Genomic DNA, 60948 nt, shown 5'->3' with positions numbered 1-60948 from the left:
CTCCTGCGCAATTGTCAGTGATCCTGCTCAGCTATCTTTCACCTTTCCCCTTCTACATATACACAGTTGGATTGTTTTTTTTTCAGACGGCACAATTCCCAACTCAACAAATTTACTAAACCTGTGCATCCAGAACTGAAAAAAAACCAACCCAAACAACCAAAACAAAACCAATCTCCCAACTTTTAGTACATTTAACTTTCTTTGGCTTTACTTTCATTTAAATGCAGTAATCGATACTTTGCATTTCCCCTCAGTCCTACCGCTTTTGCCCAGCAGCCAACGTGCCTCTTGACTGCAAGCGGAGGTTTAAGGCCACAAACTCGTTTATTCTCTTTGCTCTCTCTCCTCACCGCGCAGAGCGACTGCTTTTTCACTCCTTTTTGTCAGTACCGCTGAAAATCTCTCTCTGTCCCCTTTGTGTGTCAGCTGAGCTTGTCTTTTGGCAATTCTCTCTAGATAATGTCACATCGTGACCTGCACGCAGGAGCTCTCTTTGCCGGGAAGGCTCGTTCCTCCCTTCCTCGCTAGCCCTACGTCCCGTTTCCCCGCTGTTGCAGTTACTGCCAGGCCAGCCAGCCTCCTTCCACCCCACCCCCGTTTTCCTCTCACAGATACAAGTGTCACCAAGTTCTCCTCAGCCGCGACTCCCGGTTTCTTTACTTCCTCCCTCCGGCAGCCCCGTAGGCCTGAGGCTACCCAGCTTCTGACTGAACCAGGAGGGCGCCAGCCGGGGTGTGGGATGCTTGAGCCGCCGGGGTTTCACCCGGCGGGGGGGGGACGGAGGGGGGACGGACAGGGGGGACGGGGGCTGCGCCTCCTGGCCCGGAGAGGCTCGTTCCCGGCTCGTCCTGCGGAGTCCACTCCGCCCCTGAGCGGCCAGCCGCTCTTCTTTCCCGAGACGCGGTGAGTAGCGATGACGCGATTCAAGCGAGGCGTGATGAAGGAGCCAGCATCCCCGCCGCCCAACCGCCGTCCCGTCCCGTCCCGCCCCGCCCGGCCGTTGACGCCCCTCCCGCGCGCCGCCTCCCTCGGCGCACCGCGCCAGGGGCCGCCGCTCCGTCCTTCCCAAGTGTTTGTCCCCAGGCGCGTTCCGTAGCGCGTGCGGCGGCGGCCCGGGCCCCTCCTCTCTGCGGCTCGCGCCGCCGCGCGATTGTGCGGGTGAGAAGGGCAAGAGGAGGGAGGGAAGCGCGGCCGCGCGCACGCCCCCGCCGTTGCCGCCGCCGCTGCCGCCGCGCGCGCCCGGCCCCGCTCGGCTCCGCTCGCAGCGACTCGCAGGCGCCATGGCGGCCGCTCGCAGCGACATGGCGGAGCCGGAGGGGCTGCTTCCCGGCGAGGCGGCGGCCGCCGCCGTGGCCGAGGAGGAGGAGGCTGGGGCTGGATCCTTGTCGTCGCCTTCGTCCTCAGCGGCGGCGGCAGCCGTGGCGGAGACGGAGTCTCTTCTGCTGCTGAACGGCGAGGCGGAGAGCATGTCGGAGCCGAGCCCGGAGAGCGCCAGCCAGGCCGGGGACGGGGAGGACGAGGATGAGGAAGAGGAGGAGGAGGAGGAGGAGGAGGGCGGCGAGGAGGAGGAGAGCAGCCTGGTGGGGAGCAGCAGCACGAGCAGCGGCTGCTGCAGCGACGAGACCCGCTCGCTGAGTCCCGGCGGCAGCAGCGAGGCCGACGCCAAGGAGGAGCCCAAGGGCCCCCGGGGCAGCCAGGAGGACGGGCTGGGCCGCGGCGGCGGTGGCGGCGGCGGCGGCGGGGGGAGCAGCTCCAGCAGCGTGTCCAGCGGTGGCGACGAGGGCTACGGCACCGGCGGCGGCGGCAGCAGCAGCGGCAGCAGCAGCAGCTGCAGCGCCACGTCGGGGGGCCGGCGGGGCAGTCTGGAGATGTCCTCGGACGGGGAGCCCCTCAGCCGCATGGACTCGGAGGACAGGTCAGTGCGCGTCCCGTCTCCCCGACGGCGGCCGCCGCCTCTGCCTTTCCCCGGGGAGCAGGGGGGTGGGTCTCTCGGGTCCCGGGGCCGGCGGGCGCCATGTCCGGTTGCCTCCCAGCCTCGCAGCACCGGGGGGCTAGCGAGCCCGCCCGCCTCCCCCATCCCCCCCTTACGCGGCGGCGAAGGGGGCCCCGCTGGCCGCGCCTCGCCGCCCTCCTGGCAGCGGGGGCTGTCAGGGCGGCGGCGGGGGGGCAGCCACAGGTTTCTCCGGCCAACTTATGCCGGGCGGGGCGGGGGGCGGCCTGAGGCAGCCCCTCGGCCGCCGCCGCGGCTTCTGCTGCTCTAGGCCCTCTCCGAAAGTCTGCCCGTTGCTTTTGGGAGGAGGGGGCACAGCCCTCTTGCCCGGCACCGGGCGGCTGGCGGCGTGGGGGCTGCCGGAGCTGCAGCCATCACCGTTAGGCGTTTTACGGTGAGCCCCGGAGCGGCCCCCGCTGCCATCTGAGCACGGGGCGCTGCCTGTTCAGGTTGGCAGTATTTAGTGGCAGTTTTCCTCAGAAGCTGCCGATGGTTTTTTTTTTCTGATGGTGCTTTTTGGGGTTCTTTAAGGTTGTTATCTTGTGCTAGCGAGCAGGCTGGGTGTACCAAAGCTTCAGGATGGGTGATCATCCGTGGATGTGGCTTTACCTGCATGTGCACCATGGTCTCTACGCTATAGACAGAAAGCGGAGAGGTAACCTTTAAAGCGTAAGGGAGGGGGGGAATCTGGTTTGCTAAAATAAAAAGGAAACCAGCCTTTCTGTATGTATTTGATGTGCACAAGTAGTAAAGCGAGGCTCCGTAATTTCAGGCTTAGAATCGTATTTGAATTAGTTCTTTAATAGTAAATGTAAAGATGATTTCTTAGGTTTTCTGTTTTAAAGGTACACATCTCATTTTGTCAAGACTTTAGTTTGATTCTTCTGGAAAGGCGTAACCAAATTCTCACACATGGTTAAATTCTACCTTTCAGGTCTGGTTTAGCAAACATTTTTAAGATGATGGTTTATGTAGTGTTTTTCTTGGATGTTGTGTGCAATGGTTTAACTGGCAAACTGAAAAGACAACGAAAAATGGACATAAGAGCAGTCTTTAAATACTGTAGGTTGCTTTTCTAATTAGTTCTTTCAGATAGTTTAAGAAACCTGAGCTGTTTTTTTTTTTCTATTCTAATTTAGCATTAAAAAGTATTAGACTTCCGTGACAGTTACAGTTAAGTAACAATTGTAATTTTGTTTGTACTTTCTTAATAGAGTCTCATTGTTAAGTGTGGAGGATTGCATTATTTGGTCCAGATATGTACTTCAAATATACCTTAGATCAAATTCTGTGTAGCTATACAAATACCCATGCTTTGGGAGTGGGTCATCACTAGATTTAAACTCAAGTGTTAAAACCCAGCGTTAGTCAGTTCCCCAAAAACGTGTAATTGGCCTAAAAGCGTTAACAAGAGGAAAAAAGAAATCAGTTCTCTGGTTTCCATCTGACTTTTGAGACTCATGGGAGTCACGTTTGGGTTTTTTTCTTCTTCCAAACTTGTGCAAGATGGAAAAGGAGTGTGGGTGTTGGGGGTTGTTCTGGGTTGGTGTTTTTTTTTTTTTTTTCAAAAGCTGAGATTTTTATGTGAGATCCTATTAAGCATGGGAGTAGAGTTCTGAAAAACAACAGGTACATAATGAAGTTATAGCTTCTTGTTTTTCATAGAGTTGAAATCTGAATCTAAACTTGATCATATCTGAGTCAATTTGTGGACTGAGGAAATAACAAATAACTTGCAGGGGTTTTCTGGAAGTAGAGTGTCACTATGTCTTGCTAGTGTTCTATTTTACTTCTCTGTCATTGTTCTCAATGGTTCTCTTGCCACAGTCAAACAGTTTTATCCATCTGTGTACTCATTGTTGCTCTGTTCAAGTACCATTGGTACAGATTGATTTGCAGGAGCTCGTCTCTCTGCATTTAGTAGCCTAGATAAGGACTGCATGTTGTGTTCAGTCTTTGTAAAATTTTGTGTTGAACTGCCAGGCTGAAAACTTGAGGTGTGGGAGAGAGAATTTTGTGCTGTAAATGAAAAGCCTGCTTGTTGAGGTGGGTAGGAAAAGAGCAGTGCTACCAAGGGCGCCATTTGTTATTCCTGGGGAGGGAAAATTTTGTTTTGTGTGCACTTTCCTGCAGCATGGTAGAAAAAGCTTGTTGTGTTTTGCTACATGTAGTTCAGCAAGTTCCTTGCTTCACCTTGTGATCCAAATGATTGCTACTGCCTGAAAGCCAGCCACAACATAATCTGCCTTTTGGATGATCAGACAGACAAACAGGAGTGTTGGAAAAGGCAGGGGATGAGCTGAAGAGCTCAGGAGTATGTGAGTTGGGATGGTGAAATACCAGGGAAGAGCTGGGAGCAGTTTAGACTTACAGGTGGAGGTCCAAGTTTATGATGATACATTAAAATCCTGAAAGACTTAATCATTCATTGATTTGGTCACCTCTGCATTAAAATGTAAGTTCTGTGCCTATTAGAGAATTATATTGTGTCTATTAAGTGATGTTTTATATAAAAGTAGTGTATTGTACAGTATTTAATGACATTTGCTGACTACCTGTGTCTCTGAAGTTTTGAGGAACGTGGTGTTTCATCTCAGTGTGTTGTAGAGTAAGATTACCTGGGGGAAGGAACAGAAAGAGAGAGAAGGAAAGAGAAATGGAATGAACATGCTTAAATCTACAGTTCCAGGGTTAAGCAAGAGGAAGCTGGTAGAAGAGTATATTTGGTAAAGTCTCCTGCTGTAGGCAGCTTTGGTAACATTGAGATCATGCCCCTAGGCTTGGGATTTTTTTTTTCTTGTTTCCTCTTTAGAAAATTTGAATAAATAAGAGGGTGTGGTGAGAGAGCCTGAATTCCAGGAGCAATCAAATTCCTGTTTCCTTTTATACAGTCTTTATCATGTTCCATAATTGTCAATGGGTATTCTTTTTGATTTTTTGGTTTAGTTATATCAAATGTAAGTTAAATTATAAAACCCTATAAATTAAACTATGGCTGAACAGGAAAATCTTGCTGAAGATCAAATATAACCACTGTTCAGCAACTTCTATTGCTAATGGTTTTTTTTAACATATTTTGAGAGCAGCTGCTAATAGAGTAAATAATTTGGGGTGTTACTGCAGGAAACTTGTAATCATTTATAGCTGCACAAGAAATAAATATAATGTTGAAAACTGATGTTCTGAAACTGAGGGTGTATTTTAACCAGCTATTTCCATGCATGTAGACAGACTTGACATTTTGTTAAAAGATATTTATTTTCCCCTTGCCAGCCCCAAAGCTCCAGAAACCAAAAGGCAAAACCCAAACTGATACCTGGGATAACCAGGTGTCATTTTCAGTTTAGTGGTATCAATGAGAGTTTAGTGCAATAAGCCTTGGACTGTTATGTATCTCATTGATCTGTAATCATTCCAGGTTTTTCCTAGGAGCTAAGTTCCACTACTGTGCTAAAGTTTGCTTACAACTTTTGAGCAAGCTTGGATCAGCTGTCTCAATAGGCTGCATTCAAGTCGACTTAATTCTCTAGATTTACAGTTAGAACAAAGACTGTTATCAGCATGTGAATGCTGGTACTTTTCTTGTGTCTTTCCCTGAGTTCAGGTGTGTTCTGAAAGGATGGACACGTTTGTCCAGAGTTCTCTGGAGCAACTAGTCTTATTGCAATGCTGAGAAACGTTTGATAGGGCTTTAAAAGGAAAAAATAATGGTTCAGTTAACTACAAACACAGCAGTTGAGTTTAGCGTGGTGCCACAGGTACTGCAGCTACACCTAAGCGGTTGCATGGGTTTGGGTATAAATCAGCTGATCTGAGTGCAGTGAAGATGCACTTCAGCAATAACACCAGTGAGCTGCAGATGCAATATTTACTTACAAGCACTCAGTGTTAAATTACTAAAATAATTTAAATACTGTTTACTGGAAAGTTTATTGTGGAGGTATATTGAAATCTGAACTAGTTTCAGCATCAGATTTTGATTTAAAGAGCAGTGATAAATTGTGCAGTTACGTTTACTGTAAATATGAGTAGTAAAAGCTGTATGGAGGGCTTTTTTTGCTCACCCTTGTGAATATGCTTTGCATCTTTGTACTGTCACCTAGGAGTTATTCCTGATCTTATGTTCTTACATCATCTTTAGCCTTCCTTAGCAGTTTGTCTTCTGCTCCCTCCTCTTAATGGTAAGGCAAGCAAGAAACTCTGAAAAAAATATGTTTCAGCTGGAGGTATTTGCTGTTTAGCCGACTGGTATGTAAGCGCTGATTGACTAGCTGGTAGGCTAAATGTAACAGGTTGTCTTGGACCTATGTAGTAATCTTTCCCTCAGGCACAGCACTAATTAATGTCCATCTCTTTCACAGAGTGGGCAATTTGCATGTAACTTGTAAGGCTGGGTTTTCAGTGGTGTGTGGGGTTTTTCTCTGAGCTTTTTCACATCTACTGTTACTCACCTACAGATTTGGTTATTGGAAGGGACTGACTCAAGGGATACTCAGTAATGTTCAAGGGAACTTTCAGCTATCATGACTGTATTAGGTTCATAGAATAGTTCTAGAAATGTTATTTATTCTGTTCCATTGTAATACAGTGAAAACAGACCTTTCAGAATTTTTTTCAATAGTAAACCTTTTTGTGCTTCACTTTGTCAGGTTTGTTCATTATATCTAGTGAAGTGAGACAGTGTGAAGCTAACAGGTTGAAAGATGAACAAATTGTACATGAGAAATCTAGGATGTAGGTCTCATTTAAAATGGACGCCTTATCAACCTTTAATATGTATGCTGATTTTTAAATATTAAGTTGTTTAAAATCGAGATAAAGAGTATATTTAAACTTTGAAGAATTTTCAGGACTGGCTAGGCAGTGACATGTGAATTGTGTGAGTGATGTTTATGAAGGCAGAATAGTAAATTTGAAATATAATCAGGAAGGCATGTGGTACTAATATGTATCCATGTGACCAGATTAAAAAGTGCTTCAGGCCTTTCTTTGCTGCATAGTCTCACTTGTTCCTTTCCAGGAAGTGAAAAATCATTCATTAGCACTTATGGCAAGGTGGTTAAGTCGTTAATGTTTTTTTTTACCGTGTGTAATACTGACATGTCAGAATGGGCTGTATAGACGATTACCTGAGTTTCCAAAACTCTGCTGAAAACTATATTTTCAGCATTTCTGACTGCATTTATTGTGGCTGCTGTTATTTGCTTTCAAATTGCAAAATAAAACCCTTGTTTCTGTAATGGTTATGTTCAGGCCTTTCTGGCACTGAAGAAAATAGCTTTTGATGGGAAGACAAAACAGCCCAGATATTTTGTATGGTGAGTATCTTTATTACTGAAGCTGTTGGTTGGTATAATTGAGTGGTTAACATGAGGTCTTTTTGTGAACTAGATGAAAGAGCTTGGTATAATGAGCTGTTATATTTATTGTAGTAAGATGTAAATATGCTTCATAGAATTTGGGAGAAACATTTTACTATTCAGTGTAAGAGAGATTGTAGTATTGCATTTATGTTGGATTTGCACAGGTCTGTGTGCATTTTTTTTTGTTTGTGACAACATTAAATCTGGTAACTTCTCAATATGAGGTTTGATTGCTGGGGTTGTTTCAGGGAATTTCCTAGGCAGTAGTGGAAATAACTGTCTTGGTCAGTTGTTTTTGTTTTGTGGTGGGGTGGGTTTTTTCTTTTTTGCTTTCATCACTTTCCAGTTAAGTTACTGAGTGTTACGTGCAGCCTGGACATCCATTTTGGAGATGTAACATCCTGCATTTCTGGAGTTGGTCAAAGATAAACCTAATTTTTGGATGATGCAGTGGAGATGTATGTTCTACCATAGCCACTTTTTCAAACCTGTACATCTTTGCAATAGCTTCAGTATATTTACTTATTAAAAAAAAAAGAACCACAAAACACTATGGAGTTAGAGCAACGGTGGGGAAGTGAGCAGTATGCAGGGCTAGCTTTGGTAGAGAGCAGTGTGGAAGTGCATCTGGGGTAGTTGTAGAGCAATCTATTTCTGGGTAGGAGAGTGGGGACACGGCAGTGAAGGGAGGAGATGAAGCATTTGAGATGGTAATTTACCTTTCTGGCAAGGGGGAGATGTGAGGTACACACACTAGGCTTTTGGTATGATAGGGAGTGAGATACTTCTAATAACTTTAGGAAGAGGTGAGGCTTGACCCAAAGGAAGTGAAGAAACTGTGAACTACTGTAAAGGAACCAAGTAATTGCAGGGAATCCTTGAAACAGGTGAGAATATAATCTCTAGTTAATTTGTGTGGGAGAAGGCAACAGAAGAGAAGAAGGAACTCCTTTGTATGAACAGTGAGTTTTAGCTGCTCTCCCAGTTGCTATTAAAAAACTATGGTGGCATGACTTGCAGAAAAATAAAAGCGCGAGTTCTGGAAGATTCGTGGAGGTTTCTTTGTTTTCTTATGTATATAACCAGTTCCTTTTTATAACTTTGTATGCATTCTGTCTGGAGTTGTTCATATTTAGAGTATGAACATGTTCAAATAAGTCTGTTTTAGAAAATGAAATATAAATATTCCATGTTATACTTGCTATTTATTGCTGCTTTTGTGATGTGCTCAGATAGTGTTTAGAGTTGTCAGATTGTGATTTTACAAAACTAAAATGCAGCAAAAAATTGAGGGGGTGCACGGAAATTTGCAGTGCCTTGTTCAAGATACTGGTATAATTTTTTTCTGTCCTGATGGTAAAATGGAAAAAAAATATTCTTGATATTTCTTTTCCCATCTCTTTTTCTTACTTTGTAATCGAGTTTAAAATCTTAATCATTTGTTAAACTTCAGTTGCCAGTAGTTAACTGATACTTTCTTTAATAGAGGGCTACTTAAGGTACTTGCAAACATATTTCATAGTGATAAAGCAAAAGATTTGTTAGGAGCTTGAAAGTCCTGTTGTCATCCAAATGCACTGTAGAAGTGTACTGTAACTCAAATAGCTTGTGTACCGTCAGAGGGAATAAAATGAACCTGAGTTGAGAGACTTGTAAAGGACAAGATCATTGGCATATATAGTAGTAGTATTGTATATGAAATACACTTTACCTAATGAAGAATACAGCATAAAGAATCTCCCTCTTTATTAATCTTACTATTGTTTCGTGGAGCAACTTGCACAAAATGTTAGTTCCTCTGTAAAACTTTAGTCAGGTTTTTAAGTCATTGGTCATTGTGGTTTGTTGTGCTGTAATCATAAATTCGATTCCAAATGTAAAATATCTTAAAGGCGCAAAGAAAACATTTTTGTTATAGACACAGAAAACAGATGTAAACATTTTTTTCTTTAATTTCACATAAAACTACTTTTGGCATATCTTTTAAGTAGACTTCCTTAGGTTGAAGGTTAGATGGTTTGTACAAGTAGTAAAGTCAGTGTCCAGCAGAATAGGAATCTGATCTTAATTTTATCACTTTTCGGTTATGAATTGAGTTAATTAGTGGAGTATATTTACATTGCTTGTTTCTCTCTTTTGATGCCTGGTTACTATTTGAAGCACAAGTGCTCACAGGAGTACAAATAGGCAAAGCTGATACTTTATAGAAGGCGATCCTACCTATGTATTTTTATTGTCTATGAAGTTGAACCTAACGTGTTGGTAATTAAAACTCTGCTTTCCTCTGGGAGTTTTGCCTCGTTGGTGGTTTTGTGTTCTGCTCGTTTCTGAGTTTTGTGTCCTGGGCATGAGGGAAGGTGGTATGAGAATGGGAGAGTAATCCTATCAGGTTAATTTCCTTGGTGTTGTGTATGAAGGCTTTTAACTTCTAAGCGCAGATAAGACTACTTCATATTGATTATCCTTCTCAGGATAAAAAAAAATAATTCTGGTGGTTCTTTTAATGACTGGATGTGGGGTTTTTTTCTGTGCTTCTCTTAATCTGTGCTAGTAAACATCGTATCAGTAAAGATTGCAAAATGTGGACCACTTGTTACTGTTCCCTAATTTTCCAAGGAGATTATCAAGTTGAATGTGGTTCCCAGAAATGAAAGTCAGTTTTATTTGTATCTTTAAGGCAGAACCATTTACAGTTTCTTGATTTGTGTAATCCTTTTGCATATGTAGTTTTTGTGCTGTCATATCACAAGGCATACATGTCTAACCTGCTCTACACTCTCGCTTTCTTCCCGTATTTTGGCATTCAAAGTTTCTTTATTGTGTTACCTGTTCCTCTGTGTGCTGTAAATCCAGTGATAACCTGGGTTTGTGTTATGTAAATGTTATGAACCCAAATATTCTAGGGCTAGCAATCTAAATAATCAAAGTAAATGATCCAGGAGAGTAGAAACAGCTCTGGAGAGGCGGTGATTCATAGCACACTTTTTCAGTCTTGTTTCCTGTGCGTGCTTGTTATGTTAAGTTCTTTTGATTTCTCTGTCTTGAAGAGCTTTTCTGTCGTCTTCTGGTTTTATATTAAACCGAAGTGTTGGCAGCGTTGCTCCCTTTTCTAGGTATTTATACCTAAACTAGATGTAGCTCTGCTCTAAAATAAGATGGTGCTTCCAAAAGAGTTTCAAAACTAGTTTTTTAATGGTATAGCTTGTGATGCTGTATAATTTTTGTTCCCTTGACTGTTTTATTTTCCACTACATTGATTTCTTGCTGTATATATAGATAGATATCTATATATGACTATATAGATATTCAATAAAGAGTTTTGCAAACCTGCTTTCAAGATTGATTTATGAGTCTTGTTCATTTTGAGAAGTTTTTGGTAGAATAACTTCATCTGTGTAAAGCATGGGTTTGGTTTTGGAAAAAAATGTGTAAGTGTTTCCAAGTGAGGGGGTGTATTCTTAAATCACGCAGCCCTGGAAATCATGATCCTTTTCCTTTGCCTCCAAGTTGCTTTAATTTAATGCTGCCTTTACTTAAAGGTATCAAAAACCTTTGGTATCAAGAACAATGTTGCCGTTACATAAAAGTATCAAGGTGCTTCTGGAAAATGCTGGTTCATCAAACAATGCTATTTAACTTTTCTATCCCTCTTAGGTTTTTAGTATTAAATATCTTACTTGCTGGGTGGATTCTCACTTTCACAAAGTAGTTTTTTGATGTGCAACTTTTGCCTGTGCTGTTATTTCCTCCCTTGCCTCTGAAGAACTGTGGAGTCAGTTGTGTTGTCTGGTATCAGGGGACTTTGTGGATAGGAACTGGAAGAGCAGATGTGAACAGAAGGTACTACCTTCAGAACATGGTGGTGGACTTCCACTTCATGTAGTTCTGGCTTACTGTTTTGATCCAGGTATTCTAATTTTTTGTTGCCATGTGAATTACCTTTCTCATTGGCAGCCATTACTGGTTTTAGTTTGATGGTGATTTATCTGCATACACCATTTTCTTACTGGTGGTAGATTTTCCTGAATTCAGAGACTGATCATTATCAGCCATAAAACTATTTTGGATATTTTCTATTTAAATTAAAGACATGTGGTTTTCTCTGGAAAATCGTAAAAAAACCCCAGACCCTTAGAAATGCAGGTAGCTGAAGTTATTTTTATGTTTACTTGGAAGATTCTCTGGATTACTTGCTGGCTAGATGAAAAGAAATTGTAGGAGCTCTAAAGCATTATGGCATTTCCATGCCACAATCAGACTACATCCATTAAAATATGTCAAACTGTTTAACTTGTGGAACATAAGTGTTTGATTTGGGGAATTAAATTCTTAAATCATGGAAATTCAGTAGTAGGAGTATATCTGTTGCCAACTTAGATGCATCATAAAATACTGAATATACCAAAGATAGGAACAAAAAAGATCAGGCAAATACTGGTCTTTGTTGCGGGCTCAGCATGGTTGCTCATGTTTTGTGAACTCTCTATTTTTCTTAGGATGTGTTTTAATTTCACTTTAAAATTGGCATGATCATTTGGAAAGCATAAAACAAAGATTAATTTAAATCTGCTTGGACACCTGTGTGTAGTTGCCTTGAGCACTGCATTTTATTGCATGCCAGTACCCTGAATGCAGATGTTCTGATAGTAACTTCATAAAGAGGTTGGCATTAAAGTTTGCTTAATAGTTGTTGAAGGTCAGCAAAAGTGAAATCTTAGTCCAAAACCATATGTATGTATTCTTCCTCTGCATTTGTTTAGGAGCCAGTGTAGCAATTTCTGTTATTAATCGCTTGCATCAAGTTCAGTTCTACTGTTGAAATTGTTAACTCTTAGAAATTGTTTGTCCTATTTCAGTTTTTAACCATCTTGGCCTGCAGTTTGTATGGTGGGGTGGAATGTGAAAAAAGTAAAAATTAATCATCTAGTGATACTTTGAGAAGATACAGTGGGTCCCATGTTTGGAAGTGATAGAGATTTTATAAAAGTAAAATACATAGGAATGATGGAGGAGCTTCCTATCAATGATGGAAGTTCTGGTTTGATAAATTGACCATTTTGAACCTTCACGGGGGTTTAATCTTTGCTTGACAATTGATTGCATTAGGAAGTAGTGAGTGTAAATCACTTGGAATTTGGTGGCCTCAAAAAACTCTGAACTGCTAGGTGGACTGTTTAAATTTTTTTGTTCATGTTGGACTTTTTCTAATGAAATGTAAATGGAGTTGCTGGGATGTGTCACTGGGTATGTCATAATTTTTTTCTTTTAATTTTTGTTCTGATTGGACTCGGTGTAATTAAATGTTTGTGATTGATCCTGTTTGTTTTCTTTTGGGATTAGTATTTAGTTGTGATTTAGTGTTCCATGTGGTAAAAGCTTTTCTGTTAGATTGTAGGTTTTAGCTGTTGAAGTTGCTGAAAGAAATTACTGTCATTTACAGTGTTTTCATTATTCTGAGATTGTTTTATGTGAGTGTTACAGTCCAGCATTCTTTTATAAGCCTCCCTCATTAGATTGAACCAATGTAGCAGAAGCTCCTTGCAGGGATGACAGGGCATTTCACTGACTAGTAAAAGCTAAAGAACTATCAGTGTATATATTTATTTTTAATCCTACTACTTCCACTGAGTTTCATAGTATTTGGATTCTTGAATGTTAATTGTTCTTTTCATCAAGTCAGTGACAATCTTCTGTGGATGTGGTGCTTTGACTGGATTATCTTTGTGTAGAACAAACTATTTCTGAAGATCCTCACTTGAATTAGTGTGATGTGAAGCTTGATGGCTGCTCGGTAGTATTGGTTTTAGCTACCCTGAAATGTATGTTCCCTGAAATCTCTACTCATTTTTAATTTGATGGCTTACAAGATGAGGTTATTTGTTATAGGATCTGTCACAGTCATTTCCCTTGATGTTAGCTGAAATCAGCTGGGTCCTTTTGCTTACCTACAGAACATCTGGGGACTGGAAGCTAAGCATTCTCAGTGGAGGTACTGTAACTCTGAAATGAGCTCCTGTTGATCAGACTGAAGTAGTGCTTGTTGACCCTCAAGGGCATGGTATAAGGCCCATCTGTTAGGTCTGAATTTTGCCTGAGGGAAGGTTACTTCAGTTAAGGTCTGGTGGGAGTACGTTTAGCAGACATTAAAAGTGTAATAGCAAATTGATTGGGCTTTTGTGCATGTGCTTGGTGCCTGGCTCTATTCTGACTTCAAGTGGACAGTTCATGGAGAGTAAAAATGAAACTATGCTGTTCTTGTTTTGGTGATATTCCTTCTATGCTCCTACTGTCTGTTGTTCTGAAAGATTAACAAAGAAAGAAAAGAAAAAATTTTGGGCATTCCATTCATCAAATTCAATGGAAGGGATTACTTGCAGTAGTGAGGAAATTGATCTCCGTGGAGAGCTGAGTGTGTCAGGAATGATGTGCGATACACCGTTTTCTTTAATGCATTAAATCTTAGTCTCATTATATTTTACTGTACACAACAGTTAGTGCTTAAATGCACACGTGGAAAATGTGGTTTGAAATTAGTGTGGTTTAAATTGGTAATAAATTGGATTTTTTTCTTCAAGAAAAATCCTCATATTTACATGACTCCAACAACAGCCTAATTTCTTAGGTCCTTAAAGGAAAACAATAATTCACGATTTAAAATGCTTCACTAATGTTTTTTATTCTTTATAAGCACTAATATTTTTATTACCTCTAAAGCGAGAATAACTTGGAAATTCTTAAAAGTTTTTAGCTATTTTTTTGTTTGAGCTTCAGAATTAATTTTAAATATGTTTTAGACCGGATTTAACCAGTTAGACACATATAGATTGTGCAGGTACTATTCTTGTAACATGAAAGTGATGCAAAAAAAAATCTTAATAGAAATCTGTATTATGAAGATGTATTATTTCTAGCTACAGGTAAAGTAGGTACAGATAAAACTAAGACCTGAAACAGTGTCTTTGGGGTAATGATTCTTGTATTTAAGCTTCCATTAATGTTGTTGCTTAATGAACACACTTTAAATGTCAGTATCATCTCAAAGCTGTTGATCTCTTGGCAGGCAGAGAGGAAAAACTGTAGTAGGAGGGGAAAAAGTCTGATTGTTCTGAGAAGATTCTGTGTTTTCAGTTTGAGCTCACTGCATTTGGAAGGCACGGTTTACCAGTGTTTGCAGACTTGCAAAATGAGGTGTGGATTTAGTAAGGTATTTTAGAAAGGTATTCAGTTCTTGCCTCTAGACCTGTGATTATTTTTTTTTTTTAATTTTTTTCTTCAAGCTGATTGTGGTGCTCGGATTAGGATAGAAGTAAACTTGAAGCATAAGCTCAAAGACTATGTTATGCTTGCTGTAACAGTTTTAAATTTTAGTAATTAGTCTGTCTTTTGAATGGTGCTCCTTAAAAACAGCTATTGTGTATGTAGGCTCTCTCCAGCAGTGACTGTTTTTGATGCTCTATTGTTTGGGATGACCCCTGAGCTGAACTCTCTGAAACTCAAATGTCTAATGTTCTTCATCAGGCTATGGTCTATAGATCCGTTACAATGGAGCCGGAGCCTGCGTACAGCTTGGGAGCAAACCCAGACCTGTCTGTCACAAGCAATAGGAGAATGCCACAAGCGCTTAAGTTCTGCTCATGTCATTCTGCTTTGATAGTGGCAGTCAGGATTTAAACAGATCTCCAGACTAGGGAAAAAGGGCTTGGAAAAAGGTGGAAAAACTTGCTTTATCTTATTTAGCTAAAAATTTGTTTCAATGGCTTTGTTTTGTTACCAGCAATTTGCCAGAGTGTCTGTGTTTTCCTTGCTTTGTTCTGTTCTCTCCTCTGATATATACTATTACTTTCCCTCTTCCAGGCTTTGTGGATTTCATATGGGAGAGCAGAAGGATGAAATTTCCATTGCTATCTTGCCTTTGTTAAGGAGCTTTTCCCCTGTCCTAGATCGTCCCAAGCAGCTAGAAAATCAGATTGGATTGAAAAGCCCCCATCATTGACTGAAAGACACACAGACACTATTTCAGTAGTCCAGCCCTTCTTTGCTGAATTGATGTGTTTCCACACTTGTGGTCAGGAAAAGGCTCAAGTGGACCATATAAGATGGGGTGTGTGCACACATCTTACCTGCTTGTGTGTCTTGCCCTCACACCCTTTCTAAAATCTCAAGAAGCAGGAAAGTAGGTGAATCAGCAGCTCTAATAAGAATGGTACTGCAATTAAACCTCTGCAGATTTAAGAGCAGCCACAGCTTTTGGCAATAAAACGTAACATAATCTTGAAATGGCAGGTCAAGGGCAAGAGACCTTCCAAGTCAGTCTCTGCTGTGATGCTCTGAACAGCTTCCTAGTATTTTCTCAGTGTATAGAATGCTACGGCAGATGTACACTTTCTTGATCTGTACAGGACGCTGTGACAGGGAAGAAAGAGGAAAGAATCAGAGGTTCTCTTTGCAGCCTTTACTTCTTTCCTAGGTGACCCAGAACTTGCTGAGAAAGAAACTCAATCTAGGCTTTCAGTACTGAGCCATGGCAGTAACTTGAAATATGTTTGTTCCAGAGCCAAAGAAGAGAAACAAATAAAAATTTTGCATTTTTATTTAATGTGTTACTTCTAGAGAAGGAATGTGCCAGGGTGGCAAGTTTGTTGCATTTTGGCAGAATCTCTCAAGGGAACCATCGGAAAACAGAAATCTCTTATGTGGCTCCTGGCCATTTTGTTTGATGAGCAGTTTAGCTGTTTCTTCAGTAGGTCCTGTTGCAGCAATATTTGTCTGTGCTCTATGGTAATTTTCTAGGTTGAGGAACTCAGTGTAAAGGAAGGTGTTCCCTCTTGAATAAGATACTGATCTGTTATCACTCAGCTGGATTTGAGTTACACTTTCTCCCATTTTTAGACTATATCTTTGAAAGATTATTGAAGCACTGTAGAATTTATCTTCAATTTCTAATAAATTGTATATGCTGCTACTTGGTTTAAGTGCTACGGGCAACCTTTTTTTTATTCCAGCTTCTCTGATACTAAATTTTGATATCGTGTATGCAACTCTCTTCTGTTAGCCCTTAGCAAACAGTTAGACTATTAGAACCAAACAAAGCAAACATTTGAACTATTATAATGAAATCAGCTTTCTAAGTGTTATTTGTTTCTCATGTCATTAATAGCCCTACTTATCAGAATATCTTTTGTTGTATCAATATTATTAGTTGACTTTTACATATTTTTCTTAAAAACAAGAGCAATCTGCTATAGGTAGGGTAGCATTTGGGGGGAAAAAAAAAGGCCTAAATATTTGCATGCCTTGGGCTGTAAAATTAGAGACTTGTGACTTTTCTATCATAAAGTGGTTGAGGTCTGTTGGATTGTTTTTTACAATATGAAATGAAGTCTCATGCTCCAGGTTCATCAATTTGAGCCTTTTTTATCTCTGCCTAGAGAAATTAACCAGGTTGTACTTCTGTGAACACAAGAAACCACAGGCACCTGCATGAGTGTGCCCTTCTCGCCCTGCCCTGCTGATTCTTTCACAGAACTCCTTCAGGGTTATGTTTTCTCATTGCTTTCCTGATCAGGTTGTAAAACCAGTGAACACTTGAGAGAACTATGCTAAATACCCCTTCATAGTCTGTCCTTGTGGTCACCAGCACCATACCTTTTGAGAGTCGGAAATTTGCTTACACCTATTTGTGAGGTTTTTGAGACTGGTACTGTTGCTGTCAGTGGATGTACAAACTCTGACTGACCGTAAACAGCTTGGCAGTTTTCATCCTATGTAAAGTATTTATAAAGTACTGCACTTTGGTACCTTTCAACTCTGAGAAAGTTAGGGTTACTTATCCATGTGCTGCCTCAGACCATTTCCATTGCATGAGTACTGTACCTGCAGTGCTTTGCCATCTTTGGTTAAGTAACTTCCTGTTGGAACCACTGATCTGTGTAACGTGACAGCGTGCAACAGGAATGGTCAGGCTATGTGCCATCTGGTGTGCATTGAACTTACTTCTGCATATGGAGTTTGAGAAAACTCCAGCTGAATAACTCAATCTTGGAGGTGTGTGAGTTCATTTTTAATTATTTATTAAACTTTCCCATCACCTTTTGTTTCATAGCACAGTTCTACAGATTTTACTTTTGGGGATAATTTTTGGCTTAGGCATCAGCCTAGGAAGGAGGGAATGTCAGCCCCCAAGCTGGAGCTATTGTGGACCTGGCATGGTGGAAAAATTGGGATTGCTCATTTAGCACTTAAAGCTTTTAATAATTTCCTAGAGGGATCCTAAACTGCTGTTAACAGTAGCTGTAGTTAGAGGCTGTTAATGCTGTTGGGACTGTTAGTGCTACTTGCCTTTTTTTTTTTTTTTTTTCAAGTTTTTGTTGAATATGGAACAGGCTTTTTGGGAAAGGCAGAAGTATGGAACAGATTCAGAACTATGTCTGTGGTTCTCTTAGCCACTTTTTCTTCATTTGCCAGTTGCAGATCAAGAGATTGGATTTCATGAAAGGAACTGAGAAGAGAGAAGGGGGAGGTAGGGGGGGATCTTAGAAAGTTGTGTGTATTAAGGGGTATAGGAAAGGGGAGAAAAATTAGTGGGCACATGGAAAAATGCTGAGGAAGCAAAGAGCCTGTATGGCTTCCAGGGATAGAAGTCGTGCCTTGTAAATTGTTAGCTCTTTTTTTAAATTGTGAGGGTAGAAAAAAAAGGGCATACTGTATTTCTGTAGCACTGAGGAAGTACATATTTCATATGGTTTTATTAAAGAAAAAAATTGTTGTGAAGGTCTCTGAAACTTTTGGAACTTGTAAAACAAAGGCTTAAGAATAATTGATTAGTTTTAACAATAGGGAGAGACTAATAGTTTGGAAGAAGATTTTTAAAGAATCTGTGCTGGCGATATGGTAGTCAGCATTTTTATAGGTGTTACCTTGCTGGTGTATGTCAGATCAGAGTTTGCATATGAAATCAAATTACTCAGGGTAGTTAAAACTAAAACTTAACTCTGGAATGCATTGCTGAAGGGAGTCTGTTATTTTTACTACGGCAAACTTTTTTAATTGGTAAATGCAGTGAAATCCACATGGTGGGTGGGTAAATCTAAACGAGGCAAATATTTATAATTATTTCAAAATGGGTCCCAGGGGAAAACCTGCTAGTGCAGTATTGATTACAGAAGACGCAGATCATGTGAGAAATTGCTAATAAAGGTTTTTAGAGTAAAAGAGCAAACAAGCTAATAATACCAAATCTGAATAATTGTGTATTTTTTGTTTCATCCATCTCAATGTTTAATAGAACAGTAGAATAATGGATAATGGAACAGTAGTGCTATTATGGTAAATAGTGATGGTCAAAAACGGAGCAGCGCCTATACCTTTAAAACCAGAATGCTTTAGCATATAAATTATGTGCAAAAGATGGGGGAGAAAAGGGATATGATAAAAGAATATTGTGTGATGTAGAGCTGAATATGAAATTATTATTTTCTTTAAAGTCATGCAATTTGATTTTTATTTTTTCCCCTTTGTGCTTTGCTGCAAAGAATATGTAAAGACACCTGTGTAAAAATAACTGCTGTGTACTGGGCTGTATTATCAAAACTGTATCTATACGGTCAGTAGGGGAGGATCTGTTGGAGGTGGTCAGAAGCATGAAGCAAATGCTGCATGTGGAGAAACTGGGAAGTTTGGTTTCTTCTGTTATTGGATAAGAAGGGCAGCATTATTTCAGGTACCTGATAGGGAGGTTTAGCGAAAGAGATGCCAGAGGCACTTCAGTCCTACAGCTGCTGAGGGTGAGATGCAACAGACAGTTTGCAGCACTGGAAATTTTGATGGGAAGTTAGGAAACTCTCCACTTCCCCTGCAACGAGGCTAATCAGACATTGGGAAAATGGTTCAGAAAGGTAGCAGAAACTCCAGCCTTGGAAAGCACCCATTAACAGCTCAACTGGGCAAGATTGCAAGCAGTCTAATCTCATTTGCTCCTGTTTGAGCAGATTTGACCACCTGATCTTCTGAGGTCCTTGGAAAGCTGTTCTGTAATGCCGTGACCTTGTGGAAGACAAAACCATTAAGGTCCTGAAGTCAGTGAACAAATTCACAGTTAAAAAAAAAATAAAATGTATTGGTACATATTTAGTGTTTATCCAGGAAGAATGTCCATCTGTCTCCATATTTTTTCTTATATAAAGAAAGAGCACACTCTGCAATGATTTTTTTTTTTTTTCTGATCTGGTTAAATATCTGCCAAGATGCAGAATAGAATGGCTGATGAAAATGACCTTTGCTGCCCACATATTCATACTGATTCTTCTGGCTTGTCTGGGAAGTTTTAGAAATAGAGGAAAAAAAAGAATTAATTTAGACTATCTATGTAATGGATGCTATGCCAGAGCAGGTATGGAAGTACTGTAAACCTGTAGAACTTCAGTGCTGTATTTTTTTTCTAAGGTTTGGGTGTTAGTGGTGTGTGCTGGGCTAGATACTTTTTTCTCCTCTCCACTCCAGGGAAATAAAAATAATGAATGGCTGTTTAGTGTAGCTTAAAAATTACTTCGTTAATTGCCCAAGAGTTCATTTTCTGACACGTCAGTGAATGGGACAATTTTCCATCCCTCTCTTTTGTTGCTAGAGTGTTGAGAAGCAGTTCTACTAAGGAGAAATAATAGTTGTTTCCTGACTGCACATTTTTTATAAAGTGGTGAACCACAGTTGATAGTAAGTTTATGTAAAATTTTCTTGTCAACCTGTCTTAAAGATATCTGAAACAAAACGCTAAGGAACTATGACTTATTTGTTCTGGTACCTACAACAGATACAAAGTTTTCTTTTATTTTTGTCTTGCAGCATAAGCAGCACTATTATGGATGTAGACAGCACAATTTCCAGTGGACGTTCAACTCCAGTTATGATGAATGGACAAGGAGTTCCTGCCTCCTCTGCAAAAAGCATTGCTTATAACTGTTGTTGGGACCACTGCCATGCTTGTTTCAGCTCCAGCCCAGATTTGGCAGATCACATTCGCTCCATACATGTGGATGGTCAACGAGGAGGGGTTGGTGTTACTTTTTGTTTTCTTCCTCTTTCTTGGTTGCCAATATTTTACTGTTCAATGACAGTAGCAAATGTTATGTTTTTTAAAGTGTCGGTTCCATAGCAACTGGCAAGTAAGGTTGGGCCTTCAGCAGTCTGGTATTAGGCATGTGGCTGTTGTAATTTGCATAGTTCACTTTATTTGGTTTTAATTGAATGCCTGACTTTAATGTAGTAAGCTCTTTTTTAATACATGATTTGAGGGTATTCGTTTTGGTGCATGTGTGAACTTCTCAACGTCCTGAAGCTGCTGGTATATCATTAAGTGCTTACACTTGGAATTACTTTTCTTAACGCTATTAGTGCACGTGTTGCTGCATGTGACCTCAGGTGACTCTTGACTGTTTTTTTAGAAATGGAGACTCACTAGAGGTAGAATATATACAGAATGTATAATTGGGAAGATGTAACACTTCCTGACTCGAGAGTACGAAATCTTACCAAAACAGCTGTCTGTAGTACTGATGGCAAGTGTATACCTTCAATATAATTGCATCCAGGGTTTGTTTTTTTAAAAAAATAATTTTCATGTATTATCATGTATATATAAAATGCTGATTTGTATTACTTTATTATGTAATTGTGTCACCAAGTCTGCTGTATTTTAGGTAATGGTTTTTTGGTATGGTTGAATTTTCAACTTCATACCTAGTGTGTTTCTTCAGTCCCAGCTCTAAGCAGTCTCATCCGTTCAGTGAACTACCTTGTTAGCCATCTGTGAGATGTTCTGTTTGTAAGTTTATAAAATGGTTATACAAATCATGGATGAAACAATGAAGTGTATCGGTATCCTCCGGGTTTTCACATAACTACATCTCTGGAGATCTTTGATATCCCATCCACGACTCCTTTTCACTTCTTAAAGAGGAACTGGAAGATTTTTCAAGTGTGTGGCTTGTTTTGCATTGTTATTTCTATTTACTTACATTCCGTGTGCTGTGACTTGTGGATATTTTTATTTGGAAAATGTTAAATTGCGTTTGTCTTTCTGAAAGAGGAGTTTTTTGGTGAAAGCACCAAGTGTCTCATAATTCTTGCGTTCAGATCACACTTTTTGTCTTCCTACTGGAGTTGGTTTATTTTGAGAAGTTCTTCAACTGGATGCTATGGAAGGGGACCGATCCTGGCTGGTTTGTTTCAAGGATTTGTCTGCCACCTGCTGGTGAGGTGTTTAAATGGTGTTGGACATAAGCCTTTTGTAGGTTTGATTGATTTCAGGTATTACTTGACTACGAATTTGAGGAAAAGTAAAGGTAGCAACTGTTTATTGAGAACTTTAAAAGCAAAGTGAAATCCACTGTGCCATACAAGGCTGCTTATTTTCATGCTAATGCTGAGGTAATGGCTCCAAACCAAGTAGATCCATATGAAAGCCCAGGAAACTTTTTGATGAACCAGTTTTTCTTCCAAAAATTTTTTTTTCACAGATATTTTGGGTTCAGCCTTTTAACAGGGGTTCCCAAGAAGCCTTGCCTGGACTTCTGGTGGGTTGCTGTAAAACCAAGTGCTTGTTCTTTGGAGGGATTGAATTTACAGATTCTTGAAATGCATAGTAATACTCCTTTGCTGAGCACCCAGCAGTTGCTGATGGAAATTTTGGGAGCTGTTGCAGAGCCAGGAATCTCAGAAATTCCTATACTGTGACTTCAGGGGAAATCTCAAAACTGAGGAGCAGCAGGCACCAAAGGTTTAGGGGCTTGGTCCTGATGTATTAGTAGTTCTGGATCAGTCATGCAGATGTGCAGGGTTTTCCCTGCTTTGTATTAGTAAGCTGGTTTATCTATAGATTATACAGAGAGTACCTGGAACTCCCGTGGCTGCTCTTTTGTTTTGAAAATACAATCTTCTGAAGACAGGGTTTTTTAATCTCCAAAAGAGAACAAGAAACTCAAATCCAATTAGTTTTCTGTCATTCTGAAAAACTGTGTTATGGACAATGCTATTCCTGGGGACTGTATTTTGCTGCTACAAATTAGGGCTATGCCTCCTTTCACACACAGGCCTGTTCAGGAAATTCTAATGACAGGCAAATTCATTGAGCTTTTTTATTCCTTGGTTATAGACAGACACAATGAGAGAAGAAAGCAGCACAAGGGAGTTTTACTCCCCTTAATGCACTATTGTGCATGTGACTGATCAGTACTCTGGAATCACAAAACATCCATAGATTTTTTTTTTTTGAATCCTCTGAGAAATTGGAACTTTCTTCATCAAGAATTGAGTATAAGGCCCTAACTAGAGATAACGAATATTCAGGAATAGAAAACTGGTGTCTAAACCACTGCACTGTAATTATGAGGGGTTTTTTTCAGGCTCAAAGAATAAAATTATTTATTGCTTATGAGAGTAAATTATTTTATTTCCCTGCTACCCAGAAAGTTTGCAGTTTAAAAATGTTCTGTCTCGGTGTCTGGAAGATAACAGGTATTGAGTGCAAACATGTTTTACCATGGATGCTGTGGCTTTTGATTGTGTTTATCTGTAGGAGCATCTGGTTTTTGATAGCTTGTTCCAGTGACCTGCTTTTTTGAATACTTGTTGCTGTAATTATTTTTCCTTGGTGAGATATGAGAAGTGTGTTGCAAAGTAAATTGTTCAAAATTCTTTGAAGTTCTTTGTATTAGGAAAAGAGACTTCTATGCTAATCTAGTTTGGTTTTTTGTTTGGTTTGGTTTATTACTGTTCTCTTTGCCTTGTGTAAACTTACCACATTTTTACTCTATTAGGTGTTTGTTTGCTTGTGGAAAGGTTGCAAAGTATATAATACACCTTCAACAAGTCAAAGTTGGTTGCAGAGGCACATGCTGACACACAGTGGGGACAAACCTTTTAAGGTAAGGTTTATTGTAAGATATATCATCCCTAATTTTGAGTGATTTTTTTCTGATACACCCTGTTAATTGAAAAAAACAATGGCAGGAGGATTTCTTAAAAATTATGCAGTGACCAGAGCCCTCATGTTTGCAATTAATAGTGCCCAAAGGTCCTGTTATGAAAACAGATGAAGATATCATTACTGCTTCTCTATCCCTGCTTCTTTTACCTATAAAGGGTAGGGGAGTGTAAAGGTAAATGGTGCTGAAGTTCAGTTTCCTTTTTGTGCTTTTTCCAGTTGAGCTACTTAAATTGTAACATTTTGCCTCATCCTTTACACTTCCACATTAAACACTGGATCATGCCACACGGTGCGCATTCTGTGCTTGAGTAAGAGCTGATTTTGTTTACAAAATTCTGTTGAAACACAATCAGTGACAATTTATGGTTAACCTCTCTGAGAATAATAAGGAAGTCAGGAACGCAGGACCGTTGAGCTGAGTGTATTTCCTGCATAGTATTTTCTAACTTTCTCTTTCTTTCTCCCCCTAATCTGTACCTGCAGTTCTAGGTATAGTAATGTTTATCATTCCCATATCCACCAATCCGTTATTAATGAGTTGCTTCATCCTCTTATGGATACAGTTGGGGCAGTTCATAGCTGTCAGTCCTGGATCACTTGATGGTAAGTCCCACCCACACTACTTCAGACTGAAGTTCTCCTTCCATGTAGGATATGAAAATGAATTAGGGATTACTTTTTTTTTTTACACTTAGGTAGTGTTTTATGCTTTCTCTCCTCCACCCCCCAGCCCTCCCAAGTTTTAGTCACTGTTTCTCCACCTCCCTCTCCTCTCTTTCTTCTCAGGTAATATCTTCTATTTTTTTTTTTTAAAGTTTATTTTCAGGCAGCTGTGTTACTAAAATAGTTTTGTATACAGCGATTCCTTCCAGAAGTTACTACTTCTGCATAGCTTATAACAGTAGTTATGACAGAAAACAAAACCGAACTCAAAACCTAGAGAGTAAAAATAGTGCTTTGTATGTGAAAAAGGTTGTGGCTTTTTAAATTAAGGTTAGACTTTTTTTCCATAGTGAACTGTGTAGTTTGGTCTGAAAATTTCTGAATTAGTAACAACAGGAAACTTGCTCTTGAGGTTGTCATACCCTTTATTCAAAGGAATAAGGTTAGCATGCTCTTAGAACCATAGCATAAGGATCATAGATTCCTTGACAGTTTTTAGACATGATTGTAGCAGAAACTGATCTAGTTTTGAGTGTTAATCCCTCAGTAAAATGAAAAAGAAATCCACCTACGGGAAGTTGTACCTTAGGTGGTCTCACTGTAAGTTTTGGTCTTGAAGGAAAGTCTTTCAGTATGGTAACTTGTATACTTATACCAAAAACCCCACTCAGTTTTATAGACAAGGGGATTAAAAAGAGGTGGGCATAGCTCCGAAATGCCAGTAATACTTTAGAATCTACGAGGGTTACCTAGTAAAGTCAGTAGAAGTTGGTATCCCAGTTTTTTTCCATTGGCTGGTTACAGCTCGAGTCCTAAACTTAAAACAATTAGGTCTGATGATAATTCCATGTTAAATGTGTGTTATTTCACTAGCTGATTTTATGTACATTCTGGTTCTGCTAAGGGAAAGAACAAAACACAGGATAGGATTGCAGTAGTTAATCATCGTGGCTCAATGTGTGTCACTTCAGCATTTTTCCTACTGTTGTCTTTAGTGCCTCTGTTTGTTTTTTATCTCTGTATTTCTCAATCTGTTCGTGGGGTTTTTGAATGGAGGATAATTGTGATCTGAGTAGAATTTTGTAACATCTTTTGTTTTCCTGTCAGTTATGCTGAGTATAGGCTCAGGGCTCACATGAGGTAGCCAAGTATGTAAGTGTCTGTGATAGCAACCTATTAATTAACTAGCCCCCTTTCCTCACTTGTTTCTCTTTTATAAGCTTTTGAAATCTACTAGTAGTCTGATACAAAAACACTTAGTATTGGATATTAGTCTTGATGGTCCAAGAACAGCCATTAGTAACCGTTTTACATCAGTCATTCGTAAATAGAGCAAATGTTTCTGTTTGCATTTAGCTGTTCTTACAAATCTCAATTGCTCACCTTTTAGAAAAAGACTCTTTTTTCCAAATCAGATTTGGATTCTGGACCTCTTGTTCTTGATAACTGCAGGCAAAAGTATCTCCCAAAACCTAAATTACAAATAAAATTTGCATGTGACTTCTAAGAGTATACTTGAGTTCTACCATAATAGGAAGTAATCTCTCATTTTAAAAACCTTGCTGAAAATACCTAGTCATTCAGTGTTCTGTGTAACAAATAAATGTCAGGACTTTTGATGAAAGCCATAAAAGGCAGTAATGGAAATAGTGTATGCTGTTGTCTGAAGAACTGCTGTTCTGGGTTTTTTTTTAAGAAAAGCAAAAAAAATTAGCTAGGAAAGTGACAATTGAAAGTATGAAAAAATACTTTTGCAAAGGTAAAACAGCATTATAATTGTATAGTGATCAGAGTAGAGCAATATCTGACAGGCTGCTATATAAGAGACAAAAGTACTTTCTTAAATTGAAAGGCAGTTGTGGACTGTCGCAGACAGAAAGCTCTCCTGTGCGTTCAAACTGCTCTGTTGAAGGGTGTGTCCTTGTCACCCTTTTGCTTGCAAGTGGACTCATTTTATGTAGTTCCCATTTTGAATTTAATTATACTTGTGATACACATGGTGTTATCCTTTGATTAAAAGCTGTAGCCAGCTGTAAATGAGGTGCTGTGCCTTCATATTAAGAGGCCTTTGTGGGTTTACCTGCCCTTTGCAGGCATTCATATAAACTATCTGGCCATGTAGCTCATTTGTCACAGAAATGAACCCACTTCTGAACTGCATAGGCAAAATTTTACATCCATATCTTCATAAGTGTTTTCTAATTTTTCTGTTTATGTGGTATAGTGTGTTTTCCTTAGAATTAATGTTGCAGTACCTGAGTCACAGAAAGGTAGATGTCCTTTTTTTTTTTTTTTAAAGACCATTGTTATTCTAGCTCCGTTTTTATATGGGTCAGTTTCCTGATAGTGTATGTCCAGCTCATAAGGAGACATTCTATGTCTGAGTCCTCTGGGAAACTAAGGAGAAAAAGAAAAAAACCCAAACAAACCATAAACAAAACAACATAGATTTTTTTGGGTAGAGTTTAGGACCTTGGTGCCTCTTCAGTCATCAGTTTGCGTTTTTGTTTATTCCCTACCTTTTTTCCTGAAGTTTTTAGTACTGATGGCCTTGGGTTTCATGTGGAACACATGGATAAGCATTCTGCTTTTTTTTTTTTTTTTGAGGCCATCATCACTAAGTGTTGTTACTGATAAAGTGTCTTTTTTTAGACCACCCACCAACCCTTCCACCAAAGAAAAGGAGCCCATTAAATCAGACATAGTTAGCAATTGCAGCTAGTCCTCAGCCTGTAGTCAAATATGATTTCTGTAAAGCAGCATGCTTTTCTAATCCTGCTTTTGGTGAGCACCATTTCCTAGATTTTTCTTAAGAGGAACAGACAAACAGATGGGTCCTACAGAACCTGTTTCTGGCTGAGAGCTTACTGGCCTTCTTTGACCCACTGTTAGGTACTTTTGAAGTTACGCTGTTCCTCTCAATACCTGAAGTTCTCTGCTGTTGTGCTGCTGGAATTTTTTTTCTCTTTGCTTATTGCAGTCTGATTTTAGCTATCCTTTCATTTTATTTTCTTTTGGTCACTGTAGACAGTCATTTAATATAGTTATTCTCAGGCTGTTTAATTGTTTCTCTGAAGACATTTATATATTGATGTTTGTGTGTGATTTTTACATTCTGAGTTGAGAGAGAGAAAGCCAAACATTATTCTTCTTTAATTCTGTTGTTACATAATTTTTGCAGCTTTTTAGAAACTGGTGGAATGTTGTGGAGAATCATCAACACGTGGTGGTTCTGTTGAGGGTTCAGCAACTTTAAAAACTTCCAATCTTTCAGAACATGTAGTCAGGTGGATCTAGAGGAATAATCTGATGCTTGTAACTAACTATGGCAAGCTGAGAAAAAAATGCATGGAGAAATTCTCTCTTACTTGTCCTAAACTTGGCTGTTGCAAATAATACATATTTGAATAATTAATGTGCTGTGACACATTGTGATTTGCCAGAATGGCTTCTGGTACGCACAAAACCCCCCTGAACACCAAAATTGTAGTGCTACTCCCCATGCCTTGTTGCTGCATAAGGCATTGGAAGTTACTTGAAGATATATCAAATTCTTAAAAAACAGTCTGCGTGACCAAATCCAAGTTGTTTCAAGTTGTTAGGCACAGTGAAAGGATAAATGGTAGAGTGAGCACAAAACAGTGGAAGATTTTATGCAAAATAATTGTATATAGCAATCTTCTGTTAAATATAAGACTGCGTGTGGGTATGCTGCCAGCTGCTTTTGCATACCAATTCCATTGGGTATGCTCTGCTCTTAATGTGTAGGATCAGTCATGCAGGGTTTCCTAGTGTGGCATAAACGCTTTCAGTAACAACAAATGACAATCCATAGGTTCATTAGAGCCTAGTATCTTTTGTTTAAAAGGGGGGAAGAAAGTAATAATAAAAATGAAATTTGGTGCTCATTCTAGCACCTCAAATGTCCAAAATTTGTGAAGGGGAGACTGCGTTTGGTATGACTCTCAGTAGAATAGCACTTGTTGAAATCTAGAAAACACAGCTAAGCAGCTTCAGTCCTCGTTTGGAATTCATGTCTGCTACTCTCTTGGCAGAGTATCTTCTATCTGTTACAGCACTGCAGGCACAGATAGAAAACGTAAAGGCATTCTGCCTGAACACTTAAATGTTGAGACAACAAGCAGATTTATCCAGGTATCTGAAATATTACTATTAGATTTATTGGAAAAATTACACATTGACTGTTCTAAAAAGGAGATTTGGTTATTTTGAATTTAGAAAAAAAACCCTTGTATTGTTAGATATATCATGATTTTAAAGTCACTGGTCACTTCTGCCCATTAATAATGGTGGGTATGGGTACACTGGAGAAATTAAACTTCTTACGTGTTGACTTATTTTCTCTTGAAGTAACATATCCACCAATCCGGACCCAACCTGTCATATTTAAAATGAGAGCAAAATTTTGCGATTTAGGTTTTGGGGGAAAAATGAAAAGATTGGTTTAAAGTTGTGCATAATAGATGAGTTTGATTTATTAGAAGCCCTCTAGATCTCTATAATTATCTGGTGGGAAAGCTGATTTGGTGTGACTTACCGTCCAGAGATCCTGAAGTGACAGCCTGAACTGCTCCTTTATCTTTGGAGAGAAGAGACTTAACCCATTAGTAACGGATTGCTGGATATATTATTTTAGAGAAAAAAAAAAAAGGAAAAACAGGTAAGATTTTTTTTTTTTCCTCCTTTTCTATTTCCTGTCTACTACAAAGGCATTCTTTGTCATCTTTGATATATCAGCTGTTGATTATTTGGTGACATGAACAGTTAGCCTCAAGCTTCACAATACCTAAATGTAATGATTTTTGCAAGTATTTCATACTGTGGCTGCAGACTAGGAATAGGCTTTCTGGAAAACAATGATTTCAAGTTGCATGTATTAAAAGATTTAAGGATTATGGTTAGGGCTTTTGAAAGTACACCTTTGGTAAAGCAAGAAAAGTGGTAGCTTCTGTAGATAATTGTGTGGGGTTTTTTTTTTGTACATGACTAGACAAAAGTCAATTTATGACATCTGAGTTGAATTGCAGTTTGGCATAAAACAGTGTTTCCCATCTGAGAAGACATACTATTGAGTCTATATAAACATGTCTTTTAAAAAGTTTTAGAAATGTTCCTGATAGAAAGTTTTTGTGTGTTTTCAGAAAGTATTGCCTTTTGACATTCTATAATAAACTTGCAATATGGCAATGCATGCAATATACCAAGACTTTAGGTTATTTTTGACCTCTAGCAGACATTGGCAAAACTGAAACTTTAATTTCTCAGTGTGATTGAACTTGATGATATGGGGGGCATTTTGCACTCTGTTTTTCTGTTGCTAAGATCACAGCCAGAAGCTGAAGTTGTGAGCACCTTAATGAAAGTCAAACCTAAGTTTATATTTAGTTGCTTAGTTTAGTTTTATGAACCTGCATTTATGGGCAAGACAGCTATTTCAAGGACTTGAAAACTGTAGAATAAAAATTTATTTTAACTAATGCACATACACATTTTAATCTGTATCTATTCATCACGAGTTTGAGCCTCTAATACAGCTAGGTTGGCCAGGTTCAAGGTCAGGTTGCATGAGACTTTAAGCAACTTAATCTAGTAGAAGGTAACTCTGCCCATGGTAGGGAAGTTGGTCCCTTTCAACCCAAATGATTCTATGATTCTCTGACAGTTTTAATCTTCAGTATTAATTTGATGTAATAAATATTGAGGTTACTGTAGTGTAAATGAGAACAGGATCCTGGATGTTCTGAGTTTCGTAGGTGTGCTGGGATTTCCTACATTATAAATCACAATTATTTTGTTGTTGTTTGAACATAGGAAATTACAGAGCAAAGAAAAAAGGTGTAGATAGGTTTTTGGTAAAAAAATTCACAGTTCAAGATGTTTATTAGTCAGGGGGACAGGGAGGAACAAATACAATGTGGAGGATCCTAAATATGTGTGAAGTTAGCTCAGTGCTTAGAAAACTTTCCCTACTTTCCTAAGTTGTTTTTTTTTCCCTTAAAGTAAAGGCAAATAAGATTTGAAAAATGTCCTCCTATTTTTTTGTCTTTTACTGTCTTGAAATATATATACACATACTTCCAGTCTTATAGCGAGTAATAAGTCCTTGGGGATAACACAGGTTTCCTCCTCATGGACACTATTATGGAAGACCACTTGCTAGGTCTGAGGGAGACAAGTAAACCTTTTAATTTGTCGTCCATAGTTGGAAAACATCACAGCTGGGCTTTAGGGACAAAATATATGCTGAGTGGTGTTCAACTGCTGTTTTGTCTTTCAAAATACAGGCTTGGGGCAGATTATAGTAAGAGCTTGCAAATTCACCCTTACTCTTCAGAGAAAACTTAGCACAATGTACACAGTTGCAGCATTACTTATCCCCAGACTGCTGTTTTAATTACCTCATCAGCTTGCTGTGAATGGAAGAGTTAGAGAGGTACAGATGGAAGAGTTGAGAGGGAGGAGCAGAACATATGTGGTGGAAGGAGAATTTTCCAGTGGTTTAGAAAGGAAGGTTTCTTGCTACTCACTGATCAACTTTTTTACCCTAAGAAATAGATCTTTACTTAATCACAATTAATTGCAACAAAACATGGGATGCATATCTTTAAATCACTTTTCTATTACTCTTGTAAGCTCAGAGCAGAAAAGATTTGTGACTCCCCCCCAACAGTGTAATTTAAATACTCCTTTTGAAAATGAAATAATTGTCAATATAACCGAAATATTTATAAAAAATAGCAATAATTATTGCAGCTAGTACTAGCTTAGTTGCATGTCATGCAATTTCTGGGCTTCTGTTTAATTATCATTAGATCTTCTCTTATTTTTCTGTTTGAGAAAAGTTCTTCTTTTTTAAAAAAATAGCCTTCTTAAGTACTTCTGGAGTAACAGTAGCACCTGAAAATAACTATATAAATAATTGTTAATACAACTTTCAGTTCAGATTACTGAAGTTAAAGTTTTAGGCATAGCCCAGAGGTGACTGCTTATTGACCGTGTATAGCATTTTCACAAAGTGTTAAGCTGTTTCAAATTTAATGTAGGTAAGGATGTATAGTTTTACTTCTGCCTTCTTCCAAGAAAGGAGGATGTTAGAGAACGTTACTGTTATCAAATGCCGAAGATAACTGCAGTATTCTGAAAGGCACAAGATGTTGCTCTGTGAAGGGGAAGTTCTTCAGAAGCTTTTATTTTCTGTGGGAAGAGTTTGTTAGTGCATTCTTTGAGATTGGCTTTATGCCAATATCATACAGGGAAGGTTTTTATACCCTGGAATAATTCTTGAGAGCTGTAAAGTTCAGATAAAAACTTATGTCAGATTATGATTCTGTTTTTATTTTTAAGAATTTGGTCACTAAGTATGTGTCTTCTTTTTAGTATGTTGGAGATTGAGCCAAAAAAGTCAAACTGAAAGATGCATCAAAATCCTGTGAATGAGTGCCACACAGCACACTGATTGATACAGTTGTTCTGGCTTTTTTTTTTTCCTCATTAGTGTGTAGTTGGTGGGTGCAATGCCAGCTTTGCATCTCAGGGAGGACTTGCCCGTCATGTGCCCACACACTTCAGCCAGCAGAACTCTTCAAAAGTTGCCAGCCAGCCAAAGGCCAAAGAGGAATCTCCATCTAAAGCTGGAATGAATAAAAGAAGAAAGTTAAAGAACAAGAGACGACGATCGTTACGTAAGTATTTCCAGAAGTAGGAGCTGTTTAAACTTTTGTCTTAGGAAACTGGTCTTTAATGTGGCTGTTTCTCTGTAGGGTCTGGTAGGGTTGGTGATGTTTAGTGTTACAGGGTTTGTATCCCTTGTGATGGCAGGAAAACAATTTCAGATTGTGTTTGTATTCCTTTCTAGGATAAGGCATTTATGCATTTAGTAGGAAAAGTCAGTTTTCTGTGAGCAGTAATTTGAGTGAACAATTTAAAGTTGCTTTCCATTTTAGAGTTACTTTTTGTTTACCTACTGTATTACTGTTAGAAGTTCTGTTTAGTGACAGTAAGATCTGAAGTTCAATACTGCAGACAGAGATTAGTGTCATATAAATTCAGATTCAGTGCATATTAATAGGTTCTTTTGCGGCACATTTCATTAGCGTAATGACAGTTCTAGGAGTATAACCAAGATCTAATTTTGGGTAGATTTGGCTTGCTATGTTTTATCTTAGTCATTCGCTGCTCAGTTGATGTTAGTTAATTTTACATGAACCAGTGTGCTCAGAAATGTGTTTTATCACAAACAAAGCTGGTTAAGGGTCTAGAGCCCAAGTCTTAAGAGAATATGAGGGTACTGGAGCTGTTTAGCCTGGGGAAGAGGAGTCTGAGGGGAGACTTTGTTACTGTCTACTACTACCTAAAAAGAGGTAGGTGTTGGTCTCTTCTGCCAAGGAACAAAACAACAGGACAAAAGGAAATGGGCTCATGTTTTGCCAAGGGAGGCTTAGATTGGGTATTATGAAAAAAATTGATAAATTAGGAAAAAGGACTTTCAAGCAGTAGAACAGAATGCCAGGGAAAGTGGTTCAGTCACCATCTCTGGAGGTCTTCAAAAGATGCCTAGATGTGGTGCTGAGGGACATGGTTTAGTGGTGGACTTGGCAGTGCTTGGTTAATGGTTGGACTTAGAGGTCTTTTCCAACCAAAATAATTCTGTAATTCTGTGTCTGTTTAAAGTGAAAATTGTTTCCTCTTGCAAATAACTTTTAGTTCACTATCTTTTCTAATTAATTTTGATCTGGTGGTTTGATTCTTAAGTTGTCCTAGCATCAGAGTAATAACAATGTCAAATTTATTTTGAGTTTCTAATGTACAGAAATGGTTAGGAAAGACAAAACAGTTGTTTAAAAAAAAAACCCCAAAACTTTGGTTGCAACTCTCCAGTACTGATTAGAACTGTTAGCGTGACAGTTGCATTTTAGAGTGGAGATATGTAAAAACTTCTAGACTTTTTCCTGCTTCCTAAGCTGAAGAAAAAAACTTCTATTAATTTTTACCTGTGGTGTGAAGCCAACCTTACAGTATTAGAGAGAAGTATGGACCTGCTACACTGTCCACAGAAATGGAGCTCTAATAGGCAGGCATAAGTAGGCATTTTAGTCCTGTCTCCTGGCTGGCAGCAGGATTTCAGGGATGGTGTGTTGGAGGACTTGTGTTACTTCACTGGGTCAGCAATTAGTCTTATTTTTCCAGGACTCTTCTGTGGCAGAACACTTGGCTGTATTATTTTTCTTTTCCTGTGAAGGAATACAGTTACCAATTTTTCAAATAGTGCTGCCACACTGTATGCACAGTAGTGGTCTTAGATGATACTCTGTATCACATGATAGTGATTATTTTTATCTTAATATCTTACTTAAGTGTAAGCAACTGAAATTTATTGAAGCAGTGGTTATGTTTCTGCCTTGAATGCAAAGAAGCCTGTCCTCAAAAGTTACAGTAAGCACCTAGAATTCAGAAAAGTTGTATTTCCTGTGTTTTTCTTCCACGCTGTGTGACAACTGTGCAGTTCAGTTCGAGAAGAGCTACTGTTAATTTCAGTTATGGTGATTTTTTTCTTTGTCTTTTTTATTTGGAAGTAATTGGATAGTCTTAATATATATGTGAACAAATTATATCATTAACCACATTGTAGAGGAGTCTTTGAAGTTTACAGTTTTGATGCTGATTCAAAATCCAAAACAAAATTAATAGCTATTTTTGTTCTTTTCAAAATTTGACTTTCAAAGAGCTCTCCCTTTCACTTTATCTGTCTGTGTAAATAAGGTTCAAGAAGGGGAGGCTGATCAGTGAAGGGTCGTGTGGTTTCCTTGCAATATCCTTTTGGTTGCATTAGTTTAGTTGTACAATTAGATGTAATGAAAGAGATTTGAAATAGCATCAGGTTCCTAAAGGATTATCTTGATTTCTTAACTGTTACTCAAAATATGTCTAAGACTGGTCACTTCAAAATTTTTACTTTCAGAGATTCTTGAGTTGCACCTTGGCTTGCTTCTCCATATTGATTTTTATTAGGTGGTTGATTTAATGCATCTTAATTCAATTCCACTCACCCCAGTAAATGCAGAAGTAGTTTTTCGGGCTGGCATGTTATTAGTAATTGATGAACATTATTAATTTACAAGTTTCAAATCAGAGCTTGGTAGCTAAGATTTGAAATTATCTGCGAATAATTTCAAATCATAATAAATGTTTGTTTACTGCAGAATTCTTGAATGAATCTGTGGCATAGATGTAAGTAGTAAATACTATGGGAATGTTGAAGGACCAGATTGTAGTACGTGAATGGTCTGCTGTCTTGATCAAGTGTTGCGTGGGAAGAAAAATGACATCTACAGCAGTTTTTTAATCTTCTTGCCACTTGAGACAAATGCAATGCTGGCTGTAGAGTCTTGCCTTCGGGCAGAAATCATCTCTAACTGAGTTGGGAACTGACTACTGTAATGTATTTCTCCAGAGGGTGTCTGACCCAGAAATGTATCCAAAGTTGATGGCGTTTTCTGACAATGCTAAATATTGGTAGCTTTTCATTAAAACTCTATTGTTGGTTAGGAGAACTTGACAAAGGACTGACAGAATTTTGTTTGTGTGTTTCTTAGCTTTTTTACTTCTAATGAATGAAATGTGTAGCTCTGTATATTTGTCTGTACAAGAAGAATGGGGAAGGGCAAGGATCTTTAGCGAAGAAGCCAAAGTAACAAAACAGCAGCATTAAGTAATTTCAGTCTAGAGTGTACAAAGCTAAGAACATAGACTTATATTTGGATATTTTTAAAGTGTCCAAAATGAGAGTTGCTGAATATATGTGCCAGGTTCTCTGCACTCTGCAAGTTGTGTTGCAAGAAGTTACAAAAAAAGGAGGTATTGAAAGATACTGTTTAATTACTCCAAAATAATCATTTGATGAAAATGCACAGTTTTACACTGCAAAAGCAATTTTTCTCCATTTTTCACTGTGTTCTTTCTACCTTTGTATGGTCTGATTAGACCCTGGCTTTATCTTTGTGTAAGTGGCTTACTAAATATTTATTGGCAATTGATATATTACATGTTGCTATTCAAACATCCTCCTGTATAAATTCTTAACACTTTAAATATGGCAGAACAATAAATTTGCTTCATCTGAGTATCTGAAAGTCACCACCCTTCTGAGAGACTTTAATGCATAAATAAAAAAGGTGACTTGACTGTGGCTTTGCATGCAACAAGAATGTGATTTTAGACTATAAAGAGAATTCTTACTTGATTTATTTTCTTTTGTAGTATCTTGTGATTCTTAAACTGTTTAGTATTTCTTTACTTTTAAACATTATGTATTCTTTGGAGCTTGGAAATCAGTAAAAAGCATGTTTTACTACAGATACCCTTATAGCTCCTTACATTAGTAGTGCTGTAGCAGCAATCTGATTTGGCATATAAATTTTGATGTTGCAGAATAATTCAGGATTGCAGTCAGTATCTTGCTTTCTGTTCTGGATAGTCTCCTACACATTCACTGCTCTGTGTGTTCTGTCATTTAGAAGTAAAGAGCCAAACATACTGAAAAGTGTGTATGTCTAAAATAGGTCACAGTATTGCTATTCTTAAGCTACCCCTCAATAAGAATTTTTCAGAACCTGAAGTTAGGCTTACTTTTTGTCACTTGCTTTTGCGATAGAGAAGATGACACTGTAGTTATTAACAAGCATGATAATTGAGTTTACTGGAGAAATGTGAGATAAGGAAATTTACTGTTCATTGAATTAACAGTAGGACTGTGTTAGTTACTGAAGACTTGGAATTTCATTTAGCAGGCTACTGGTATGAAGACTGATTTATTTGACTTTAATTGATGTGCACTTGGAACTTTGAAGCAGGAAGGGGGAATTACTTTACTCTGAAAATAATTTGACGGAATAGATTTAAGATGCAGAGAGGATATAGCATTAACACTCAATATGGAATAAATAAAACCATTCACACACCTTTGACAAATGGTGCCCTTTATCCTGCATCTGTTGAAGTGTTATTCAGTGGTAAATCTTGAAGAAATTTACTGTGTGAAACCAAAAGCAAAAATTTGGGATTGTCTTTTTTTCCTTTTCATCCTCCCTTCCTTCCTCCCTCATATTTATAAAATATTTATATGCTCACATCAGTGACCACCTGCAGCATAATCTGTGGTTCTACCTTACCACTTACAGGGAGAAAATATTTCAGTGAGATGATTGCCTAATTGGCAATATCCAACTGAGAGTAAGGACAGAACATAATGTACAGATGAATGCTTAACAACAGTTACTCCCAGGAGTGTAGCAAATTCTACTTTCAAGTGAAATCTCTAGTTTTGAAATAATGGATAGATAATTTAGGTGAAAAGGAATATAGAAGTTGCTTTAAATGAAGACAACAGAACTCTGAATCACTGTTGCAGACTGTAGGATGATAAAAAATTGGTATCAATTCCTATTTTTAGTTTGAATTTCAGTGTGTTATATAGAGAAATACTGCTCTCGAGGCTTAAAAAAGAACACTTTCATTCATACTTTTATTTGCTCAGGTAATTTTACTACTGTACTATATAGTTGTTTTTTAAAAGTGTGAAATATTTCTAATGGTATGCAAATATGTGCTGAGTAGGATTACTAAAGTACTTTTAGTGAAGAATTGTTAGATATTTACACTCCAAATCAGAATACAGTATTTTTTTTACTGTTGAAGAAACACTTAAATATCAAAGTCTCTTTCTAAAAGGAAAATGGCTTTATTAGTGCTTGCTGGGTTCAGACTACTTGTAAAGTATCAGATGGATGTTAATTGCACTTTACTTACTGTAAATTGAAGTGTAATATGTGATACAGTTCTTCTTGGCTAGAAAATAATCTGTTTATTAATAATCAAAGAACATATACATAGAAAGAAACATGTCTAGCAGTGTGGAGCTTTTCATGTGACTATTCAGCATTGTTACTCCTTGGAGATAAAAAAAATCTTGAAGAGCTGGTATTTGTGTGTGTTCGTAATAGTTCTTTCTTAATCCTTTGTTTTGTGTTCCACTGCAGCATCAAGCAGCTTTGTAGAATCTTAGAATGATTTGGGTTGGAAGGGACCTTAAAGACCATCTATTTCCAATCTCCCTGCCATGGGTGGGGACACTCTTCACTAGACCAGGTTACCCAAAGCCCTATCCAGCCTGGCCTTGAATACTTCTCTGGGCAACCTGTTCCAGTGTCTCACCACCCTCACAGCAAAGAATTTCTTCATAACATCTAATTGAAATCTACTCTCCTTAAGTTTAATGTCATTACTCCTTTCCTGTCACTATGCGCCCCTGTCAACAGTCCCTCTCCTGCTTGCTTGTAGTCCTCCTCAGGTAGTGGAAGGTCTCCTCAAAGCCTTCTCTTCTCCAGGATGAACAAGTCTCTTGACCTGTCTTCAGAGGAGAGGTGCTTCAGCCCTTTGGTCGTCTTCATGGCACTCCTCTGGACTTTTTCCAAGAGGTCCATCTCATTCTTGTACTGGGGACCCCAGAACTGGACACGGTTCAGTATCACAAGAGCGAAGGAGGAGATTCACCTTCCTTGACCTGTTGGTTATGCTGCTTTTGATGCAGCACAGGACACAGTTGGCTTTCTGAGCTGCAAGCACATGTTGCTGGGTTATGTTGAGCATCTTATTCACCAACACTTACAAGTCCTCCTCCTCAGGGCTGCTGTCAATCCGTTCTCTACCCAGTAGCCTGTTATGCTTGGGCTTGCTCTGACCCATATGCAGGACCTTGCACTTGGTTTTGTTGATTTTCACGCAGGTGGTGTGGGTCCACCTCTCCAGGTCCTTCTGGATGACATCCCCACCCTTTGCTTTGTTTTCGGTGCCATTGTTCATCTCTTTGCAGCACCTCAGTGTTTACTAGAAATAGCCAGAGCTTTTACTGATTATAAATTAGAGCAGATTGTTTGCAAAAAAGTTAAGAAGCAAGGCATAGGTGTAACTCTGCATTTAAGATATTAGTTGTATGCACTGTCACGTTTTGAAATATTTCAATGTTATTTTTTTAAAAGTCACGGCAGTAATATTGGAATTGCTGGCTGTGCTGTAATGATAATTTTGGTCTGTCTTTTTTAGGTTCCCATAAACCTAACTGGGCTGTTTTTACATTAAGTTAGAGCTTGCATTTATTAATGAGTTCTGGGCTTAGTTTCTTTGTACTGGGACTTTTTTTTTTTTAAAGAGATGATAGCAAGGGATGTTCCCAGAGGTACTCAGCAAAATTAATGAATTCTTAAGTTTTAAGATTAAGACTAAAGTTCATTTGGATCTTAAAAAAAATGAGTGTAATTCACTCTTGCTTACAAGGTGTATGGTTTGACCAAATTTAGATGAATTCTACCCCTCTTGGAGTAATTTCTTCCTTTCAGCTAATATTTACAACTCTGATAAGATAGTGCTACTGCCATAAGGACTATTTATTTACAAATGACACTTCAGACTGACTTACATGCTTGAGTATGTTGAACACTAAGGATCTCTTCTTAATTTATTTTTTTTCTAGCAAGACCTCATGACTTTTTTGATGCGCAAACACTGGATGCTATAAGACATCGAGCCATCTGTTTTAACCTCTCAGCACATATAGAAAGTTTAGGAAAAGGCCACAGTGTTGTATTTCATAGTACTGTAAGTATATATATATTATGCGTTCTGTTTACCTGTGTGTCTAAAAATTCCATTATGTCAGAAAGATTCATGCTTTCCTCTTACTGCTGTAGGCATTGAAACAAAAATATGTAATAGTGGGTATTTTATATTGTTGACTTGTCAATTTCTGTTATGGAATTAACTTTTCAAAAGTAGAGTTAGGAGATGTTGTAGCTCACAGAGTGAAGAGCTTGCAACATTTCCTGTCAGATATGCTTTGGGACATATCTAACTGCAAGCATGTGTTGCAGATAAATTTGGTTTTACCTTCTAAATAAGACTGCAATTCAGATAGCATTTCCCTAGTCATGAGTGAGGGTGCCCATTTATCACAAGAAATAATTTGGGGGTAATTGTATAATTGAATATTTAAATTCAAATTGTTTATTCCTTTTTTCAATTTTAGAAAATGTAATCCTGAACAAATGTATTTTTTTCTCCCCTTTTTCTTTTTTTTGTCTTTTGATAAGTTTATTAACCAAATGTCAGTGAATTGCTGGAAGGCAGCAAGTACCAGGTGGAGAACTGGCCTTTAGTCTGGTTTCTGTATCCTGTTTTGTTAATTTCAGTTGTGCTTGTGTATTAATTTAGAGAAGTTGAAAACAGGAGAATAAGTACTGATATGGGGTGTAACAATCAGAAGTCCAAAAAGCTGTAAAACCTCAGACTTTTGTAACCAAATTGGGAGATGTGGGCACGTAAGTTAGAGACTAAAGAAAAGGATTTAGAGATGGGACAGTATGAGGGGAGGTCCTTCGTAAACTGGCAGAGTAGTGCAAGATGATCTGCAGTCTAGGGAAGGAATGCTCACTGCTGTGTCTTCAGCTATGGCTTAAGGTTAACGTGATCCAAGCTATTGAGCTGTTAGTCCATTTCCATAAATAAAGGATGATTTTATATACATGAAACTTATTTTGCTCTCTTCTACAAGACTGACAATTGTTATAAATATTTGTGGCCTGTATTAGAATTTTTTCTCAAATGATTACTCCTGAGCTTTATGTGGATTGAGCATCAGCTTCAAGTGGTGGCAGGTGGCTTAGCTGTTGCTGTTTATAAAAATCTCATTCTAGTTTTTCTGGCCAATGAGGATTTTACAATGCTGTGAGAAAAGCAGATTCTCTTCCAATTCACAGCTTGCTTTAATCTGAAAGGTTACTGACAAACTAACTATTTGGCTGTGGAAGCACACCTCTGGCTATTGGAATAATTCATAGAGAGATGGAATTAGAAGAATGTGCTCTAAAACTTCTTTGAATTAACTTGAAGTGGTGAAAATCCTTTTAGCTTATCTGTGCACGTGTCACTCAAGATGGTAGGGGGTTGATTAGATCTGAAATTACTTAGACCTCAGCTGTGGTAGAGGTTGTACCAGTGGGAGAACTGTTCTAAGATTTCAGCACTTAGCTACTCTGTTTCAATGTGCTTCTGCAATTGTGTGGGCTTGTGCTGGACATCAGCTATATTGATGAGACTCAATCCAGAATGGCTTTAAAAAGCAAAGATGGTACAGAAGCAGTCTTGTGGGTGTACACTGCTGTACTGTGCTAACGGTCACCTCAGGTGCAAACACATTGTGCTTAAAATCATTGAATTGGAGTGGTGAGTGGCTGCATAGTGTAATGTGGTCTGTGTGGTCCACCTTCAGATGAAGGAAAAATGCAATTATGAGGGGCATTATTTTGAAAGGCAAAAAATAGGAAGTAACATTATCTTGCTGTCTGAAAACTGACTTAAGTGATGGAGGTTTTGGGGTTTTATGCAGCATAAGAATGTAAGCACAATGCATTATTTTCCAAGGTGTATATCCTAGTGAAAAATTACTAATGTGAAGAATTTCTAAGCAGTCACTAGAGATACCTTTTACCTCCTATGAAAAGGCATTCCTTTTATATAATTTTTCTTTTTAAACCCATCATTTTCTTTATAGATTTGGAAAGCTGTAGAACAGTCATCAATAAAGCCTTTTTGAAGCAATGTTTTTTGCCATCTGGATTTCATCTGTGGCTTCATTATATTTTTTGTTTTCCTAATTGAAGTAAAATTCTTTGTACATTGATTCTTTGAATTGTCATATGGAAAGTCAAGCACTTCCATTTAACCTAAACAGCAGATGTTACACTGATTAAAAAAAAACAACAACCCAACCGAAACCAACTTGTAGGTTACCCTGTCCTCTGTGCCTCATTCAGCTTTCTAAAATGGCTAGAATTAATTCCCTAAAATCTTTGAATGCTTACAATTCTTAATTGGTTTTAGCTTTACAGATACTTCAATTCAGTGATCACATGTATTGATGTTAGTTACATGTGCTTTGAAATCTTAAAACTTTGAAACACATGAAGTGAGTAAAGTTGTATAGCAATTCACCAATAGGGTGATTTTTTTTCTCTTTCCAGAAGAGGTCAGCAGAACTCCATTTCTGAATTAAGATGATTTTGCACATTTCCTTCACAGAGAGAAATTCAAAGCAAATTTCTTGCTTGTTTCTGGAACAGTGAATAAAATTTAAAAAGTATAGTAAGAGTTTGTTCAAATAAAGCTGGACTGAGCATGCATCTACTGGCTAAATTGTATTTTTAAATTGAAAACTTAAATGGACTTACGTTCATTACAAACTGCTTAAATCTTCAGAGCATCACTATTGCAGTGGGGAGAATTGGTATTTGAAGCAAATTTGAAAATCTGCATGAAGTATTGTGATGTGTAGTAAAGGAGAAGCTGAGGGTAAATCAACAGAAGAGGAAGCAAGTGGCTTTTCCTTGTTCATCTAGATGCTGTAAATTTTTGGGATGTTTAGTGTTAAAGAATATATTTGTACCTGAATGAACAGATTTCTTTTTTATGTTTTGTGTTTATTTCTAACTTTATCTTTGCTGAAGGTAGGAGTTTAGCTTCATGTCACATACCTAAAAACTTTATTGTCTGTGAGATGACTTATGTGCTGGTCTACTGTGAGCTAGTATGAGGAAGGTGTTCTCAATTCTTGTCGGGGACCTTATCAGTGCAGTACATATGTTCTTAAACTTTGTTAATTGTTGACAGGTCTTTTGACATGTCATTTGATTTGTCATTTATATAACAATAGTGGCATTTGTGAAAAAAGTAGCTGTTTAAAAATTCAATTTTAAAACAAGAACGTATTGTGGGATGCTTACCTCCAATCCCCAGGGACTACTCAGTAGACAAACATTAAAGGAAAATATTACATCTTGCCAGGAGGCTTTGAGTAGAGATGTACATTCTAATTATATATAGAATTAATATGAGTTCCAAAGAGTAAAACAGTTTGCCTTTTATGAAAGCTTTTTTGCCTTTCCAGCTGAACATGAAGAAATTTTTTTGAGGGGAAAAAAATCTGTTGATTTGGTTTTAATTAAGATTTCTGTAATTATTATCAGGTAATAGCGAAAAGAAAAGAAGATTCTGGAAAAATAAAACTATTGCTTCATTGGACACCAGAGGACATGTGAGTATTTTGCTAATGATATGATACAGGATTTAAATGGGGAAAGATTTACAGTGGGGAAGATAATAAACTGTCACTAAATTATGTTATGACTTTGAATATTTAAATTAAAGATCATGTTTATCGAAGTGCTTTAAAAAAGTAATTTAGAAGTTTAAAATATAATGTATGTTTTAATTCATTTTTACTTTAGCTTTCAAGTCTTTAGACTCTCATACTAGTTCAGGTAAACCTGAAGCTCTTATTTTTGATGCATTTTCTCACTGTGGGTATTAATAACAAGATCCTCTAATTACTGATGGGGAGTTCAGGTTGATTTTTGCCAGCCTTATACACAAGGGAATTTATCAGTGAGACAACTTTTGTTTTACCTACGGATTCATGACAATCCTCAATTTAGGAAATTTAGTGGGACATTTAGTTCATATTAAGATGGAAGTTACTGAGACATCTAGTTCAAACTAAGATGAACAGCCACATAATTAAGCAGGGCATGCTGGTTTAGAGGTGCTTTCTTAAAAGGAACTTGAATTTTTACTAGGAATATAACTCTGAATTGGTAGAATTCATTAGGTAAGGATTCAGGTGAAATAATTGCGTGAATTATGACTAACTTTTACAAAAAGGGGATCTTTTAGATTCAATGCCACTTAAGTGATTGAGATGGTGATGCGAAGCCTTGGCATAACAGAAACTTACCTTTGCATTAGTGGTTTAAATTACTCAGTTTTGTAGTGTCCCAAATTAGTCATGTGCAGTAGTCGCATCATTTCTAGAGGACTAGGGTTACTGATAGTTATCTATGGCAATGTTCAGCATTTTGGTGCAATTTTAAAGAGTCTGTAGCTTTTGTTGCTCTCTGTGGCACTCATAGACAGTAAGCTTCAATTCAGCTTGGGAGAGAGTAAAAATATTCTAAATAATCTAGTAAAAATGGTGGGTTTTAACTTCCTTAGGATAGCTGGTAATACTATATGTGACTGCATAAGGGGGAATTGCTTAGTAAAACACACACAAAGACAGTTAATTGCATTTTGAGATGCATATAACACTCAGGGAACATGAAAAGTAAATTTTAAAAACCAGAGTACTTTTTTCTAATAGGGGGTCAAAGGAGTTCTTTGTTCATGCAGATGAATACAGTAACAGAATCTCTGCATTGGTGAAGACAAGTTATTCAGTAATGTTAAGACATCCCCAAGAGAATGTAGGTTTTGTTTGTCAGGTCGAAGGAATAATGTTTTTTACATGGGTATTTCTTGGATCTTGGTTGTCTTAGGTAGAGGGTATATTTTCTGTACTGAATTTGAATTATTGAGTATTTGGTAGATTAAATTTCATCTTGATTACAATTAAGAACAGCAAATAGAAGGAAGCTATCATGGGTCATGTCTTCTGTTTTACACATTCAATGTACTCACACTTTAGACAAGTTGTAGTCATGATTACTTTCTGTCCTGCTGAGCTGTTCTTCAGTCTTTCAGATAGAACTAGAAATAATGATTTAACCTTTTCTACTCTGAGTCATCTTGAGAAATTGTTAAACTGCTCTAGGTTATCTGTACATTAAAGTATTTTTCCTATACAACAGGGAAATAACTTCTAAATATCTTAAAACTTTTTTAAAATATACTGGTTTACTTTTTGTGCCAGTACTTATTAGTTTACTGGATTGTTGTCTTTATGTATTTCTTAGATAACTTTGCATGTGAAAAGGTTCCTTATTTGCTGTTTGTATTGCTTTGCATCTTCAGCATTTAGGTTCTAGTAAAAATATCTTAATGTTGAATGTTGCTTATTAAAAACAAAAATTGGCATATTTTAAAAAGTTCTTAAGCTTTTTCACCTTTTAGTCTGTTTTAAACCTTAGCAGGTGTATGGATTATTGCCCTCCTGAGTGGTGTTGGTGGCACTCCCCCTGCCAACACACCCCTGCCTCCCCCCGCCTTCATCTGAAAAAGGGAAAATATAATTGGAGAAACTCCTTTTCCTACTGGGATAGAAGTTCTTTGTTTCATTTCCTTCTTTGAATGGTTTACACAAAAAATCAATTTGAGTTATGGCTAACTTTCGTTGCTGAAAACCAGACTCACTCTAATAATTTGCAAAAGTCTGTAAAGGTGCATATAGCTTGGGTCAGAGAATGAACTGTTTAATTTAGACTGATAGTCTTAAACATTGTTTCTCAAATTGAAACATGTTTCAGAATGTTAGAATTCTTAATTGCAAATGTAAACTTCCGTCCCTGATACAGAAATAAATTTTTGCCTGGTAGCTCATGTAAAAAGAGAAAACCCAAACAACTTTGTGGGCTGAAAATAGTCTCAGGGATTGTTGTGTTTTGGGGTTTGTTTTGCTTTTTAGGGAGTGATTTGTTGATTTTGTTTTGTTTTGGGTGGGTTTTTTTCCCCTCTTCCTACTAGCAGAAGCACAGCCTTTGTCAATGCTAACTTTTGGAAGGAGGCAGGAAAGCAGGTTTTCAGGCAGACAGAATGACCTCTGCAAACCTGGTCCTTCTCTTAACAATGTGTTACCTGAAAAACCTCATCAGGGCCTTAAAACCCAGTGTGCTTTCAGTAAAAGAAGCGATGATGCAGTAAGGCACTCTGAAATAGGCACATATGGTTTCAACAAATTCAAGCAAAAACCATAGATAGACGGTATAAGTTCTCTCCAGCCCCCTTCCCTAAGTTTCACTGCAAGTGGTTCTGAAGCAACTTTAATGTGCAAAGATCAAGTTTTATTCCATCTCACAGTGTTACATAGCCAAAATATTTTCTGGCCATTTCCTGGATTTCCTCAGAAGATAATTTAATTGTGAACTGCAGTAAGGAGCATTTTGATATTAAAAGCTTTGAACTTGAAGCAAGCAAACTAGTGTAACTCAGAAGTTCAGTGCCTGCAGTATATGCTGGCCCTTACCTGTTTTGTTGACAGCATCAAGTAACTTTATGCCCTGTATTTTCCAAGATCTGTTTTTTTTTCCTGTTACCCATTTTCACATTAAATTGTTAAAATGGAGAGTGTAGTGCCATTATCGTGGTATGTTTGGTTTAATATTCTGGAATATTCTAAATTCTGTTTAGTACCTTTTTCACATTAAGAACTTGAAAAGGTTTGAATTACAATGTGAAAAGATTGGCTGCCTTTTCCTCACTCCAGTGAAGATGCTTTTAACCACTGAAATGTGAAGATGACTTTAAAAATCCCCTTCATGTGTACTAGTTTACCACATAACTTTATGGTAAGAAAAACAGTTGATCTTTTTTGAATATTTTTATTTTATTTATTTATTCATAGTCTGCCTGATGTGTGGGTAAATGAAAGTGAGCGACATCAGTTAAAAACTAAAGTAGTTCATTTATCAAAACTACCAAAAGATACTGCCTTGCTTCTGGACCCAAACATATACAGGTAACGTCCTAATTTTGAAACTTTCTTTACTTAAATACAGTCTTAAGCCTCACTTAACTTTTTGACGTTGGAAAATCAGGATTGATAATGCATTATACACCAGACCAGGGAGCCTCGATCCTGTCAGCGTCCAGGAGTTAAGTTCTGAGGTCTTAAGTTGTTTCAGAATTACTTAACTTCTTGAACTGAACTCTAGTTACTGAGAAACGGGGAATGTGTGTATTTACCAAGTGTATTTTACTTTTTTGTGCTTGGTGTACAGAAATTCTAGTAAAGGAGGTACATACAGTGGAATCCTGAAAGATCACTTCTGTTAAGATCACATACTGGTTTGTATACCAATTTTTTTAAAGTCCAAATTTATTTTTACGTATTTTGTATTCAGCTGTAATACATGCAGTATTACCTTGAAATTTGTACTTGTATACAAGTACCGTTATTTTTTTAATACAAGAATCTGTAGAGGGGGACAGAAGGGGACAGTACATGTTACTTGTCTATAAGCTGCATTCACATTTGTGGTTTTAGGACTTCAGATTGGCTTCTAATCCATCTTGTTTCTAATAATTTCCTGATTTTTCCCCCCTTCTCTATTTGTGTGCTCACATAATTGCCAGTACCCACAGTTCTGTGTGTGTACAGTTTTTTAAAGGTAATCTGAAATGCTTAATTCACTCATAAGATTTTGAATGTCCAAGGATACATATTTATGGGCTTGAGTTAAAAATTTGCTAAATTGGGGGGTGGGAGGCGGTTTTTTCTGCCATAACAGAAGTTCAGTGTTCCTGTGTTTCTTCCTTAACATCCAGTGACCTAGTGTCTTAAAGGAGTAACTAGAACACTAATCTCAGGTCTTCATACATGATAAGCCTTTCAGTTCACCTTTAAGATTCAGTGTATTTCACTAATCAAATTAATGAAAACTTGGTTTACGATATGAAAATAAATCCTTATTCTATATCTGCTATCTTTGTAAATGTAAGTATTAAAAATACTTACTTTAGTGTATGAAATGCTGATGTAAGTAGTCATAAAAATTTTATGAAATTGAATTGTGTGTGTTAAAACCGCATAACACAGCGACTGTTTTATGATCTAATTTAGGTGTTAACAATATTTATATTAATTACCTCTGCAGAACTTAGTAGTTTGATTGGAAAAGTAAAACAAAATAACCTTTTAAAATAAAAATGTAAAGATGTTTGAGGTTAAGTCCTCAGAGAAAAATTTGCAACCCTTGCTAACTCTTCCTGAGTGTGAGGAAGCCCCTCACATAATGATGTACTAGTAAGAGAGATCCGTGTGTGATTAAAAAGTGCTTTGGAACCAACTGTGAGAGATCAAACAAAGCTGAAGACCAAAACTTTGCAAGGGAAAAAAACGTTTAAGGGAATTCAGTGACAGCTATTAATGTCATGCTAAAATGACTGCAATAGAAATTTTGAAAAATTATCTGGAAAAAAAAAGGCTTTCAGTTTTTTTCAAATTAAAGTAGATTTTATATAGTCATGGCATCATAGTATACTGTAGCTGACTCAAATGTACATCTTGGAGTCTTCATGTAAAACTGTGCTATCTTTTTTTGCAGAACAATGCCCCAGAAGAGGTTGAAGAGGTAAAAAACAAGCAAGTGGGGACACCTGCAGTCTTAGTCACTGACAATGGATTTAGAAATAAAGTTGCACATTAGTCAAATCCCATCTTTTTTTTTCTTTTTCTTTTTTTTTTTTAATGAATATTTATGCTTAGTGTAAACATTCTGTGAATGAAGTTGATGCTTCCGTGGAATATATTAATATATTACTGTATATCCACATTTTCATGGAATGGTACAGTGGGAGACTGAGCAAACACTCTTCTGGCAACTTAGTGGAACAACTAAAAAGGCTTTGCATGCTTGCTTCTTTAAGCTGCTTTTTTCTTTAGTGAATACAGTAGTTTATATTTGATGAAAAGAAAAAGTAACCATCACCATTTACTCACAATTCCCAGGAGAACTGTTAACACATATTAGGCTTCTTGTCGATGGTAACTAAATATAACACATGCCAGACAATAAAACAGCTACCAAGGGATTATCCTGTTGCCTTTGAGTATGGTGGATAGTAATCATTCGTCATTTGTAATCTCGTGTCCTTTTGCAGATCCCTAAAGTATGTTGGCTTATAATGTTTAAACAACTGTTGATGGAATGCTTGTCTTTTCCAATCAACTATGAATACATATAGTACGGTTTAAAGATGTTGAGTGTTGCAGTATGTCTGACCCCCTTTTCAGGAGTAGTATAGTATGTTAATGAGATCTGCTTTTATGTGATCCATATCAATGGACGGTTTTTCAAAAACCTCTACTTAAGCAGTTAGTGTTATTGGTGGTTTATTTTCCTTTTTTGACCCTTTAGAATCCCCATTCACTTGTAAAGTATACTTTTTTTTTATTTGGCCTAATGTTTTCTAGATGTAAAGAAAATGGTATTTTTTAAAAAAAAAATCTAGAAATTCAATCCTTTATGCACCAAAGTTGGCTTTGAAAAGGAAAGTAAAATCATTTTCTTGCTTAATAAGCAAGAAGCCATGGATTTTTTTAACTGACAAATAGAGATGTGTCTAACCTGTTAGTCTTTGTATGGAGACAAAAATGTTGCATATAGATAATAGGACATTGCTTGTAAATATTTCAGCAGATTTGTAATATATTTTTATATTATGAAATGTACTGTAGATGTTTTTCTAGAGGCATGAAAGTTAAAATGTATATATTACGGTAGAAATAATATTGAAGGATATTGTAATTCACTAGTGCTGCCAGAAGAATTGTTTAAAAAAAGCACCTTCCTTTAACAATAAGAAAACCCCCTTCTTTTACATACCTAAGGGACTATATACTACTGTTAATATCTGTTATAAGAACAAAAATACATTGAACATCCTTCCCAGAAGTCTTAGAGGGATGAATAGTACCCATAATTAATTCATGGCGCTTCTTTCTAATAGTGAACATGAAATTAGTTTTTTCCTTACTATTGGAAGGAACTAATATGTAAAATTTGTATGGATATATGCAGTCAAACTGCAGAGTTAGTCCTCCTTATTGGGGAGGAATTTACTACGGTGAAACTAATAACCAGCAGTTTTTACACTAAATTTTTATTAAATAGAATAAAACTTAAACTAACCCTTTGGTGGCAGGAGTGAGCATATCCTAATATAATACAAATGCATTCTGCATTGGTACTGACACGAGAGAGTCTTGCTTAGCTCCAGTGGGTTAAAAATGTTACTTATATACGCAAAAAAAGAATCTTATCAAACAAAATGAAGTGCAGATTAAAAGCACCACTAATATAAGATATTCTGGAATGGTTGTTTAATAAGGGTATTATTCATAAAATCTGTAGTGATGTGACTTTATTTTTGAAAAAATGCAGTGTTTTGGTTTTTTTTTTGCTTGAGCACTTCACCTACTGCTTTTTCTGTACCTATAAAATAATCTGTAATCTTTGTTTCTTTTTTGAATTTGTTACAAAATTGCCAAATAGAAGTGTTTCAGATATAGTTTGTATTTGTATTTTTTTAATTTTATTGCTTCATGAGTTTCTTGTAAGTCACTTATAATTGACAGATGATTGTAGACCTTGCCTGAGTATTTTTTCTAATAAAACAAAGCAAACAAACCTCATCAGCTTCAAAATTGTAAGATTTCAATGAGATTTTCAAAGATAAATATAAAAGGTTGCTATCTTCTTATTTCTTTTGTAAGTAGAAGCATGCATACCTGTACAAAATGGGGAATTCATGGATTCAGGTCATGTATTATTCATGTAAACTGTGGCTTGCTATTTGTGGGTTTGAGAAAAGTATTACCTGATGTTCTCATGGTACAGCTTCTGCCTTGGAAAAAAGAATCAGTTTAAATTCAGAACATCTCTGAACAAATGGATACGTTGGAATGTATTAAACTTTTCATAGTAGTCTAAAGGTAAGTGAGCTTTTGGCTGATTTTTGTCTTGAAGTTACTGAAGTCAATTGCTAAAACTACTTGTGGTTGAAAGATAGTTGTGTTCTGCAAATTCGGTAGTTACTTGGTGGTACTTCATGTTTCTGTAAAGCTCTGTTTCGGTTTTGCCATGTGTCCCTGGAGGATTTCAGCCTTGTTAAAGTACTAGTTCCCTGGAACTGGCACAGCACACCAGGAGGCACTGGTCACTTTGTTCTGAAAAAAATCTTACTGCTCTTATTATTGTTCTTGAAAAGTGTTAATTAAATAATTGGCCTCTCCTCTCTGGATAGTTAAATCCCAAAAGAAAGCACCTGGAACATACTGAGAACCAATGCCTGTCCTTCTCAAGAACATCTCTTTTTAATATATTTTTCCAAACACGTACAGAATGCAATCCTTCCCAGTTGGAGTGTTTATTTCCTTTGGTAAGAAATGTCACCAAGACAAACCTGCAGTGATTTTACCATTTGCTGCAGTCTGTTTCCAGACTGCTTTAATGAGTAGATACAGAAATATCCTAAATATATACCTATTTTGTCTAGAGGTTCTGTATTATCTTTAACACATTATATAAAGTAAGTGAAAAAAATATTAGTAATTTTACAGTTAAAGCTAGATTATGGCAAAAGCCCCCCACTGGAGTGTGTGTACTCCACAAGGAGAGGCTGAAGAAGCTGGACAAGTTTAGCCTTGAAAAGAGAAGGCTTTGGTGGAACCTAACAGCATCCTGAATAGCTACCAAGAAGGTGGAGCCAAGCTCACTTAAAACTGCACAGCAGGAGGTTGAGAGTCAGTGGTAATAAATTGAAAGGGAAGATTTTCATCACTATGAGGATATTCAAGCATTGCAATAGATTACTCCCAGAGATCCCAGAAAACTGTCCTTGATGCTTTTTAAGATCCAGTCAAATTCCTGAACAACCTGGTCTGTACTATATGTTGTTAGTGTTGCGCTGAGCAGGAGATTGGACCAGCTGCTCCCTAGGAGGTCCCTCCCAACTCAAATTATTCTGTGTTTCTTCAGTTAGGAATTAAGAGAGTTTCTCTTCCAGCCCATATGCTTAGGAAGACATCAGTTACGTTTAGATTACGTTAACAAGCTGTCTGTATGTTCATAGAGCATGGCTAGTGTCGGAGCTGTTTGGATTGAAGACGCTGGCAGCAACCTTGATCAGGGGCTTTGTCTATGTTTGGTTTTGCCTACTATAGGAGAAGGGGTAATGGCTTTAAAGTGAAAGAGGGTAGATTTACATTAGGTACACTGTGTGAGGGTGGTGAGGCACTGGAATGGGCTGCCCAGAGAAGCTGTGGCTGCCCCCTACCTGGCAGTGTTCAAGGGCAGGTTGGATGGGGCTTTGGGCAACCTGCCCTAGTGGAAGGTGTCCCTGCCTGTGGCAAGGGGTTGGAATTAGGTCATCTAAGTCCAGTCCAAACCATTCTATGATCGTATATGTTGGGACTAAGCTGGTGCTGTCATAATTAAGGTAGATTTTGATTTGTGAGGATGTGGGTTGGCAAAGGACATGGGATGGAACATTTACTCTTTCGATGTCGGGTGACACCAGTAAGGGATTTCATGAATCTCAAATGCATTTCTGGGTGTATTGGGTTATCTTCTGGGACTCTTGAAGTGCTGAATCAAGCTCTTGAATGTCACGCTTTTCAGGAGTTGTGGTGCACCCAAAATCACCTGTGCCCAAAATCATCACTCCTTTTGGAATAAGTTGGCTTGAACTTCACAGTTTTCTAAAGCCAAACAACAGGATTTTTGAGTGAGGAGTTCAGTTTTGTTAATCAGTAGCATCTCTGCCTTTTGCTGAAGTGGATGGCAACACTTGCCTGGATAGATTTCCTAGTGCTTTGGGCATAGAATACAGCTGATTGATACTGGCTCTCATTCTTTATCAGGGCAGAAGCACTTCAGTTCTTTTCTGATGCATATATGGCATGTACATTTCTCTGAAGTTACTGTGGGTTTTTGTTTCGATTTGTTCGGGTTTTTTAGATTTTGGTGAAAATGCATTATATGCAACACTACGTATTTTTTCTTGACTTCTATATTCTATTAAATATTTACATGAGTAGTTTCCAATTTCAGTTGCATATTAAATCTGGACTAACTTAATTTGAGAATAGCTAGGTTGATTATGTTTAAATCTACAGTGTTTTTAATAACAGGAGTTTAAGTGTCTGATTTATGTTCCTTTCAGCTTTTCAGTGCAGCATGTAAGATGAGAACTGATTATTGTAGAAAAAGTCTTTTTTTTTTAAATACTTCAGCTGAAACTGATGATATTGCCTCACTTAATGTTCTCTTGCCTTGACATTTTTAACTTGCAGATGAACCTATCTTAAATATTTGTCCTGTCACATTAATGTATGACAAGTACAACAGAAAAAAACATAATCTCATCAGGAAAGTTGGCTTCTTAAAAATCGGCTGAATCTGTGGTTTCTTTCAGTCCTTTTCTCTTAAGTTTTTAGGACGACATTCTGTGAATGGCTCCTATATGCACATGGCTATGAAAGTAAAATAAACAGTTTGATCCTTAAAACAAGATATTCTAAACAAAACATTCCAGCAGCAGAAGATGGTCTTAAGATCACATAGGCTTTCTTAGTCAACTAAAGATGTCCTTAGAGCTGTTAGTTATCCTGTGTTTATTTATTTCAAGCAAAGAAAACCCTTTTGTGAACTGTGATGCCTTAACTTTTAACAAAAAATACCTATTTACTTATCTAGGTTGGGGAAAAAAGCCTCAAGCACACTACTTTATTGAGCAATAAAATGGAAAAAAATATAAACCCAAGAATATCCATTTGTTCATGCCTCTTCTAAAATTCTCTGTACTTGCAATTACAATTGAGACTAAAAGAATGTGAATACTCATTAATACAGCTGTAGTCTTGCAGTGCTCATGATTTGAAGATTCAGGTATAAATACTTGAGGTGAATTCCTCAAAGTTCTTTTATGAGAGTGTGAATCTCTCAAAATATATTTATGAGAAGAATTATTACAGTGCTGAAGGCTTCACTACTGTAATCTCTATTACAATATTTTTTCTAATGTAGGATGAACTAAAATCTGACCAACAATAAAACATCACACTCCTGAATGATTAAGATTTTACAACACCCCCCCCCCCATCTACTCTGTTTCCCTGAATATAGTGGACAGTCTAGAATAGATACACTGTCAAATCTTATGTTCTCTCCCAGAGGGGGAGGAAAACAGATAGTGATGTTTTATGTTTAAAGCAGAACATTTGTTTCTGGAGACAGGAGCTGTGAATTTACACTTTCTGGGTAAAAAACTGTGGTGATAAGACTAGATCAGTGTTGCAGACTGTATTTTTGGATTTTGACTGGAAATGGCAATACTGAGACTTCACTTTCGTATTACAGCAACTGTCCTTACTGTGGAAAATGCTCATCAGACTGTACAGTCATGTGTCTTAATTCTTACACTACAGCATGCAGTACTCCATACAATAATATACAGACTCTGCTTGGGTTTTGGTGTAGCGTTACCAAGTTCATATGTAATCAGTGCTTTGCATTTTTCTTCATTTTAATCAAATGTGTAGTTGGAATACTATCATCTGCCTCTTGATATTTTGTAATCCTTAAAATTTAACTAATTTACGTCTTCTGTCCAGTATTTTCTATGCTTAATCCATTTACTCTCTTATAGCGCACAGTAGTACAGATGCAGAGGTGGACTACAGTAAAGTTCCACACATAGCCATAATTCTCGTGTGCCTTGGTTTTTGAAAACTTGCCTTACAGCCTTGCAACCTCATCTTAAAAGTCCTTTTATCTGTAATTTCTTAAGTTATTTATAAATAGTTAGTAACTCCAGTATATAGCGTCTTACTGTCATTTTCGGGGCAGTTAGTTTCAGTTGGAAGTTAGCTATTCATGTCTGCAGGGCTCACTGTGATAAGCTGTCCTGTTGGAGCTAGTGGAGTAATGCTGGCCAGTAGTGGATGTCATCTTTCATGCAGATTTGGAACAAGAGGGGAAGCTGCTGCTGCTTGTGAGCCTGGTAGCTGTTGAAGATTGACTGTTAGTACTACTGCACTCAGTTCTTGGCTGGCAGGAACTGTGATCTAAAGAACTCTTCTGAGGGTCTATACTTTAGTTCTTTTCTGTTTCCCAGTATTTGTAGTCAAAAAGAAAAGCCATGTTCTGGTCCAGCCTATTGTTCTGGTCCAATGGTATTTTTCTGTCGGCTGTCAAGAAGTTTTTCATACTTATTTCCCCTTTTCTCCCACATGCATACTTGCACTTCCATCTCTCATTGTGCTGATTGCATACTAAAAGTGGGCTGTTGGTTGGCTGCCAACTGTTGCACAAACAACTCTTGCAGTTGTTTGCAAAAATTAATATGCTGTGATTTATGCTACATTATTTGTTTTTACTAACTCTGAAAATGGTCCTTTAAACTCGTGTAAATCCTCCTTGGAAGTAGAGTAGCAAATAGTAAGTAATACGATAAATCTGTTTACTTCGTCCCAGATGAGAGATAATTGCTGATCAACATACCCTCGGGCTGCCTTGCTTACAGGAGATTTGAGTCTCCTGTCTACTGGATGCTGTCCAAAACTGTGGTTGAATTTCAGTATCCTTTTGTTCTTAGTATTTTCCCTCTGTTTGTGGTCTCATGTACTTAGTGCAAAAAACTGCCTCTGATTTGAGACAGTAGCCCTTCTGGCTAACAAAGGGAAGTAACAAAACATAGTGATGGTTTGGTGGGTTTTTTTATGGGGTATTTTTGGTTTTTTCTCTTCTGCTTGAAAGTGTATGGTTGCGTTGTATCAAGGGGAACTTTTACTGTATTAAGGAAATAGATGAATCTAAATGAAAATGTTCCTCCTTCTCTAATACTTGCGTGTGAGAACAGCTGCTTTCGACAATATCCAGCAAAAGGCAAAAAGATGTTTCACCATAAATTCCAGAGGGACTTGGGGAGGCCTTGAATACTCGTAATGCACAGCTACTTTACAGGCAAAAGTGAATTCCATAACAGTACTAGATGTTTAATGCCACTGACCAAACTCAGATATCTCCTTTGTCTGAAAGTCATTGCTCAGTTGTGGTTTTTTGGGTCATTTGAACCATGTTATGTGTGGCTCAGTGAGCTGTGTAGAGGCATATGGAGTCTGACCAGCACCTCACTGACTTGAGAATGACTTCCTTACAGATGTTTGACTTGTCCACCTCTGTTCCAATCTGTTGTCTGAAACCCAGATGGGGAAATCAGGGGGAATGAAACACGATGTTGCTTATGATTCGTTTAAGCCAAAATGCTCAACATGAGCCACTTAAACGTGTCTAGGCATTGAGTTATATGTTTCTATTTACATAATTTCAAGCCCAAAATTTAGTAGATGTGTTGTTTCGGGAGCAAGGCATAGGAATGTGAGATTAAAGACTGGCCTTAAGCAATATAGTTATTTTAATCTGTTTTAATTTTGAACACTTTCCTAGTGAACACGAGGCAGGGGCTTGGACCTTGCTTGCTTTTTTCTTTCTCCTTGTCATAAATATTCTTTCCTAGAGCATGGAAAGTATGTCAATTACACTTAAACCACTGTTTATTGCTCAGCAGATGTGTGCATACAGCAACTGTAGCTGAAAGCCGAAGTATTTAATTAGCAGTTGCCTGCAGCTGGATTCTTTCTTTTTAAACAAGTGGGGAGGTGGGGAAACATAAAAGGATGTCAAGAGACGTTCTGCTGACAGTGAGCAAGTTCATGTGTAATTACTTATGAAAAATTTTGCTCTGCCTCCATACTCAGAGCCATGGTACAGTGTTAGTGCCTCTTCATTGTGCTGTGCAGTCATCTATGAATTCCGTGTCCTCACTGACCAGACACATGTGCTGCCTCATTCAGATAGCACTTGATGGGATCATGTAGCCTTAAGAAAGGAGGGTAATAAATACAAAGATTTATTTCTTTTCTTTAGTAAAAGAAAGAAATAAATGTGTTAATTTCACTGTAGCTGTTCTTTTTGCAGTCCTTGAGAGTTTGCTGTTGGCTTGAAGCTGAGGGCTGATGTTACAGTCAAATCTCAGAGTCTGGAAATACTGTTCTGTGGGGTGTGTGTCAGGGGGAACTGCCTGGATTGGCTTGCTCATACATTATGTACTTAAGTCTCTCCAGTTGTAATGCAGGCTGCATAGGTCATGTCTATGGTAGCTACTTGCACGTTTTACTTACTGACTAGTTAGTAACAGCTTTTAAAATGAACAGATGAGGATAGAAGCTGGATGTCTGCTGTAAAAAATGCAGAGTTGGTTTTGGGGTGAAAGGTGGCCTCTGTCTTAAACTGCATTTATTGTTCAGAAGTGAATTTTTGTGGAGAAGTACAAACCAGAAGCTTTTTCTTGGCTAATGCTTCAAACTGCTCATTGTAGTTTTTATCTCCTTGGAGTCCTCTTCCTTTTTTCTTCTTTTTTTTTCCTTCCCCTTGGCTAATAGATTTTTATATTCTAATGCCAGAAGGTATTCGATAATTAAGTAACCATTATGTGTGGTCCAGTGGGGTCTGATTTCAGTGACAGAAGAAGATACAAAGGCACCTTAAGCTGGTAGATAAGCAGTTGTCATGGCATGCAGCCACACACTGCAGCTTGCCAAAAGTAAAGATAAGGTTCCTGTGCTACCCTGCGGTGTCTGAGGTGCTGGGATCCCACACGTCACAGTGCCCAAGACCGTTGGATGTGCATTTTAGGTACAAATTTAACTTCATAGTGATCTGTAACCAAAAGGTGGCAGCAATCTACCACATTATGACTGCATAGACATAATCTATCGCTTGGTAGGGATAAAGAAGATGTTTAGTTGCTTTTCTAAGTTTTGATGTCGTTAATAGAGGGTGGAACTGTGTATTACTGGTTTAACTGCTCTCCTCTGTGCCTTACCGGTTGGTCTATGTCTCAGATACTTTAGGGAAGAATAGAAATGGCCTTTTCTTTTTTTAAAACTGACTAATAAAAGTGAAAATAAAACGTTTTCTTATCTATGTACTGAAAAGATTTAACTTACCCAGCCACATTTTACAGAATTTGTTAATTACAGCGCGTGGTCACTTCTCTAATTACCTGTTAATTGGGGCAGTGCCCAAGAGTGCACTTCTGACTACTTGATTGGTTTCCTAAATGGTCATGATGGAAAGTATGTTTATGGAATCCTGCATTTATTGTCTAAGTAGGTTGCATAGCAAACTTGTTTAGGAAATCAGACTAGGTTACCCCCCTCCCCCAGTAAAAAAATCTAGCAGTTTCAGTATGGATTAAAAAAGCCACCAACAGCAATACTTTAAGTTCCTGACAAAACAGTGGGAATCAAGCAGACAGGACAGGAGGCTGGCTTGGCTGAGCAGGGACCTTCTGCTAGAGCTTAGGTGGAAAAAGAAAGTGTATGGCCAATGGAAGCATGGTCAGGGAACGTGGGAGGATGATGGGGACCTTGTTCGCCTTTGCAGGGAGAAAAGTCATGTGGCCAAAGCTCAGTTAGAGCTGAGGCTGGCCAGTACTGGGGCAGACAGTCAAAAGGGGTTCTTCAAATACATTAACAAGAGGAGGAGAATCAGGGAGAACATTGTTCCGATACTGAATGAGAACAGTCACCTTATGAACAGGGACATAGATAAAGCAGAGGTGTTTAATGCCGCTTTTCCTCTGTCTTCAACACGGGCTCTGGGACTCCACATTCCTCAAGTTGGAGGACCATGACTGCAGTAATGATAAACTCGTAGTGAACTCTGAACTTTTGGGTGATTTGCTGCTCCACCTGGATCCTTATGTGTCCATAGGACCCAATGGGATTCATCCCAGGGTACTCAGGGAGCTGGCTGATGTAATTGTGAGATCTCTCTCAGTTATTTTTCAATGCTCTTGGGAACCTGGAGAGGTCCTGGTTGACTGGAAGCTGGCAAACGTCCCAGTTTTCAAGAAGGGTAAGAAGGAAGACTGGTAATTACTGGCCTGTCAGTCTCACCTCAGTGCCTCGTAAAATGATGGACAAAATCACGCTGGGAGTTACTGAAAAACACCTAAAGGACAATGCGGTCATTAGTTACAGCTAACCTGGGTTCAGAAGAGGAAGGTCCTGTCTATCCAGTCTGATTTTCTTTTACAATAAGGTCACCTAGCTGCTTGACCAAGGGAAATCAGTTGATGGGGGTGGGGTTTTTTTGGATTTCAGCACGGCTTCCGATACTGTCTCACAGTATCTTGCTGGACCAAATGTCCAGCGTACAACTAGACAAAGCCATAGTGCTTTGGGTGGGCAATTGGCTGATGGGTCAGGACCAGAGGGTGATAGTGAATGGGGTTACATCTGGCTGGTGGACAGTCACTAGTGGGGTACCCCAGGGTTCCATTTAGGGCCAATTCAATTACAAATGTTTTTGTAAATGACCTGGACACAGGATTAGAGTGTGTCTCAAGCAAATTTGTGCTCTTTTTGGGGAGGGGACAGACGGATGGGAGAGACGGGACACGGACATCTAAACTATGTAAGAATTTATTGAGCCAAATTGAGCGTTGCTGTTCAATGCTGTAGTCATCCAAAAAGGATGCAAAATACTGCCAAAACAGAGATACAGAATTTCTGTACTTGCTCTGCCATGATGTGAAATGCAATGGATGATTAACTGAATGTAACTAGAAGTAATAATGGGATAGCGGTAAATGAGTCACAGTTGAAAATGGGATTTGGATGCTTTGGGGTCCTTTTTTTCCAGTTATTTATATGTATTTCTTGGTCATATCTGTGTGTGCGAAGGATGTTGTCTAATGTAGTTTTGAATTCTTACTTGCATTAGCAAGGTGCTCATCAGGAGTTATAGAAGTAATCCCATTGTCTCCTGGTTGTAGTCTGTGATGTAAGTTGTTCTTTCTACTTCTACAAACTGCCAACACCCCTGCTGAAGCATAAGTTTGGTTGACTGCCAACTGAATATGAGTCAGAAGTGTGTCCAGGAAGGCCAATGACATCCTGGCTTGTATCAAAAATAGCGTGGCCAGTAGGTCTGGGGAAGTAATTGTGCCCCTGTACTCGGCATTGGTGAGACCACACCTTGAGTACTGTGTGCAGTTCTGGGCTCCTCACCATAAGAAGGACATTGAGGTCCGTGAACGAGTCCAGAGAAGGGCAACCAGGCTGGTGAAGGGGCTGGAGGGCTGAGATTACTGGGGATATTTAGCCTGGAGAAGAGGAGGCTGAGGGGAGACCTTATCACTGCCTACAACTACCTGACAGGAGGTTGTAGAGAGATGGGCGATGGTCTCTTCAGGCAGATGACAGGAGATAGGACAAAGGGAAATGACATGAAGCTGCACCAGGGCAGGTTCAGATTAGATGTTAGAAAAAAGTTCTTCACTGAAAGAGTTGTCAGGGCTTGGAACAATCTGCCCAGGGAGGGGGTTGAGTCACCTTCCCTGGGTGTGTTTTAAAAAAGGGTAGATGAGGTACTTAGGGATGTGGTTCAGCATAGGACAGGAACAGTTGGACTCAATGACCTTAAAGGTCCTTTCCAACCTTGTAATTCTGTGGTTCTGTGAGGTGTGCTTAACTCTGTGTGTGGTTCCCCTCCCCAACCTTCAACAGTGGTGGCATCATGAAATAAACTTCTGTTTTTTATGCACTAGTTTCATAACCTTGGTAGCTATTGTTTATCCCTGAAGGGCCTCCTGAAGTACACAAGCAAACGCTGAATAACTTCAGTCACTACCTACACATGTATCACAAAGCCTAATGTTGTTCCATGTAAGTGGTGATTTGAGTTGTAATTCTGTGTGTTTCCAAGGTCGCCAACTGTGTGTTTTACGTGAGGTACCATGGACTTTACAGTGAGATCTACTTGGTTATGGTTTCCACAGCTGAAAGGAGCACAGTATCCCTATTTTTTTTTTCCCCTTTAAACAAACAAATCCATTGTTGACACCAGTCTGCAGAACAGTGATCTGGCAAGAGGTGATGAGTGTGTCACTAGACACTGGCTGCCTATTTAGGAAAAGTTTGAGCTTTCATGGAGCTTAGGAAACCGTCCTGAAGTTGCAAGTCAGTTATTGGTGTTATCTTTGCTGTGCATTGTCACCACTTGTTTTCAATTATGGAACACTTTTTAAAATTTTTTTTTTTCCGAAGCTGATTTCATTCCAAGCAGTGTCTAAGCATGAGGTCAGTGAGGAGAAATGATTGCTTGGGCAGGTTTTATCTTTCCAGTGGTTAATTAATCACTTCTGTAAATAAAAGATAATCTGGGCTCTGCTTGCTTACGTATTTCATTGTTAAACCCCTGCCATGCCAAAGAGTGGAGATGGGCAAGATATTTTTCAGTCCTATATAGAACAAAATAGCTAAGTGATAATCCCATTTTTATTTCAGACGAGGTGATCCATTTTGCATCCACCATAATTACAGTTTGTGAAGCAGCCAACTCAGTGCACAAGCTGCCATCTGCACTTCATCAGTTGCTTTTGTAATAAGGGACAAAGTTTTAGCTGTCAGTCGTACAGATGATGTGTGTTTTGAGTGATTGTCTATTTTAAAAGTAAAAATCCAAAAATCAGTATGTCCCTCTGTTCTTGTGTGCACTTCCTTCCTCTTTCCCCCTTTGAAGATCAGTTGGCTTCAGTTTGTGGGCTTTTCTGCAATCGTACCAGAGAAGCAGCGGTGTCGTTTTTTCATGGAAAAGGGGCACCCACTGGATGGAACCAAAGGTTTCAGAGGGAAGAAGCCTAAAAGGTGGCCTGGCAATGCCAGTTTATATCCACGCTGACCTTCATTAGCCTTCCAGTGCTATCTGGAGGCTTTTCAGGACAAATTGGGGAGGTGGGATGGGGCAGGAATAGATTAAAACAAACTGATAAACACCCTCCACTGGTGTCCAGCACTTTCTTCTTCATGTGATGTTGAGAATTGTGACATCCTTACTCCAGATTCTTCTAGGTTTTTCACTGCTGCTGCAGTCCTCCATGTTTCTCCAGACTCCATTCTTCTGTGGCAGAAGAAGGATTTGGAGGCAGATGACCTGGGTTCTGTTCCTGCTTGCTTTAGTAAATTGCTGGCAATGGTTGTTTACTCTTTCCTGTTTTGTCAATCGTAGGGACACCTCACCTAAACATAGTGTGTTTGCCAAATTTGACAGAATTTCTGCCCAAATTGTGACCAAGCAAAAAGTGTGATGACTTGGTCTCCAGATCAACATCACAGAGGGACAGGAAAGACTGAAGGACTATGCTGCTTACAACCACCTTTATACACACAAGTGCCTGAAACATGAAGTCTGCAGAATAAAAGTTGATATAAAAATGTGTTTTCAAGCATCCAAATTTACTTTGATGTTGTTCCATTCCTG

At 38.3% G+C, this 60948-nt stretch overlaps 1 protein-coding gene across 1 annotated transcript; it reads left to right on the top strand.

Annotated features, from left to right (window-relative positions):
* Positions 1-1283: 1283 nt before the first annotated feature.
* On the top strand, positions 1284-47930 carry AEBP2 (AE binding protein 2; the record flags this gene model as incomplete). Its single annotated transcript, XM_084265083.1, has 9 exons — positions 1284-1918; positions 20194-20401; positions 23166-23273; positions 31515-31701; positions 38544-38668; positions 42091-42158; positions 45459-45572; positions 45835-45901; positions 47161-47930. The coding sequence occupies 8 exons, from the start codon at positions 1284-1286 to the stop codon at positions 45887-45889; spliced, it is 1500 nt and encodes a 499-aa protein (XP_084121209.1). The 3' UTR covers positions 45890-45901; positions 47161-47930.
* Positions 47931-60948: the final 13018 nt, after the last annotated feature.

Source organism: Gallinula chloropus, assembly GCF_964237585.1.
Source record: "Gallinula chloropus genome assembly, chromosome: 1".
Taxonomy (NCBI): domain Eukaryota; kingdom Metazoa; phylum Chordata; class Aves; order Gruiformes; family Rallidae; genus Gallinula; species Gallinula chloropus.
This window is presented reverse-complemented; position numbering and strand designations above follow the sequence as displayed.